The following is a 65,384-nucleotide window of genomic DNA, read 5'->3' on the forward strand; positions in this document are numbered from 1 at the left end:
GCCCTTTTTCCAGACTCAGACTCTGCCCTTCCAGCTCTCATCCCGATCAAAGGCCTAGGGGAGGGGTTTGGGGTGGGACAGGGAGTCCTCCTGGGAACAGTGGCGGACAGGGCGCAGGCCAGATCACTTGGCACATCTGGAGAGAAGGTAGCGGTGGGGCAGTGAGAACTTGGCTTCCCAGCCTTGACTCCACCTTCGAGTAGGAAGACAACTCTGCCACCCTGCCCCCAGGAGGCTGGAAATACAGGGCAGAACTGTCACCCGGCTGGCCTTGGCCCTGGGTTCCTCCCAGACAGACCCCTTTTGCCCCCACCTCCCTGCTGTGGAATAGGGGTGGGGGTTTGTCGGTGTGTCCCAGGCTATGAGGTAGCCACCAAGCACCATCATTGCCAGCACACCCTGCACACCGGGACCCACTACTCCCGGTAGCCCATGTAAAATCGGTCAAGAGGGATCTGGCTGTCCCACTGCACCCCAAGAAGCCCAAAGTAATCAAACCACATCCCTGGGGCTCCTCTGGCTGCTCAGCTGGGGCCCCAACCCGGCTCTGGAATGGGGGAATAGAGGGCAGCAGCAGGGCCAGCTTCCTCTGACTCTAAGGAATCTGGGTCAGTAAATGCCCAGAAAGTAAACACCAGGAGCAAATGTCCTTGGCCCCCTCCCACACTCGCCACATTCCCCGAGGGAAGTGATCCTGAACTAGGAAAATACAGGACTTCCCATCTCAGAAATCTGAAACCACTGTCTTCCCAAGCCTGGGGAGGACTGTGTTCTCACGCCCCCTGGCGGCGGGTCTGCACACTGCGTCCTCTCTCGCAGAACCTTCAGCCCCAGGTGCAGAGGACCAGCGAGGGACCAGATGGTGCCCCTCCGCCCCATATTTTACAGACGAGGGGACACAGGTGCGGAGAGAGGGAGGGAAGGGCCTGTACCCTCACAACTGAGCTCCGGGGAGACGACCACAGGTGCTATGACTCATTCAACAACAAACATTTATTGAGCACCTACTGGTCAGGGCCGTGGAACTACTAGACTCCTAGTTCAGTGCTCTTCAGTACCCTGGAGGACCCTCTGCAATTTGGCCTGAGACTCCAGCCAGCAGCTGGAAACTTCTTGTCCAGGAGACTGTTCAGGTGAGGGGCTGAGCAGTGGGGAGGGCGGACCCTGTCAGCCCACTTGCCAACCTGCAATGCCACCACCATCCTGTGGTCCACAGACACAGAAGTGGCAGGATGGGTCTGGGTCGCAGCACTCACGGGTGGGGCAGGACAGGGGCCCAGTCAGCTATGTCCATCTTAAGTTTTTTTTTTTTAATTGAGATGGAGTCTCGCTCTGTCACCCAGGCTGAAGTACAGTGGCACAATCTCAGCTCACAATCTGAGCCTCCCGGGTTCAGGTGATTCTCCTGGCTCAGCCTCCCGGGTAGCTGCGATTACAGGTGTGCGCCACCATGCCTGGGTAATTTTTGTATTTTTTAGTAGAGATGACATTTCACTATGTTGGCCAGGCTGGTCTTGAACTCCTGACCTCAAGTGATCGGCCTCCCAAAGGGCTGGGATTACAGGCATAAGTCACCACGCCCAGCCCATCTTAAGTTTGCTTTTTTTAAAAGATGGAGTCTCGCTTTGTCGCCCAGGCTGGAGTGCAGTGGCACGATCTCAGTTCACTGCAACCTTTGCCTCCCAGGTTCAAGTGATTCTCCTGCCTCAGCCTCCCAAGTAGCTGGGATTACAGGCGCCCGCCATGACACCCGGCTAATTTATATATTTTAGTAGAGATGGGGGTTTCACCATGTTGGCCAGGCTGGTTTTGAACTCCTGGCCTCAAGTGATCCACCCACCTTGGCCTCCCAAAGTGCTGGGATTACAGGCGTGAGCCACCGCACCTGGCCCATCTTAAGTTTTTAATAAATAGTTCTTGCTGCTGCCCAGGCTGGTGAGGGTGGGGCCATCGGGACCAGGCTTCCCAAGCTTGAGGCGTGTGGGGTGTCCCCTTCTCATGCCAGTTCAGGCTCTGACTCTGAAAAGGAAAGGAGAAAGCACTGGGGTTGGCCCCCCACCCACTCCCAATGGGTGACCAGGTGCTGTCCTGATGGGAGGTGGGGTGAGGCTCCCCAGGACAGGTCTCAGCTGGTCCCAGCTCCAGGGGAGATGCTGCGCCTCCACCCCCAAGCAGAACAGGGGCCAACAGGCTGGAGGCCCCTGGAGGATGGGCCCTGGCACCCAAACACATCCTGGGCTCTGGAGTCCAGCGGGTGAATCCATCTGTCCCCAACCTCCATCCCAGGCTGCATTCCCACCCCCCAAGGACTCGTGTCACTGACCAGCCTCGGCCTCGTCACCCTTGGCATCCGGCTCCTGCCACCAGTCAGCATACATGCCCTCCTCGTAGTCACCCTCCCCCTCAAACTCGGCGTCAGATAGGGCATCCTCAGGCTCCAGGGGCGGTTCTGTCTCCTCCAGCTCCATCTAGAGTAGCGCCACAGTTGCGGGAGAAACAGGGTCACAGTAGGCCCAAACCCATATGGGCTCCCTTCCTGGCCAATGGGACCTCCCATCCCATCTCTTGGTCCCCAAAGCCCCTTCCCTTCCCAGTCTCAAGATCTAATGAGACCATTCTGAGGATTTTCCCCAAACTGCCCCTCCCTGAGTGGCTGCATAGGGCACCACCAGCAGAATTTGGTGTCAGCACAAACATCGCCCCTGCACAGCCCCATCTTTTAAGCATAAAGACTCTGGCGAGAATATTGCCAGTCCATGCATAATGGTTTTGCTCATACTGTTTCCCTGCCAGGAACTACTGCCGTCCCCTGTGCCTGCATAACCCACACTAATCCCTCCAAAGCCAGGCGTCAGTTCCAGGCTGAGCCCTTCTGGTGACTCTGGCTGGGCTGGAGACCTCCCCCAGTGCCGTGTGCTGCCCTCTCCAGCAGCTGTTTGTGCTTCCCCCACTAGACTGTGAGCTGCATGTGAAATGGATCATGACTTTCACTAACTTACTCCAGCCCCTAGTCTGGTGTCTGGCAAACCACAGGGAACAAGAGACAGCCGTCAAAACGGCTCCCATATGCTGGGGGCAGTGACTCACACCTGTAATCCCTGCACTTTGGGAGGCTGAGGTGGGTGGATCACTTGAGGTCAGGAGTTCAAGACCAGCCTGGCCAACATGGTGAAACCCCATGTCTCTACTGAAAATACAAAAATTTTTTTGTATTTTTGGGTGTGGTATTGTATTCTGGGTGTGGTGGCGCACACCTGTAATCCCAGCTACTCGGGAGGCTGAGGCAGGAGAATCGCTTGAACCTGGGAGGTGGAGGTTGCAGTGAGCTGAGACTGCACCACTGCACTCCAGCCTGGGTGACAGAGAGAGACTGGGCTGCCATTCACTGTGCACCTACCGGCTGCTGGCTCTTTATCAAGTGCTTTACATACTTGATCTCAGCCAGGCGAGGTGGCTCATGCCTGTAATCCCAGCACTTTGGGAGGCCAAGGCAGGCAGATCACTTGAGGTCAGGAGTTTGAGACCAGCCTGGCCAACGTGGTAAAACCCTGTCTCTACTACAAATACAAAATAAAATTGGCTGGACGTGGTGGCACACGCCTGTAATCCCAGGTACTCGGAGGCTGAGACAGGAGGATCCCTTGAACCCAAGAAGTGGAGGTTGCAGTGAGTGGAGATCATGCCACTGCACACTCCAGCCTGGGTGACAGAGCAAGATTCTGTTCCCAAGAAAAAATAAAAAAGAAAAATACATACTTGATCTCGCTTAATTTTTTTTTTTTTTTTTCGAGACAGTCTCAATCTGTCACCCAGGCTGGAGTGCAGTGGCGTGATCTCGGCTCACTGCAACCTCTGCCTCTGGGTTCAGCGATTCTCCTGCCTCAGCCTCCCAAGTAGCTGGGATTACAGGTGCTCACCACCACACCTGAGTAATTTTTGTATTTTTAGTAGACACAGGGTTTCACTATGTTGGCCAGGCTGGTCTTGAACTCCTGATCTCAGGTGATCCCTCTGCCTCAGCCTCCCAGATTGCTGGGATTACAGGATTACAGATTGCACCAGGGCTGCATCACCCAGGTCCAGGCCACAGGTGGCCAGGGAGGCACACAGGGTCAGAGTGGGCACCGCTAACCCAGAACAAAGAGCCAGGGCATGCGGCAAGGGCTTCCTGGAGGAGGCACCATGTAAGCTGGGCCTGGGAGGAGCAGGACTGGGACATGTACAGAAAGGGGACATGAGAATACTGAGGCTGGGGAAGGAAGGGACAGTCTAGACAAGGAATAGGCAAACCTCTCTGCTTCATGACAGTTGACCACCAGGGGCTGGGGCTGAATTCTGACACACTGGGGGCCCCAGAAAAAGGTCCAAGGTGTCCCCATCACAGCCTAGTTCTGGAAAGCAGGAGGCACTCACCTCATCATCTGACTGCAGGTACATGTGGGTGAACTCCAGCAGCTCCCGCAGCTCGGCCGTCTGGTTGTGGTAGAGCATGGCCTCCTGGAAGAAGGAAAGGACGGGGTAGGAGTGAGCCATACCCTGCTGCCAGATGGCAAGAAGCCAGGGCTCCTAGGATCTGTGCCCACTGACCCTCTTCCAGCTCAAGTATCAAGTATCAGCCCACAAGCTAATCAGATCATCGTGGCTGCTTGGAACACTGGGTTAAGGATTCTGAGGGTTTGGTGAGAAAGAGTCCCTCAATCCATAAGCAGTGTCTGCCACTGACAAGGAAGGCAGGAGTGGCACCATGTGTCCCATATTTGCTAGCCTGGCCCTCAATTCCAATGGGTTTCCTCCATTGGTTACCTAGGGTGTTCCTGGGGAAGACGGACAAAGGTCAGCCGTGAGGGTAATGAAGGTAGGGAGTGGAGCAGGCAGGAGTGGATGTGTACCTTCATACATCCCTCGTCGGACACTGCTGGTGAGGTGGGCAATACCACTGCCATTTTGCAGGTAAGGCAATAGATTCGGAAAGGGCCATGGTCTTCCTAGGACCACACAGCAGTGGGGCTGAGCTCTGAATCCAGGACTCTAACCTCAACTCATATTCTTTCTTTCCATTTCCCATCCATGCCTTCCACGGAAGCCAGGAGTTTACTTTTTCTTTTCTTTTTTTTTTTTTTGAGACGGAGTCTCGCTCTGTTGCCCGGGCTGGAGTGCGGTGGCCGGATCTCGGCTCACTGCAAGCTCCGCCTCCCAGGTTTACGCCATTCTCCTGCCTCAGCCTCCCGAGTAGCTGGGACTACAGGCGCCCGCCACCTCGCCCGGCTAGTTTTTTTGTATTTTTTAGTAGAGACGGGGTTTCACCGTGTTAGCCAGGATGGTCTCGATCTCCTGACCTCGTGATCTGCCCGTCTAGGCCTCCCAAAGTGCTGGGATTACAGGCTTGAGCCACCGCGCTCGGCCTATTTTTTATTTTCTATTTTATTTTATTATTATTATTTGAGACAGTCTTACTCTGTCACCCAGGCTGGAGTGCAGTGGCGCGATCTCGGCTCACTGCAAGCTCTGCCTCCCAGGTTCACACCATTCTCCTGCCTCAGTCTCCCAAGTAGCTAGGACTACAGGCGCCCACCACCACACCTGGCTAATTTTTTGTCTCTTTAGTAGAGACGGGGTTTCACCATGTTAGCCTGGATGGTCTCGATCTCCTGACCTCGTGATCCGCTCGCCTCGGCCTCCCAAAGTGTTGGGATTGCAGGCGTGAGCCACCGCGCCCGGCTGCCAGTTTACTTTTTACAAAGTGCATGTCCAGCAAGTGCCCCAGAAAGCAGTGCCCACCTCCCGGGGCTGGAAGTCCTCCTCTTCCAGACCCCAGCGAGCCCGGTGGAAGCGGTAATACACCAGGTTCTGCTGCATGATGCTGTCGTTGGGGTCGAAGAGCATGTAGCTGGCGGCGCTGCGGGCAGCCTGGCGCACATCATTCACTGCAGCAGGACAGGGGTGAGGAATTGCTCCAGCACTTCCCCTTCAGAGTCAACCCCATCTCCCTCCCAGTTCGGTCCAGCACCCCTGCTACCCAGCCACCTCCCAGAATACCTAATGGACTCCTTACCCCACCCAAGCATAATGCCAGCTAGCATGTAGTGGGCACTCACCCTATGCCATGCCTTGGCTAACTCACCTAAGCCTGTTATTGTCCTTTTATTGTTTTTGAGACAGGGTTTCACTCTATCACCCTGGCTGGAGTGCAGTGGTATAATTATGGTCACTTCAGCCTTGATCTCCCAGGCTTAGGTGATCCTCTCACGTCAGCCTCCTGAGTAGCTGGGACTACAGGCAGGCACCACCACACCCATCTAATTTTTTGTATGTTTTTGTTTTGAGACAGGGTCTTGTTCTGTCACTCAGGCTGGAGTGCAGTGGTATGATCTCGGCTCACTACAGCCTCCGCCTGGGCTCAAGCAATCCTCCCACCTCAGTCTCCCCAGTAGCTGGGACTACAGGCACTCGCCACCATGCCTGGCTAACTTTTTGTATTTTTTGTAGACATGGAATCTTGCCATATTGCCCAGGTTGGTCTTGAACTCCTGGGCTCAAGCCACCTGCCTGCCTAGGCTTCTCAAAGTGCTGGGATTACAGGTGTGAACCACCATGCCCGGCCATGCCTATAACTGTCATCCCCATTTTACAGCCAAGAAATCTGAGTCACAGAGAGGTTAGATAAATTGCTCAAGCTCACATGGCTGGAGAATGATGGCTCTAGGGAATTAGAGGCCCTCAGCCTCTCTGCTATCTGTACCCGGGAAGGGTCTCCTGGCCCCTTGGTTCTTAGCCCCTCTGCTCTGATTCTCAGCTCTGTCTGAATCTTGGCATCTCCAAGTAGCAGGAACACTGGAGGCTGTCCATTCCAGCCCCAGTGGATGCCAGGATCTCTCCAGTGAGGAGAGCCACAAGTCCTGGTGCCACATTTTATTAGTCATGACACTAACAGTCCCTTGCCCTATAAGCCTCCGTTTCCCCATCTGAAAAATTGGTCCAGTAATGCCAGCTGCATGGTATTGGTGAAAGGACCACATAAGATAAACTGCCTTATAAACTCTCAAGTGTTGGCTGGGCGCAGTGGCTTATACCTATAATCCCAGCACTTTGGGAGGCTAAGGCAGTGGATCACCTGAGGTCAGCAGTTCAAGACCAGCCTGGCCAACATGGTGAAACCCCGTCTCTACTAAAAATACAAAAATCAGCTGGGTGTGGCGGCAGGCACCTGTAATCCCAGCTACTCAGGAGGCTGAGGCAGGAGAATCACTTGAACCCTGGAGGCAGAGGTTGCAGTGAGCTGAGATCGTGCCACTGCACTCCAGCCTGGGCAACAGAGTGAAACTCCGTTTCAAAAATAAAAATAAACTGTCAAGTGCTCTGCAGTTGTTGGTTGCCTAGTCATTTGCCCAAGAGACTCTCTACTTCTCCCTGAGGCTGCTGTCTGTTCCCACTCAGCCTCTCACCTGCCCGACTCCCAGGGTGCCTTCCCCGTATCCCCACTGCCCCTAGCCTTTCCTCCTATCACCCAGGGTCCTCAATACTGAAGGAAAGCTCCCCACAACTCTGGGAGGCTCCCATGCAGTCCTCTCCCTTATCACCTCTTCCCCTGCCCAAGTCCACCCAGGGGGCTCACACTTGTAGTAGGCAAACTGTAGGTAGTGGTACATGGTGGCCACGAACTTGTCCACGAAGTAGCCGCCCACATTGGGGGTCAAATTGGCCTCACAGTCCACCTTGCACTGCAGGGATTCTGCAAAGAGATCTGGGGGTGGGAGGCGGAGTGAGAGGCTGGCGTTGCAATGAACAGCTCTGTCCCCCAGTGGAGAAGACTCCAAATCCAAGCTCTGCCTACTGCTTGTCCAGAAAACGTGTTGCTGTTGCAATCACAGGAAAGAATGTGTGTAAAGTGCTTGGCATACTATATGACAAATGATGATGAGGAAGATGACTGTGGGCTGGGCTGACTCACCACCCCCACCACTCAACCACCACCCCGAGCCAGAGGGAGCCAGGGCATTCTGGGAGAACAGCAGATGAGGTCCAGAAGTGGGGCAGAAGTCCAAACAGAGAAGCTAAAGGTCTTTTTTTTTTTTTTGAGACGGAGTCTCCCTCTGTCGACCAGGCTGGAGTGCAGTGGCACGATTTTGGCTCAATGCAACCTCCACCTCCCAGGTTCAAGCAATTCTGCCTCAGCTTCCCAAGTAGCTGGGATTACAGGCACCCACCATGACCAGCTAATTTTTGTATTTTTAGTAGAGACAGGGTTTCAACCATGTTGGTCAGGCTGGTCTTGAACTCCTGACCTCGTGATCTGCCTGCCTCGGCCTCCCAAAATGCTGAGATTACAGGTGTGAGTCACCACACCTGGCCATACAGTCCTTTCTGCCCCTGCTCAAGGGACCCCAGGGTTAGAGATCCCTAGACTAGGTGTGATTTCTGGTTACCAATTGCTTTTTGCACACACCTGCTGGGCTACTTCTCACTGCTGCATCTTTGCATCTGCACTGCCCTCTGCCTGAAAGGCCTGTGAACCCAAACTTCCCAAACCCTTTAGGGATGTCACTGCCTCTCTGCACTGATCCAGCCCCTTGGACACTTCCAGCTGGGGCTCCTACACCCAGTGTCTTTTTCAGCAGACAAGCCCTTCCTCCCGGCTGGCTCCTCCACATTCGCAGTGCTCCACGTGCAGGGAGGGAACATCTGCCTTACCAAGCCTGTGGGTGAGAGGACTGCCTGCCGTGGTCTGGGTGGCAGATACCTGCTATGGCCGGGTAGAAGTCCTTGAAGTCCACCTGCTCATGGGCCCCTTCACAGCCGGCCAGGCACCGGGCAAAGACCGCCAGGTACTCTGCCAAGGCCCGCTCCATGTCCTCAGTGCTGCTGCGGAAATCCCCGCTGTTGTAGAGCTTCACAGCTCGGAGGAACACGGCCTGGAAGGGGCGTGGCAGGGGGAGTCAGGGCGCCCCCAACATCTCCCCTCCTCTACAAGTCCTATCGGCGGGACCCTCCTCCTGCCCCTCCACCCCACCTCGTAGGGCTGGGCCTCTAGGTCCGTGAGGGACTCGTCGGCGACGTCCAGCATCCCCCGGTAGTAGTTGAGGTACTTGGCGGTCAGCTCGTGCTTCGGGTTCCTCTGGAGAAAGGTGTAGGCCGCCGCCACCGCCTTCTCCAGCCGGTTAGCCTGGTAGGGGGGTAGGGGTTCGGGGAGCGGGTCAGTAAGAACGGAGCTCGCGGTCCCTAGCGCACGGCTGGCTTCGTGCCGCGGGTGAAGGCAACGCTCCTCCGACCGATCGGTGGAGTGACACGATGCCCAGCCCGAGACAGGTCCCCGGGTGGGGGCGGGCTCCCACCTTGAACAGCGCGTAGTGCAGGTACTGGTAGGGCAAGCGGCTCTGGAAGTCGCGCAGCAGCTGCCGCGGCGGGTAGGGCACCTGGAAGGCGGGCAGCGTCCGCTTGCAGCGCCGCAGGCAGGCGGCGCGCTCCAGGACGCGGCCGAAGAGCCGCAGCTCGCGGGCCCACTCGTCGGCGCGGCAGTCCTCTGGGTCGGGCTTGGGTGCGGGAGCGGGGCCGCTGCAGTTGGCGTGGCAGAAGGCCTCGCTGTCGCGCAGGAGCCGGTGCAGCCGCAGCGCCGCCTCCAGGTAGCGCGCGCTCTCGCGCCAGCTCTCGCCCTCGTACTGCTCCAGCGCGTGCCCGTAGGCCGCGGCCAGCGGCATCAGGTCCTCGGGCGGGAAGCCCCGGAAGCTGTACTTCTCGTACTGCGCCCTGGCGCTGCCCAGCAGCAGCCACAGCAGCCCCCACGCCACCCGAGCCATGCCCGCCGCGCCGCCGGCTCTCCAGAGCTGAGCTGGCGGCCCCGCGGACGGAAGGGGACAGGGACAGGCCCGGGGCGGGTCGCGCGCCCGCTGGGTCTTAGCGCCGGGCACGAGGGCGGCAAGGCGGGGCGGGCCTGGGTCACGAAGTCTCCCCTCTTTTCCCGGAGGGTCCGGTAGTGTCCTAAGTCCTCTCCGTGGGCCGGGGTCCTGCTGTGGGGGTGTCCCCTAGGCAGAGAATGAGTCGGGGAGCGCTTCCCGCCAGAGATGGGGAGCCCAGGAAGCCCCTCCCCACGCAAACAGTGCCCCGCCTGAGATCAGGACACTGAGTGAGGGCTGCCTCCTCTGCGCTGCCCAAACGAGGGGGAAGCCCTGGAGCCGGGCCTTCAGTCGCTGCGCCCTCTTGCACCCTCCTGCGCCCTCCCAGTGTCTTCCCCGCCCACGTCGGAGGCACACACCTGCTGTCACTTGCACACCTTGCGCTGCCACCACCCCCCACTCCGTCTCCGTGCCCGTCACATCCCAAGTCACAAAGTCCTTCTTGCAGTCCAGCTTTTGTGGGACCAAGCTGCTCTTCCCTGGAGATGCCTTCCCTTGGAGCACAGCTGGGGTCAGGGACGAGCACGGAGATGTCTCTCACACTCCGCTGCTTCACCACCCACCTGGAGGGGGCTAGAATTGGAGTTACCCGCGAAAGAAGCAAGGGGAACTCTCCGCCCGGCTTTAGGACCCGGGGGCTCCGAAAAAAGACATTGAACTTTTTTTTTTTTCCTTCGGTGTCCACTCAGAGTTCTCATCTTTCCCGGGCCTCCCTCCCTGGCCAGGCCCCAGGTCTCGCAGCCAGGGATGAAGATGGGGGGAGGGGGAACCCGGAGTTCTTTGTGGGGCCTCCCTCCGACTCTAACACACTCAACCTGGCCCCCTCCTCCTATTGCACCCCCCCCCGCCGCCGCTCCTCTGGCCAGGCCAGCTCTGTCTTCCCAGCCCCCATTCCACGTGGACCAGCCAGGGCGGCGGTAGGGGAGGAGGACAGGAAGAGGGGGAGCCAGTTCTGGGAGGCGGGGGGCGGGGGAAGGAGGTTGGCGGCGGCTCCCTTGCTCGCCCTCACTGCCGGCGGTCCCAACTGCAGGCACCATGTTCCCCGCGGGCCCCCCCAGCCACAGCCTCCTCCGGCTCCCCCTGCTGCAGTTGCTGCTACTGGTGGTGCAGGCCGTGGGGAGGGGGCTGGGCCGCGCCAGCCCTGCCGGGGGGCCCCTGGAAGATGTGGTTATCGAGAGGTACCACATCCCCAGGGCCTGTCCTCGGGAAGTGCAGATGGGGGATTTTGTGCGCTACCACTACAACGGCACTTTCGAAGATGGCAAGAAGTTTGACTCAAGGTAACCCCGGTTGGGCGCCCCCAGATTCACCACTCTGTCTCCTGAACCCGGGGTCCTGTTTCCTTGTTGCCTCTTTTAAGCTCTACATCCCAATACTCTAACCCCAGACAGCACCCTTGGGGCCTCCCAGACACCTATCTCCCCAAAGATACCTTCCTGTCCCCATTTCCAAACCCTCTCTTCTCAAAGGATCCCATTTGTTTCTCACAAGCTCTCCACATCCCAGAAAGGACTCGATAATCAAGGTGAACTGCCTTGTGTAGTTACCAGGGCTGTATTTAATGACCTGATGGAGAGGGGTGTTCTGGCCTACAGTGTGGCGGGGAAGGGGGTGGTCCCTGCTGCTTGAGAACCCTGGGGTGGTCTATCAGCCTGGACCCCATACCTTTCCAACCACCCTGACTCCCTCTCTGGTTCCACTCCGTTTTTAGTGCCTTTGTGGTTAGAGAAGAGGGAATAGAACTTTTTTTGGAGGGGGTGGGAGTTTTCAGCAGCCGGTAGGCAGGGAAAAAGGCGAGTGGGCATTATAAGAAGACAGCCAGCTGGACCTGGGGGTAGGGCATGGCTCTCTGTGGAGGCCCTGTCTGTCTACGTGTCACACAGTCGGACATGCCACCCTGGGCTCCTCAGAGGAATTTCATACCTCCCTCTCTGGTTCTCCTGGAACCCTCATCTCTCTCCATTTTAGGTATATCAGGAAAGAAGCGCAGGCCGCCCATTTTGCCAGCCCTTGGGGTTTGTGAGGTGGCCTCCCGGTCTGATCCAGGCCTTTGGTCTGCTCCAGCAAGTCCACTTTTGTTAGCGGGGACAGGGCAGGGCTGTGTGCCAGCCTCAGGGGTAAACCTAGGGTCCCAGTTATACACGGACCCCACAGCACACCGAAAGAGTCAGTGTTTCTTAGACTCTCCTCAGAAACACGCAACTCAGCCAACAGGAAATTAGTGGCCATGACTTTAGAGGCAGGCATATATTGGGGTAAGCATACAAACTCCAAGAGTCCCAAGACCCTGGTTCAAATCCAGGCTATGACCATGGACAGAGAATTTTGTCTCTTTAAGCATCACTTTCCTTATATGAAAAATGGAGACAAAAACAGGACCTACTTGCTAAGGCTTATGTTAGGACTCAAAGGAGATGGATGAATGAATGTAGGCTTCTCGCAGGGCCTGGCAGTCCTCCAGCCAGTTCAGCACACATTAACATTGACCCTGAGGAAAACCGTATGACTTGATGCTGTTGAACTTGTAGAAACTTCATGCAGAGCTTAAGCCTTCATAACAACACTGAGAAGGAAACAATCCAGACTTAAAACCTGTCCGCTTGGTGGGCAAATTCAGGTATAGGGTAGTAGCCAGAAGCGCTGCGCTGAGCACTTGACTGCTGGGAGTGAGGCAGGGGTTGGGATTTAGGGGTTGTTGTCCCTGATGGGGACTCTGGGAGCCCAGCTCATGAGTGTTGAGCTTGGAACACTTTTTTTTTTTTTTTAGTTGGAGTCTCATTCTGTTGCCCATGAGCCACTGCACCCAGCCAATTATATACACTTTTAATTTATTTTAAGTTTTCAGAAGTAAAGTGAGGATGGGAGATTTTCTTTCTTTCTTTTTTTTTTTTTTTAATTGAAGGGGCCATGGGTTAAGAAAGTTTTCTGGGCCGGGCGCGGTGGCTCAAGCCTGTAATCCCAGCACTTTGGGAGGCCGAGATGGGCGGATCACGAGGTCGGGAGATCGAGACCATCCTGGCTAACACGGTGAAACCCCGTCTCTACTAAAAAAAATACAGAACACTAGCCGGGCGACGTGGCGGGCACCTGTAGTCCCAGCTACTCGGGAGGCTGAGGCAGGAGAATGGTGTAAGCCTGGGAGGCGGAGCTTGCAGTGAGCTGAGATCCGGCCACTGCACTCCAGCCTGGGCGACAGAGCCAGACTCCGTCTCAAAAAAAAAAAAAAAGAAAGTTTTCTGGCCAGGTGCGGTGGCTCAAGCCTGTAATCCCAGCACTTCGGGAGACTGAGGCGGGCAGATCACGAGGTCAGGAGATCGAGACCATCCTGGCTAACACGGTGAAACCCCCCGTCTCTACTAAAAATACAAAAAAAAAATTAGCCGGGTGTGGTCCAGGTGCCTGTAATCCCAGCTACTCGGGAGGCTGAGGCAGGAGAATGACATGAACCTGGGAGGTGGAGCTTGCAGTGAGTGGAGATCGCGCTACTGCACTCCAGCCTGGGCAACAGAGCAAGACTCTGTCTTAAAGAAAAAAAAAAAGTTTTCTAAGTTGGGTAGGTATGTTGGCTCATGCCTGTAATTCTAGCACTTTGGGAGGCCAAGGAGCTTAGGAGTTTGTGACCAGCCAGGAGTTTGCGACCAGCCTGAGCAACATGGTGAAACGCTGTCTCTACTAAAATACAAAAATTTAAGGCTGGGCGCTGTGGCTTACGCCTGTAATCCCAGCACTTTGGGAGGCCAGGGCGGGCAGATCACGAGGCCAGGGTGGCATGTCCGACTGTGTGACACGTAGACAGACAGGGCCTCCACAGGGAGCCATGCCCTACCCCTAGGTCCAGCCGGCTGTCTTCTTATAATACCCACCTGCCTTTTTCCAGACTAGTCTGGCCAACATAGTGAAACCACGTCTCTATTAAATATACAAAAAAATTAGCCGAGTGTGGTGGTGTGCACCTGTAATCCTAGCTACTCGGGAGGCTGAGGCAGGAGAATCACGTGAACCCAGGAGGCGGAGGCAGAGGTTGCAGTGAGCTGAGATCACTCCATTGCACTCCACTCCAGGCAACAATGTGAGACTCTGTCTCAAAAAACAAAAACAAACAAACAAACAAAAATTAGCCAGGCATGGTGGCGTGTGCCTGTAATCCCAGCTACTTGGGACGCCGAAGCAGGAGAATTGCTTGAACCCAGGAGGCGGAGGTTGCAGTGAGCGGAGATTGTGCCACTGCACTCCAGCCTGGTTGACAGAGTCGAGACTCCATCTCCAAAAATACACATGAATAAGTAAAAGTAAATACATTAAAAGTATTTACATTTACAAAAAAGTAAATACATTAAAGTGTATAACTAAAAACAAAAGTCATGGCACTTTTAGAATAGGCACTTTTTTTTTTTTTGAGACAGAGTCTCACTCTGTCGTCAGGCTGGAGTCTCATTCTGTTGCCCATGAGCCACTGCACCCAGCCAATTATATACACTTTTAATTTATTTTAAGTTTTCAGAAGTAAAGTGAGGATGGGAGATTTTCTTTCTTTTTTTTTTTTTTTTTTTTTTTTTTTTTGAGGCGGAGTCTCGCTCTGTCACCAGGACTGGAGCGCAGTGGCCGGATCTCAGCTCACTGCAAGCTCCGCCTCCCGGGTTTACGCCATTCTCCTGCCTCAGCCTCCCGAGTAGCTGGGACTACAGGCGCCCGCCACCTCGCCCGGCTAGTTTTTGTATTTTTAGTAGAGACGGGGTTTCACCATGTTAGCCAGGATGGTCTCGATCTCCTGACCTTGTGATCCGCCCGTCTCGGCCTCCCAAAGTGCTGGGATTACAGGCTTGAGCCACCGCGCCCGGCCCTTTTTTTTTTTTTTTTTTTTTTTTTTAATTGAAGGGGCCATGGGTTAAGAAAGTTTTCTGGGCTGGGCGCGGTGGCTCAAGCCTGTAATCCCAGCACTTTGGGAGGCCGAGATGGGCGGATCACGAGGTCAGGAGATCGAGACCATCCTGGCTAACACGTTGAAACCCCGTCTCTAGATGGGAGATGCAGTGGTGCAATCTCGGCTCACTGCAACCTCTGCCTCCCTGGTTTACGCCATTCTCCTGCCTCAGCCTCCCGAGTAGCTGGGATCACAGGCACCCGCCACCATGCCCAGCTAATTTTTTTGTATTTTTAGTAGAGACAGGGTTTCACTGTGTTAGCCAGGATTGTAGAATAGGCCTTTTCAAAATGTGAAACCAATTCCCACCCCACCTCTGCTCTCCTTGTCTTTTCCTTGGAGAGCCGACAGTATAATGGCAAAAACATGGGCTTTGGAACTCAGCTGACTACATATTAATATTAGCTGTGTGACCTTGGGCAAGGCACTGAGTCTCTCAAGTCTCCATTGTTCTCATAAGAAAAATGAGAACAAGATTGCCCACCTCACAGGGGAGAGAAAGAAGATACGGAATGTAAAATGCCAAGCATTTAATTCCATATAGTAATGCTCCTCTGTCCCTCCGTGCTGTACCTGCCACTGCCCACTTGCTGTCAGCAAATAGTAGCAGCAATCAGGCCCATGCATCCCACCCAACCCTGTTCCAGGGCAATAGCAGCCCTTGACCTCCTCAGGGACTTGCTTTTTGTAACAGTCTGTTCCCTTAAGGTGGGTGTCACGGCTGACCTAGGAGGGGAACTTGAAAAGGAGGCGAGAAGTGTGTGTGCATATCCACACCTGGGTATAGGGAGGGGGGATTGTGTGCGTATGTGCAGGCACACCTGTGCACCTATGCCACCATGGGCAGTATGTGTCTGAGATCACTGTATCCCATCTGTCCCTCCCCCTCAGCTATGATCGAAACACCCTGGTGGCCATCGTGGTGGGCGTGGGGCGCCTCATCACTGGCATGGACCGAGGCCTCATGGGCATGTGTGTCAACGAGCGGCGACGCCTCATTGTGCCTCCCCACCTGGGCTATGGGAGCATCGGCCTGGGTGAGAAGGGCTGGGGCACAAGCTGGGGATGGAGGAGACCAGGAGGCAGAATCAGGGATCCTGGGGTGAGAAAACTGAAGTGCCGAGATGAGGGGTGACTTGCCCAATGTCATGCTGTGCACGCAGTATGAAGAGTGGCAGCTCTGGCTGGGGCAGTGGCTGACATCTATGGTCCCAGAGTTTTGGAAGGCCAAGGTGGGAGGATTGCTTGAACCCAGGAGTTCCAGACCAGCCTAGGCAACATAGTGAGACCCCGTCTTTCCAAAAAATAAAATAAATTATCCAGGCGTAGTGGTGTGTGCCTGTAGTCCTAATTACTCAGGAGGCTCAGGTGGGAGGATTGCTTGAGCCCGGGATTTCAAGGCTGCAGTGAGCCATGGTCATGCCACTGAATTCCAGCCTGTGTGACAGAGCAAAACCCCATCTTTTTTTTTTTTGAGACAGGGTCTCACTCTGTTGCACAGGCTGGAGTGTAGTGGTGTGATATCAACTCACTGCAACTTCAGCCTCCTGGGCTCAAGCAATCCTCCCGTCTCAGCCTAACAAATAGCTGGGACTACAGGTGCACACCACCATGCATGGCTAATTTTTTGTATTTTTAGTAGAGATGGGGTTTCACAATGTTGTGCAGGCTGGTCTTGAACTTCTGGGCTCAAGCCATCCACCTGTCTTGGCCTCCCACAGTGCTGGGATAACAGGCATGAGCCACTGTGCCCGGCCTCTATCTCTTAAAAAAAACAAAACAAAAATAGTGGCTGCTCTGTGCCTGGTTTGGGTCTCCTGGTGCTGGGATGAGAGGAAGGGGAATAACAGGGCCCTGGCTGGGATCGTGGTTGGCAGAGCAGAACTGAGACCTCCATGCTGCTGCGCCCTCACAGCGGGGCTTATTCCACCGGATGCCACCCTCTACTTCGATGTGGTTCTGCTGGATGTGTGGAATAAGGAAGACACCGTGCAGGTGAGCACCTTGCTGCGCCCGCCCCACTGCCCCCGCATGGTCCAGGACGGTGACTTTGTCCGCTACCACTACAATGGCACCTTGCTGGACGGCACCTCCTTCGACACAAGGTAAGGGGCTGGAGGGAAGCCCTGAGGCACTGGGGACTGTGGCATGGGGAGTGGGAGTCCAGGGCCCAGCCTGCCTCTCCTACTTCCACCTCATTTTCTGCAGCTACAGTAAGGGCGGCACTTATGATACCTACGTCGGCTCTGGTTGGCTGATCAAGGGCATGGACCAGGGGCTGCTGGGCATGTGTCCTGGAGAGAGAAGGAAAATTATCATCCCTCCATTCCTGGCCTATGGCGAGAAAGGCTATGGTGAGGGTGGGCAAGGACTCAAGGGGAAATTCTCCAGAAGAGGGAAAATCAGGCCTCCACATACAGTTGCTCAGGTTGTATACTGCACAAGGACATCCAGCCAAGGACGCAAGGCAGGATGAAATCTACCTTTGCTGCTGTCTCACTAAGAAGGGGTGCTTTATTCTGATTCACATGAAGGCTCAGTATGAGCCGGTGTTGGCCCTGGGGAACACCAAGCTCAGGCCTTACTGGAAGAGCAAGAAGCAGGGCTGCTGATGGGCGGGAAAGTGCTCTGGAGAGTGGGGCTAGTGTCTCCTTGCATGGTGCCCACTGGGCCTTCCTGAGTCAAGAAAGAGCCTGGGCTTGCTCCCCAGCCATATGGTTCAGGCCTTATCCCTTCCCCAGGGACAGTGATCCCCCCACATGCCTCGCTGGTCTTTCACATCCTCCTGATTGACGTGCACAACCCGAAGGACACTGTCCAGCTAGAGACGCTGGAGCTCCCCGCCGGCTGTGTCCGCAGAGCCGTGGCCGGGGACTTCATGCGCTACCACTACAATGGCTCCTTGATGGACGGCACCCTCTTCGATTCCAGGTCAGGAGGGTCTTGAGGTGGGAGGGCGGGGGCTGGGTGAAATGTGGACGAAACTGGGGGTCACTCTGAGCTGCCTGGAAGGGGAGGACCCCTTTGACTCCCTTCCTGGCCCTCCCACCTTGTATTGCAGCTACTCCCGCAACCACACCTACAATACCTATATCGGGCAGGGTTACATCATCCCCGGGATGGACCAGGGGCTACAGGGCGCCTGCATAGGGGAGCGCCGGAGAATTACCATCCCCCCACACCTCGCCTACGGGGAGAATGGAACTGGTAGGGGCGTTCCCCAGCCACCACCTCAGCTCCTCCTCCAAACTGCCCATTGTGGTCAGGACGCCCCCTCCCACAGTGGGATTCCAGCCACCACTCGGCCTCTCTCATCACAAAAACATGCATGCAGCTTACATCTGGTCACCCCATCTGATTCCTGCCACCCGGACTCCATCGGTTTCCTCCAGGGCAGCGCCCCACTTCTCCCCTTCTGCAGTGGAGAAGGGCAGCCAACTCCTCTGAGTTTGGGGAGGGAGGGTGGTTATGGAAAAACAGAACCAGCATACCCCCAGGACCGTCCTCACCTGTATAATGGGCAAGCCAAGCTGATCTGCAGGATAAGTTACTGGGAGTTTGCAAGATGGTGAGTGGAAAAGGGCTTTCTAACTGGAAAGCCGCCTTCCCCTGCCCCCTGCCCCAATGAGAGTTTGTTAGAATTGACTCTGGACAAACATCCCGTCCCATCCTCCTTTGGATCCTCTGGGTCGGGAAGGGGTATCAGGTCTAGGGGCCTCCATGGAGAGACCTCGAGGAGCCTCTGCTAGTGCTCTGAGCTGACCACACTCCCCCATTCTGTCCTCAGGAGACAAGATCCCTGGCTCTGCCGTGCTAATCTTCAACGTTCATGTCATTGACTTCCACAACCCTGCGGATGTGGTGGAAATCAGGACACTGTCCCGGCCATCGGAGACCTGCAATGAGACCACCAAGCTTGGGGACTTTGTTCGATACCATTACAACTGTTCTTTGCTGGACGGCACCCAGCTCTTCACCTCGTGGGTCCTGGGTGGGGCCGGGACTGGGCAGGTGGGTGGGCACAGGCATGGGGAGTCCTCCTCACTGTACCCCGACGCCTGCTCCTCCCTCTTGGTCTTCGAGCGCCAGGGGAGCATTCAGCCTCTTGCTGATTCTGTAAGTCCCCATCTCAGAGCATGCTGGGGAGCCATGAGGAGATGAAATTCTCTGCGTCGCCGGGGAAGGGAAGGTGAAACCAACCGTTGCGGGAGAACTGCTCTTTCCATTTCACAGAGGGGAGACTGACGCAGGGAGCCATGAGCCCTCGAGGCCATACTTTAGGGGGCAGAGGCAAGATGAGAAGGGAACCCCACGTCTGCACCGCTGGGCCCCTGCACTCTGCTGCATGGTCCAAGTCACCAGTGGGAGTCACTCCGGAACTGAGGGCTTGTTCTGGGCCCACCTCAGAGAGAGTGGGGTGTGCGCTGGCAGGGGACAGGTTGGCTGCTGACCTGGGCATCTGCTCTCCCCCAGGCATGACTACGGGGCCCCCCAGGAGGCGACTCTGGGGGCCAACAAGGTGATCGAAGGCCTGGACACGGGCCTGCAGGGCATGTGTGTGGGAGAGAGGCGGCAGCTCATCGTGCCCCCGCATCTGGCCCACGGGGAGAGTGGAGGTGAGGGGCTGAGACCGTAATCTTGTTTTCTTTTTTTTTTGAGACGGAGTCTCACTCTGTCACCCAGGCTGGAGTGCAGTGGCGTGATCTCAGCTCACTGCAACCTCTGCTTCCCAGATTCACGCGATTCTCCTGCCTCAGCCTCCCTAGTAGCTGGGATTACAGGCACCTGCCACTATGCACAGCTAATTTTTGTATTTTTAGTAGAGATGGGGTTTTGCCATATTGGTCAGGCTGGTCTTGAACTCCTGACCTCAGGTGATCCACCCGCCTTGGCCTCCCAAAGTGCTGGGATTACAATCGTGAGCCACTGCGCCCGGCCCGAGACCGTCATCTAACTGGCATCCGTCCCTTTTGCTCCTGCCCACTGTGGGCCTGATGGCTGGTGGGAGGGGTCAGGAATGCCTTCAGGGTGGCTCCTTAAACATCCCATGCCCCACTCTCCAGCCTAGCCCCAGGAGGGGAAACTATGGCCTGTGGGCTGGGAAACAGTGAAGCCAGGCCCAGACCCTGGCCTGACTAGGACTCCTCCCTTCTCTCCTGCCCTCCCTCCAGCCCGGGGAGTCCCAGGCAGTGCTGTGTTACTGTTTGACGTGGAGCTGGTGTCCCGGGAGGATGGGCTGCCCACAGGCTACCTGTTTGTGTGGCATGAGGACCCTCCTGCCAACCTGTTTGAAGACATGGACCTCAACAAGGATGGAGAGGTCCCTCCAGAGGAGGTGAGTGAAGGTTCAGTGCTAATAACCATGCCCATGCACTCCCCGCACCCAGGAATCATGGAGGAAGATGTTCCTGTCCAGACTACCCACCCGCCCTTGTGCTCTTGCCTGTGCTGAGTCCCGTACCTCAGGCTCCTCGTCCCTGCTGTTTCCTGGGCACACATGCAGGCTGTTCCCTACCTGAGACCAGTCACAGACTATCCCCCATGCCACACCTCCACCCCGGCCCCCACCAGGACCCCAGCACCAGTGCCTTTCCCAGCCCTTCCTGAGTTACAGGGTGCGGGGGAGCCTGGGAAAAAATAAGAAAAAAAAAAGCACTCACTGACCTCCACCTGGGGCCCCTCCCAAGGCCATCACCCTCACTGCCCACTCCCCCGGTTCTCCCCTCCCCCAGTTCTCCACCTTCATCAAGGCTCAAGTGAGTGAGGGCAAAGGACGCCTCATGCCTGGGCAGGACCCCGAGAAAACCATAGGAGACATGTTCCAGAACCAGGACCGCAACCAGGACGGCAAGATCACAGTCGAGGAGCTCAAGCTGAAGTCAGATGAGGACCAGGAGCGGGTCCACGAGGAGCTCTGAGGGGCAGAGAGCCTGGCCGGGCCTGAGACACAGAGGCCCACTGCGAGGGGGACAGTGGCGGTGGGACTGACCTGCTGACAGTCACCCTCCCTCTGCTGGGAGGAGGTCCAGGAGCCAACTAAAACGATGGCAGAGGAGACATCTCTGGTGTTCCCACCACCCTAGATGAAAATCCACAGCACAGACCTCTACCCCGTTTCTCTTCCATCCCCAAACCCCTTCTTTAAAATGTTTGGATTTGCAAAGCCAATTTGGGGCTGGTGGAGCCTGGGGTTGGATAGGGCCATGGCTGGTCCCCCACCATACCACCCCTCCACATCACAGGCACAGCTGAGCTTGTTATCCCTCTCCCCAAACTTTCTCTTTATTTGTACTTCTTGTTATCCCCACTCCCAGCCCCTATTCCTCTATGTGACAGCTCCCTAGGACCCCTCCACCTTCCTCCCCATTCCTGACTGGCTCCTAGGGAAGGGGACAGCTCCTGGAGGGCAGCCCTACCTCTCCCATGCCCTTTGCCCTCCTCCCTCGCCTCCAGTGGAGGCTGAGCTGACCCTGGGCTGCTGGAGGCCAGGATTGGGCTGTAGTTAGCTTTTCATCCCTGAAGAAGGCTCCTTTCCCTAAGGAACCATAGAAGAAGAAAACAGAGGGCATGTGTGAGGGAACCTGCTTGGGTGGGTGTTAGGGTTATGAAATCTTGGATTTGGGGCTGAGGGCTGGGAGGGAGGGCAGAGCTCTGCACACTCAAAAGGCTAAATTGGTGTCAGTCCTTTTTTCCTTTGTTCCAAATAAAAGATTAAACCAATGGCCTTAGGGTGTCTTTTGGAACAGATTGAGGAGCAGAGGGGAATGGCTAGTGGGTTAAGTGGGGGTTGTGGGAGGCCTTTAGACCCACAGATTGGGAAAAAAGTTAAACCAGGCTGTTTCCATGGCCTCATTAGTTCCAGACAGCGGCGTGTTCCCAGATCGGGGACTCCCCATCTGGAGGTTTCCTGCCTGCCCTGGGCCTAACCTGGGGGCTTCGCTGCAGGAAGGGAGGCCTGGTCTGTGGAGGGGGTGAATGTGTAGAGTGGGGAGGCCTCCAGCAGGGCGTGGAGAGACGATCCTCATCCTCCAGTTGTCCCAACTGAATGGGAAAGACAAGGTCCCTGACCTCAAACAACCTACAAAGTTCAAGGATTAAATTAAACCACACAAGTCAGATTATCCTTTTCCATAGATCATTTCTAATACTATGATATTCCCATCTCTCCCTGCTCCTGGCCACCACCTGTTACCACCTGTCCACCCTCTTGCTAGGGGAAAGGTAACCGAGTTCAGATCTCCACAGTGTCTTGCAAGAGGACTTCAGCCGCCAACCAGGCCATCTGTCCTAGCCAAGCATTCGGAGGATGGGGTGGGGACTTAGGAGAGAAAATGACAGGACCGGACCCACACAGCAAACTGCCTCCATTGGCACTCCCTGCCCAGGGTCCCCTAAGAGACATGACTGCTCCCCTTGGGCAGTGACTGACATTCTCTGGCCCCAAAGCATCCAGAAAGCTCCTTGATTGAAGTGTTTTGTTTTTTTTTTTTTTTTGAGACAGGGTCTCACTCTGTCACCCAGGGTGGAGTACAGTGGTATGATCTCAGCTCACTGCAACCTCCGCCTCCCGGGTTCAAGTGATTCCCCTGCTTCAGCCACCTGAGTAGCTGGGATTACAGGCGCGCGCCACCACGCCTGGCTTATTTTTGTATTTTTAGTAGAGACGGTCTTACCATGTTGGCCAGGCTAGTCTCAAACTCCTGACGGCAAGTGATCCGCCACCCTGGCCTCCCAGAGTGCTGGGATTACAGGTGTGAGCCACTGCGCTGGCCAAGAAAGCTTCTTGATTAAAGTCTGGAAGTGGTTACTGACCCAGTCTCAGATGGTGACCACTCCCTCCTCCCAAAACCAAATGGAACAGGCCTGAAGCAGAGAAATGCAGCAAAAGGCATGGGCTTTGGTCAGAAACATTCAAATCCTGGCTCCAGCTCCTAGCTACTGAGTTTGGGCAAGTTACCCATCCTGCCTGAGCCATCTGGAAGTAGGAGGAGCCGCACCTTCTTGTGGGGTCATTGTGAGGGTCAACTGGCAGATACCCAAATGCCCAGAGCGGCACCTGGCACACCGCAGGCCTTCAGTAACATCTGTATTACCTCCCGGTTCACATCTGCAGAATAACAGAACTTTCCAACGGCTAGTCAAACATTGCAGGAAAGGTGCCAGTGATTTCCTCTAAAGCTAAGACAATGCTGAACTGGCTCTTCAGGGTCAGCCCAAGAATGCAAGACCACCGTGCACACATCACTTCTTTCACCTTGGGACCCTCAGGTCCCTGCTCTAAATTCCCCTTTTCAGGTCATCCACTTTAGTGGCCCCGACCCATAAGAGGTGAAAGGAGAGCCTAGGGCAAAGGGGGACATCCACACCCGAATGCATCCCCTCAGGGATCCCTAAAGAGGGGGCTCTCAGACAGGGTTGCCTCAACCCCACAGATCCCAAATGAATTTCAAGTTTGATGGCTGAATCAGAATAAAGTCAAACCACTGCAGGCTAGAAAATACCCTTTCAACCCCACCCTGAACCAGACACAATCAGGCTGTGCTCGGACGGGGTCCCAGGCCAATTTGTGGTGGTTCGCAAACTGTGTTCCTAGAAGCATCACTTGTGCCCCCAGGCCCAAGAGGACCAGGTTCTACCCCCACCCACATCCCCTGAATCAGAACAGCTGTTTTTTTCATTTTAAAAATTTTGATCTGTTTCACACATTATATTTGTTTGAAGAACAACTTCCCACTTTTAAAAGTTTTGAAAACAATCCCTGGATGGACAATCCCTAGAGCACTGACATGCTGTGGTCCAAGGTTCACTAGGAACAGTGCTTGTGCCCTGCCACATGGCGGGGCTCCTTCAAGCCTCTGGTGATGAAGGTGCTCAGAGAAAGGAGGAAGGAGGGGTATGGAAGGACCCAGCCGCTGCTGGCCACCCTGGCCTCTGCTCTGTGTTCATGGGGGAGCGGACTCCTCACCACGGCCTGCAGGTCGGGCTGAAGCCTGTGCCCTCAGGGGCCTTGCATCTCCAGCTGGTCCCCCTGGCACAGGATGTGCTGCAGCAGCCCATTGACCACATCCAGAGTCTCGTCCTTCTCCAGCACGATGTCATAGGAGTCCATGTAGCGCTCCCGCTGCTCCTCCACCTGCCCGGAGTGAGAATAAGAAGCCTGAGGGTCCCCAAATGCCCCATCCTCCATAGCTCACTCTCAAAGCCCCTGGGGTTGGGGAGGAGAGCATTCGAGCAGCAACTCTCAGCTCCCTTTTGAGAGCCAGAGGAGTTCAGGTTACCAGAACGACCCTTTGGAGACAGATGAGGGGTGGGCATGGGCTATCACAATGAACCCTTGGGTCAATACCAAAGGATAGTAACAAGGAATAAAAACAAAAAACCAGATGTTGCCACTTTGGGAAGCTGAGGCAGAAGGATCATCTGAGCCCAAGAGTTTGAGACCAGCCCAGGCAACATGGCAAAACCGCATCTCTACAAAAATTGGCCGGGCATGGGGGTGGGTGCCTGTAGTCCCAGCTACTTGGGAGGCTGAGGCAGGAGGATCACTTGAGCCCAGGAAATTAAGGCTACAGTGAGCCAAGACTGAGCCACGACACTCCAGCCTAGGTGACAGAGTGAGCCCTTGTCTCAAAAAAAACACAAAAAAACAGATGTTGCCTCTAATCCATCTGGATTGAACTTCCTTCCTTCCTTCCTTCCTTCCCTCCTTCCCTCCCTCCCTCCCTCCCTCCCTCCTTCCTTTCTTTCCTTCTTTCTTTCTTTCTTTCTTTTTTGAGATAGGGTCTGACTCTGCTGCATAGGCTGAAGTGCAGTGGCATAATCTTGGCTCACTGCAGCTTTGACCTCCGGGACTCAAGTGATCTTCCTGCCTCAGCCTCCTGCGCAGCTAGAACTACAGGCATGCTCACCACACCAGCTAATTTGTGTTGTTGTTGAGACAGGGTCTCATTATGTTGTACAGGCTGGTCTCAAACTCTGGCCTCAAATGATCCCCCTGCCATGGCCTCCCAAAATTGGGGGAGGTTACAGGCATGAGCCACTGTACCTGACCAGGACCCAGTTTTTTTGTTAGTTTTTTTGAGACGGAGTTTTTTTGGTGACTCGCTCTGTCACCAAAGCTGGAGTGCAGCGGCGCCATCTCAGCTCACTGCAACCTCCACCTCTGGGTTCCAGCGATTCTCCTGCCTCAGGCTCCAGTGTAGTTGGGATTACAGGCATGCACCACCACACCCGGTTAATTGTGTATTTTTAGTAGAGACGGGGTTTCTGCATGTTGGTCAGGCTGGTCTCGAACTCCTCACCTCGTGATCTGCCTGCCTCGGCCTCCCAAAGTGCTGGGATTACAGGCATGAGCCACCACGCCCAACAGGACCCAGTTTCATCCGGCCCGAGCATTCTGGTGGGCTTCAGCGCCTGCAGGCTGCGGGAAGGCACCCTGGCAGCTGCCTGGCTTCACCCCGTATTTGAGCCCCTTTATGACAATGCTGCTTTCAGCCCTGTCAGTCCCTGATCTGTTCTTGTTACTTTTCTTCTCTAAATTATAAACCCATGTCCTTGGCTGGGCACAGTGGCTCACACCTATAATCCCAGCACTTTGGGAGGCCGAGGCAGGTGGATCATCTGAGGTCAGGAATTCAAAACCAGTGTGGCCAACATGCTGAAACCCTGTCTATACTAAAAACACAAAAATTAAGTTGGGCATGGTAGCGGGCACCTGTAATCCCAGCTACTCTGGAGGCTGAGGCAGGAGAATCGCTTGAACCCAGGAGGTGGAGGTTGCAGTGAGCCAAGATTTCGTCACTGCACTCCAGCTTGGGCGACAGAGTGAGACTCTGTCTCAAAACAAATAAAAAATAAAAAAATAAACCCATGTCCTCAATACCAACATCTCCCATCTCAATCATGACTTCCAGTAGGATTTAGGAGGACTGGTAATCAGCTCCACTGTTTCCTGAACTCTATCATCTTAGGCAAGTTACTTAACCCCAGGCCTCAGTTTCCTCATCTGTAAAATGAGGGTAACAGTCACTACCTTAAAGGGCTATAAAAATCAAATGAATTAATATCCATGAAATGCTGAGAGGAGTGACAGTGCAGTGCACAATCAGTAAACTGAGGCTAGGATCCCATGCCCGGCCTGATCCTCTCTCTGAACGCCTGTAAGGTCATGTGGTAAGACAAAGCTGTAATCACTGGGTTTCTGTTTCCTACAAGAATATGCGCTCCAAGAGAATACAGCTTCCTTCTGTGCCCATAATACTTTACCTAGTATCTAGCATATAGAAGGTGTTCAAAGGTGGCTGGGCGCAGTGGCTCACGCATGTAATCCCAGCACTTTGGGAGGTGAAGGTGGGCGAAGCACTTGAGGTCAGGAGTTCAAGACCAGCCATGGCCAACATGGTGAAATCCCATTTCTAGTAAAAATACAAAAATGAGCCAGGCATGGTGGCGCACACCTATAGTCTCAGCTACTCAGGAGGCTGAGGCAGAAGAATCACTTGAACCTGGGAAGTGGAAGTTGCAGTAAGTCAAGATTACGCCACTGCGCTCTAGCCTGGGTGACAGAGCGCGACTCTGTCTCACAAAAAAAAAAAAAAAAAAAAAAAAGAATGTGTTCAAAGGCATTTGTTAACGGGCATTCAAAGAGAAGAAAGCCATGAAGAGAAGTAGCCCTGGTCCTCTACCCACCTTGTCATTCAGGAAGCCAATCTTGAGAACGTTCTGCACACCAGGAACTCCATCGGCCATGGTGAGGTCCCCGATGGAGTCTCCCAGCAGGATGACATTGCTTTTGCCCTCGAGTTGCTGGAAGTAACCAGAGTCCTCACACACGGAGCTGCTCTTGTTGTATGTGTGTATGAGCCGGCCCTTAAATCCCTGGAGAAAACCCTAAATAACGAAGACAACAGACAGATGGAGGGGCTGCAGGGACCCATGCGGCGTCAGCTCTCCACTGTCTCTGTCACAGAGAAAAGGGAATCCCAAAAGTGATAGATAATGCCAAAATTTCACTGTAGCCTAAACTAGGGCCCCTGGGCCAGACTTGGCCTGCTTTTGTAAATAAAGCTGTACTGGGATGCAGCCAAACTCCTTTGTTTACATGATGCCTATGGCTGCTTTCTTGTGCTATAAAGGCAAAGTTGGGCAGTTGCAACAGTGATGCCACGCCCCACAAAGCCTAAATATTGACGGCAGGGGTAACTCCTAGTTTAAATGAACAGGAGCCACCCAATATCACAGATCATCTGTTCTAGAGGATGCACGAAGCTGTGATATAAATGCCGCTCAGGTTACACGTGTGCTAATGCTCAGCGGTGGGCCACCTCCTCACTGCAGGTCAACGTGATAAAAATTCCAACCATCAGTTTTACGGGGAAAAGAGTCAGAACGTGGATGAGTTGGAGCACCCCACCTCCGGCTTGGGAAAAACAAATCAAAGCCCATGCCCTGCAGGACCCAGGATGGCACATAACACATGACAGTGACATGGGGCAGGGCAGGCCCATAAATTAGGTACCCCAGGGCAGAGAGTTGACTGTCAGGCAAACACCAAAGAGAGAGGATCCTTTGAAAGTTTTTTTGTTTTTGTTGTTTTCTGAACACAGTCGTGCTCTGTTGCCCAGGCTGGAGTGCAGTGGTATGATCTTGGCTCACTGCAACCTCTGCCTCCTGGGTTCAGGTGATTCTCCTGCCTCAGCCTCCCAAGTAGCTGGGATTACAGCTGCACACCTCCACGCCCAGCTTATTGTTGTATTTTTAGTAGAAACGGAGTTTCACCACGTTGGCCAGGCTGGTCTCGAACTCCTGACCTCAAGAGATCTGCCTGCCTCGGCCTCCCAAAGTGCTGGGAATACAGGTCTGAGCCACAGCGCCTGGCCAAAAAGTAACCCATAAACAACTGCAAGAGGGTGAAGAAGCCAGTGTGGCTTACCTCCCCTTCTTTCCCAGGTTAGGGTTCATGCAGAGTTAACCAACCTGGCTGGTGGTCCCCATCCCTCGTCTTTTCCCAGCCCAAACAAGATTTGGCTCACATCTTCATTAAAATCCATGTAGTTAGACACGATGTGGATGTTGGGGTGGAAAACTTTCATCTGTCGGATAATTTCTTCCAGGATATCACCAATGCCCGCAGAAAAGATGAAAAGGGGAATGTTGTTACGGTAGAGTGTGTTGAAGAAGGTCTTGTATCCCTCCCTGAAAAGAGATCGGGGAATTCTGAAATGGCACTGCCTCTACTGCTGTTATTTGTTTCCTACTTGGGTTATTTGTTTTTTGGGTTTTTTGTGAGACAGGGTCTTGCTCTGTTGCCCAGGCCAGAGTGCAGTGGCACAATCACAGCTCACTGTGACCTCGACCTCCTGGGTTCAGGTGATCCACCCGCCTCAACGTCCCAAGTAGCTGAGACCACAGGTGCACGCCACCACACCTGGCTAACTTTTTATGTTTTCTAAAGATGGGGTTTTCCTATGTTGCCCAGGCTGGTCTCGAACTCCAGGGCTCAAGCAACCCACCCACCTTGGCCTCCCAAAGTGCTGGGATTACAGGCGTGAGGCAAGATCACGCCATTGCACTCCAGCCTGGGCAAGAGAATGAGACTCCAGCTCAAAAAATAAATAAATAAAAATAAAATAAAATAAAATAGAGCAAACGATACATTCAGTAAGTGGCTAAAGGGTGCTAATCCTAAATGTTTGGCTCAGTTAATTTTGACATATGTATACACCCATGTAACTAACTAGCTTGAGGCTCCCTCGTGATCTCTCCCAGTCAATATCATCCCTCCCATTGATTAGCTTTGCCTGTCCTTGAACTTCATATAAATGGACTCATACACAATGTACTCTTTTGTGCCTGACTTATTTTGTTCAATATAATGCTATGTAGTTTATCTGTATTTTGCATGTAATTAGTTTATTCTCTGTCACGGCTATGCAGCATTATTCCACCATATAAATATACCACAATTTATCTACCCAGCTTCTTCTTGATAAGACAGTTGAGAGATTTCTAGATTTCAGCTGTTATGGATACAGCTGCCATGAATACCCTGTGCATATCTTATAGTGGCTACATGCCCTCATTTCTCTGGGGTACATACCTGGGAGAGATGTTGCTGTGGCAGAAGGTAGGGATATGTTTTCTTTTCTTTCTTTTTTTTTTTTTTTTGAGGCGGAGTCTTGCTCTGTCGCCCAGGCTGGAGTGCAGTGGCGCGATCTCGGCTCACTGCAAGCTCCGCCTCCCGGGTTCACGCCATTCTCCTGCCTCAGCCTCCCAAGTAGCTGGGACTACAGGCGCCCGCCACCGCGCCCGGCTAATTTTTTGTATTTTTAGTAGAGACGGGGTTTCACAATGGTCTCGATCTCCTGACCTTGTGATCCGCCCGCCTCGGCCTCCCAAAGTGCTGGGATTACAGGCGTGAGCCACCGCACCCGGCCGGCATATGTTTTCTGTTGCTGTCAATACAACCAGGCAGCTGACCTAGGCACCTTCACTAGGGCACACCCACTCCCACCCCGGCACTTACTGGATCAGCACAGGTCTCCACTGTCTTGACTTCTGAGGAGCCAGCCAATCTCCCCAGTTAGGACGCACAACCCTTGAGGGTAGGCACCCATGTCACTCCTTCCTTTAGGAGCCCTGGTCCCTCCTCCAGGAAAGAAATCTCCAGCAGAGACAGCTGTTCAGTGAAGGCCGCCAACGATCAAGCGTCCCAGCCTAGCCAACTCCCAGTTGCCACGAAGAACACCAGTCACCAGAGGGACCCCAAAAGTCTTTTACCATTGTGAAAAATGAGCTAGATTTGGTGGGGCAAGGTGGCTCATGCCTGTAATCCCAGCACTTTGGGAGGCCAAGGCAGGTGGATCACAAGGTCAAGAGATCGAGACCATCTGGCCAATATGGTGAAATCCTGTCTCTACTAAAAATACAAAACTTAGCAGGGCATGGTGGTGGGCACCTGTAATCCCAGCTACTCGGGAGGCTGAGGCAGGAGAATCGCTTGAACCCAGGAGGTGGAGGTTGCAGTGAGCTGAGATCGCGCCACTGCACTCCAGTCTGGCGACAGAGTGAGATTCCGTGAAAGAAAAAAGAAAAGAAAAGGAGAGGGGAGGGGAGAGGAGAAGAGAGGGAAAGAAAGGGAAAGAAAGAAAGAAAGAAAGATGAGCTAGACTTGGTCTGTTCTCAGAGATGGTGCCCTGTCATTTTGTACTACATCCACTACCTGCTGACTGTTTCCTAGCAAGGGTAAGACACTCTTTAGCTGTATCACATCAGTTGTTCATAGTGTCATGTCCCTTCCGGTCCTTTAAGTAACTAACTCCTCTCTACTCTTCCCCTGCCTCTTTTTTTTTTTTTTTGAAGAAAACACTTCTAAATAGTCTGATAGAAAAATGTTTTCCAGAGCAAGACGCTTACCTGAGCATTGCATTGGACTCTGTAACCACCTGGGCTATCTGAAACTTCTGAATCTTCTGCTGACACAGGAGATTGTGCGCTTTGGTCCACCTAGAAACACACACCCCAGAAAACCCTAAATTCAAATCACTCAAGTAAATAATTCCTCCTTTCCCTTTACAGAGCCAAGTGCCCTCTGACAGCATTGCCGACAGAGGCCTCATCCTTACGTTAGCTGCCTTTAAAGGGAAGAGGGTGGCCAGGCACAGTGGCTCATGCCTGTAATCCCAGCACTTTGGGAGGTCAAGGCAGGTGGATCACCTGAGATCAGGAGTTCGAGACCAGCCTGGTCAACATGGCGAAACCCCATCTCTACTAAAAATACAAAAATTAGCTGGGCATGGTGGTGCACACCTGTAGTCCCAGATACTCGGGAGGCTGAGGCTGGAGAATCACTTGAACCCAGGCGGGGCAGGTTGCAGTGAGCCAAGATCAGGCCACTGCACTCCAGCCTGGGTGACAGAGTGAGACTCCATCTCAAAAAAAAAAGAAGGGAAGAGGATGAGAAAGTAACCCAACAGAGACAAGTGCTGGGCAAGCTGGCTGCTGGGGCTGGCGCTCTCCTGAGTCCCTTCCTCCGTGACCACTCTATCTGGAGAACCGGGTCTCTGTCCAGTGATGAGGGTTGCTGCGGTTTGAAAGTGTTGGAAACTTGATCCCTAATGTGGAGGTGCTGAGAGATGAGGCCTAATGGGAGGTGTCATGGGGGCACCGTCCTCATGAATGGATGAATGTCATTATCAAAGATTCCTTATAAAAAGAACTCCTCTCTTTCTCTTTCTCTCTCCCCCACCCTCTTTGCCCTTTCACAATGAGATAATGCAGCAAGAAGAAGGCCCTCACCAAATGCCAGCCAGTCCTTAGATATTGGACTTCCCTGCTTCCAGAACTGTGTGCCAATAAATTGCTATTCATTATCAATTACCCAGTCTAGGCTGGGTGCAGTGGCTCACACCTGTAACCCCAGGACTTTGGGAGGCCAAAGTGGGAGGATCGCTTGAGCTTAGGAGTTGAAAATAGCCTGGGTAACATGGTGAGACCCCATCTCTACAAAAAAACAGAAAAAATGAGCCAGGCACGGTGGCACAAGCTGAGGTGGGAGAATTGCTTCAGCGCAGGTGGTTGAAGCTAGAGGGAGCCACGATCATGCCACTGGACTACAGCCTGGGCAACAGAGCAAGACCCTGTCTCAAAAAATAGAAAAAATATATAAATTACCTAGTCTGTTATTCTGTGACAGCAGCACAAAACAGAAAGAGTCACTTCCGCAAAGCACTTATCCCCCGACACCAACGGTCTTTAACTTATTCCAAGGATTCTCTGAGGGTCTCCACTCCAGTAGTAGCCACAAAAAGCCCCAGGTTCATCTGAAAAGTTTGTTCCAATAGCTGGACTAATAGCATTAAATTAAGCCCTCAGTAGAGTAAGGGAGTCTGTCATCTCATCAAGGGTCTGGAAAAATACACCCCTCTCAGCCTACTCCACCTCAAGGGCCCAGACGCTTTTCTCCACCACCATCACTCACCATTCCACCATATGAGGTAGCTTCTCCTTGATGGTCCGGTGTGGGTCGATCTCAATTGGGTAATAGTGGTGAAGGAGCGCTGTGAGCTGGGATATCCAAATGGGGAGAAAGGCCATTAGTCTATATCAAGTTCTTCCCTGCAAAGTCCTACAGCTTAGTATGAGAAAAAAGTCACCTAGAAGAGGCAACTTCATGGCGAGAGGCAGTGGCTCACACCTGCAATCCCAGTGCTTTAGGAGGCCAAGGCAGCTGGATCACTTGAGGTCAGGAGTTTGAGTATAGCCTGGCCAACACGGTGAAACCCTGACTCTACTAAAAAATACAAAAATTAGGCCAGGCACGGTGGCTCAAGCCTGTAATCCTAGCACTTTGGGAGGCTGAGACGGGCGGATCACGAGGTCAGGAGATCGAGACCATCCTGGCTAACACAGTGAAACCCCGTCTCTACTAAAAACATACAAAAAACTAGCCGGGCGTGGTGGTGGGTGCCTGTAGTCCCAGCTACTCGGGAGGCTGAGGCAGGAGAATGGTGTAAACCCGGGAGGCGGAGCTTGCAGTGAGCTCACTGCACTCCAGCCTGGGCGACAGAGCAAGACTCTGTCTCAAAAAAAAAAAAAAAAAAAATTAGCGGTGTAGTGGCCTTTAATCCCAGCTACTCAGGAGGCTGAAGAATGAGAATCGTTTGAACCCAGGAGGCGGAGGCTGCAGTGAGCCAAGATGAGATCATACCACTGCATTCCAGCCTGGGCCACAGAGCAAAACAGTGTCTCAAAAAAAAAGAAGATGCAACTTCATTTAAGAGAGTGTTACATGAAATTTTCTTCAAGTTTTCCTTTGGGGACATGTCATTTATAAGACCTAAGTTTCTCTTCTCTTCTCATCTTCCAACATAATTGCTCAATACACTCACATTTTTATCTATTTGGGGAAGTCCAGGGAGCACCTGGACCCACAGAGCTGGTCATTCCTTTGTACTCACCCTGAGAGTGAGGTCTAAAAGTCAGCAGTATGAGATTTTACTATCAGAGAAGAAGGGTACTAATATTTTTTTTGCTGTTATTAATTAGCTGAATTGTCAGGGCTTAACCAGTAAGAATTTACTTAATGCTGTGTTTCGCAGAATGTGGTCCACTTTCTCACGTGATAGGTAAGATAACTTTAGGGAATTCATGGAGAAGCGCTTTTCAACTCAGTAGTTTTGGATTCATTTTCATGTATAATTTTTTTTTTTCTTTTGAGACGAAGTCTCACTCTGTCACCCAGGCTGGAGTGCAGTGGCACAATCTCAGCTCACTGCAACCTGCGCCTCCTGGGTTCAAGCAATTCTTCTGCCTCAGCCTCCCGAGTAGCTGGGACTACAGGCATATGCCACCATGCCCAGCTAAGTTTTGTATTTATAGTAGAGACGAGGTTTCACCAGGTTGGCCAGTCTGGTCTCAAACTCCTGACCTCATGATCCACTTGCCTCGGCCTCCCAGAGTGCTGGGATTAGAGAAGTGAGCCACTGCCCCGGGCTCTTTTTTTTTTGATACGGAATCTGGTTCTGTCCATTGCCTAGGCTGGAGCGCGATCTCGGCTCCCTGCAACTTCTGCCTTGCAGGTTCAAGCTATTCTCCTGCCTCAGCCTCCCAAGTAGCTGGGATTATAGGCGTGCACCACTACTCCCAGCTACTTTTTTGTATTTTTCATAGAGACAGGGTTTTGCCATGTTGCCCAGGATAGTCTCGATCTCCTGACCTCAACCAATCTGCCCGCCTCGGCCTCCCAGAAATGCTGGGATTACAGGCGTGAACCACCACACCCGGCCTGTTTAAGTTAATTACAATTTTTAAAAGCAGGTCAATTTAGAGAAAGATCTAGTAAAGGTGATACACAGATATGGGAAAAAAAACCCACGAAATTTAACTAGAAGACTGTACTTTGGGACACAGCATGTTGGTGGACAATTCTGTCAAAGTGTCAACATCATGTGAATGCACAGCATCTACATGTGTTTCCTCTAAGGTTTCCTTCTATGTGCCAATACTTTGACACTCTAAAGGAGCTGTTCCAGGGATCATGTGTCACACAGAGCCAGTCAGTAACAGTGCCCAGTAAAAATGAGAATTGACCAAGTAAAGAATTTTAATACATGAGTGATTCTCAGGAACATTACAAGATCAAATGGAATCCCTGTCCATCTGTCCAAAAGAAGATTAAATGCAAAGATGACATAGTAACAAAGGCAGAAAACTCCTGAAATGTATTAAGATTCTCAATGTGTGTGTTTTTTTTGGAGTGAGAACATTTTTCTAAAAATTAGGCCAGGCAAGATAGCTCACACCTGTAATCCTAGCACTTTGGGAGGCCAAGGTGGGCGGATCACCTGAGGTCGGGAGTTCGAGACCAGACTGGCCAACATGGTGAAACCCTGTCTTTACTAAAACTACAAAAATTAGCCGGGCATGGTGGTGCATGCCGGTAATCCCAGCTACTTGGGAGGCTGAGGCAGGAGAATCACTTGAACCCGGGAAGAGGAGGTTGCAGTGAGCTGAGACTGCACCATTGCACTCCAGCCTGGGCAACAAGCGGGAAACTCCGTCTCAAAAATAAATAAATAAATAAAAATAAAAATATACTAGACCTCGGCTGGACGCGATGGCTCAGGTCTGTAATCCTAGCACTTTGGGAGGTCAAGGTGGGCAGATTCCTTGAGGCAAAGAGTTTGAGACCAGTCTGGCTAACATGGCGAAACCCCATCTCTACTAAAAATATAAAAATTAGGCCGGGCGCGGTGGCTCAAGCCTGTAATCCCAGCGCTTTGGGAGGCCGAGACGGGCGGATCACGAGGTCAGAAGATCGAGACCATCCTGGCTAACATGGTGAAACCCCGTCTCTACTAAAAAATACAAAAAACTAGCCGGGTGAGGTGGCGGGCGCCTGTAGTCCCAGCTACTCGGGAGGCTGAGGCAGGAGAATGGCGTAAACCCGGGAGGCGGAGCTTGCAGTGAGCTGAGATCCGGCCACTGCACTCCAGCCCGGGCGACAGAGCGAGACTCCGTCTCAAAAAAAAAAAAAAAAAAAAATTAGCCAGGCATGGTGGTGCATGCTCCTAATCCTAGCTACTACTCGAGGGGCTGAGGCATGAGAATTGCTTGAACCCAGGTTGCAGTGAGCTGAGATTATGCCACTCCAGCCTAGGCGATAGAGCAAGACTCTGTCTCAAAAAAAAAAAAAAAAAAAAAAAAAAAAAATATATATATATATATATATATACGTATATACACACACACACACACCCCCATATACATACACACACACACACACAGACACACACTAGAACCCAACAGAAGAATATAAATTTTCTTTTATTTTATTTTTTTTTTTTTTTTTTTTTTTTTTTTTTTTTTGAGACGGAGTCTCGCTCTGTCGCCCAGGCTGGAGTGCTGTGGCCGGATCTCAGCTCACTGCAAGCTCCGCCTCCCGGGTTCACGCCATTCTCCTGTCTCAGCCTCCCGGGTAGCTGGGACTACAGGCGCCGCCACGTCGCCCGGCTAGTTTTTTGTAGTTTTTAGTAGAGACGGGGTTTCACCGTGTTAGCCAGGATGGTCTCGATCTCCTGACCTCGTGATCCGCCCGTCTCGGCCTCCCAGAGTGCTGGGATTACAGGCTTGAGCCACCGCGCCCGGCCTAAATTTTCTTTTAAAAAGGCCAGGTGTGGTAGCTCATGCCTACAAGCCCAACACTTTGGGGAGGCTGAAGCAGGAGGATTGCTTGAGTTCAGGAGTTCAAGACCAACCTAGGCAACATAGTGAGACCCCATCTCTACAAAAAATTTTTAAAATTAGCTAGGTGTAACGGCACATGCCTGTAGTTCCAGCTACTCGGTAGGCTGAGGCAGGAGGATCGCTTGAGCCTAGGAGGTCAAGGCTGCAGTGAGTAATGATCAAGCCACTGCACTCCAGCCTGGGTGATAGAGTGAGACCTTGTCTCAAAACAAACAAACAAACAAGCTCTGCTATTTGGCTGTATGACCCTGGGTAAGTTGCTGAACCTCCATAATGTTCAAATCTCTTGTAAACTCCATAGCCAACAGTAAGTATAATATCCAGTTCCAACCATTAATCATCATATGTCCTGGCCAGTAAGGAAAAGCTGTCTTCATGTATTAAAACTAGATCCTCCTTAGCAAAACAACAATTTTTTAAAAATTAATTTTCTAAGGTCTCTATACTAGAACCTTTGGTTCCAATCAGGAACCATTTGAAGTAGCATATGACAACCATTTCTGAGCAAAGGACGGGAGCAACCCACCTCTTTCCGACACTCCTCACTGATGATCTTGCTATTATCTAGAATATCTGGAAAAAGAGAAAACTCCTTTTACTTGTCCCTTAGAACCCATCATCGGCTGACTCTCTTTTCAGACTCAGCCCACCTGTACCCAGGTGAAATAAACAGCCATGTTGCTCACACAAAGCCTGTTTGGTGGTCTCTTCACCTGGATGCGTGAGACATTTGGTGCCGAAGACCTGGGTCGGCGGGACTCCTTCAGGACACCAGTCCCCTGTCCTCACCCTCACTCCATGAAGAGATCCACCTATAACCTCGGGTCCTCAGACCAACCAGCTCAAGGAACATCTCACTGATGTTATATCAGAAGATGGAAATGTCAGGCCTCTGAGCTTAAGCTAAGCCATCATATCCCTGTGACCTGCACGTATACATCCAGATGGCCTGAAGCATCTGAAGATCCACAAAAGAGTGAAAATAGCCTTAACTGATGACATTCCACCATTGTGATTTGTTTCTGCCCCAACCTAACTGATCAATGTACTTTGTAATCTCCCCCACCCTTAAGAAGGTTCTTTGTAATTCTCCCTACCCTTGAGAATATACTTTGTGAGATCCACCCCCTGTCCCCAAAACATTGCTCTTAACTCCACTGCCTATCCCAAAACCTATAAGAAATAATGATAATCCCACCACCCTTTGCTCTCTTTTCGGACTCAGCCCACCTGCACCCAGGTGAAATAAACAGCCTTGCTGCTCACAAAAAAAAAAAAAAAAAAAAAAAAAAAAAAAAAAAGAACCCATCATCTTGTCAAGCCCAACAAGGCAAGCTAGAATGTGACTTACTGTAAGAAGAAGGACATCGCTTTCCATTATATGCAAACCTGCTCAAGGTCATGTCAAAATCAGAAATCACCTATAAGGCAAAAGAGAGATGATGCCTAAATAGGCACCTTCTAGTGTGGCCCTGCCTCAGCCTGAAGGATGATTATGGAAATCAAAACAGCTCAGTGGCCAGGATGGTAGGCAAAGCCCTGGGGGAGTTACCGAGTGACACAGAGGGATAGAGCCGAAGTGATCCTAATTAGTACCCGTTAACCCTGAGGAAAACGCAGTCTCCTAGTGTAGGGGTGAGGGTGAAATACTCAGGACTCCTCCGACTCCTTCAATATCAGGTCCTTCCTAAGAGATCTCTACCATTAAGGCCCATCTGGACATCTTCAACTTACTGGGGAGTCGCAGGCTTGGGGAGGATAAGGCCCCAGGTACTGGTGTGGGGCGCATTCTGTCCAATTAGAGGAAGCAGCATGACCATATGGAGAAATCTGAAATCTGGGATTTAGGACAGGCGAACCAACCCGCTCTCCTTCAAGCTCCCGGCCATTTCTTAGGGCGGAGAGCTAGCAGGGGTCCGCGGCAGAGCAAAGCGGGAAGACCCAATGGGCTGGAAGCCTCTCCAGCCGCCCCCAGCCCTGCCGGCCCCCGCCAGCCTCCAAGGTACCTGTAACCTGTCTCCGCCGCCCTTGCGGAGAGCGCCCATGATCTTCTGCACCCGCCCAGGCTGCCGCATCAGGACCGTGGCCTTCATCAGGGTGCTCACCTGTCCCGAGACCCGAGAGAACCACTGACCCCCGCGCCGCGCTGAGTCCGAGGGGAGCCCGGGGCTCGCTCGGGCGCGCGTGTGAGGCTGGGCCGGGGCCGGGGTGCGCAATGGGGCGGCTACCGGCCTGGGTGGATCGGTGCTGCCTCGGTAACCCGCTGGGGGGCTCGGAGCGCCCCGGGGGTCGGAGTCCGGGCCCGCCCCACTCCGGACGCTTCCTCCCTCCTCACCTCCTCCGCCATCCCGTTCGAGGCCCGGTCGGTGGCGCGGGGGACAACGACAGCCCCGCGACCGCACTGCGCAGGCGTCGCCTCCAGCCTGCAGCCCGGCGGGGGCGGGGCCGGGGGCGGGGCCGAGAATCGTGTGGTCCCGGAGATGGCCACGATCCGGGTGGACTTTCCCGGTGCGCTAGGCAAATTGGAGGAGGGTGCTATTTATTGTGAAGAGCAGGGTGAAGGTCCCAGGGTGTTGGGGTTACGTGGGTAGGTAGGGTTCTGCCACTCTTTGTGGAGGAAAAGCCTTGCCAAGCGTGGTCATTTCCAGGCTGAAAGTTTGTGAGACAAAAACATGGCTGGGGCTGGGCGCGGTGGCTCGGCGCCTGTAATTCCAGGACTTTGGGAGGCCGAGGCAGAAGGATCGCTTGAGCCGAATAGTTCGAGACCAGCCTGGGCAACATGACGAAACCCCGTCTCTACCAAAAATACAAAAATTAACCGGGCGTGGTGATGCGCACCTGTAGTCCCAGCTACTCGGGAGGCTGAGGCAGGAGGATCACTTGAGCCCGGAAGGTCCAGGCTCCAGTGAGCCGAGATCGCATCACTGCACTCCAGCCTGGGCGACAGATGACACCCTGTCTCAGAAACAAAAACAGAAAAACCACACGGCTGGATGGGAGGAGAGATGAAGGAGCCATAAACTGAATTCTGTTAATCACCCAGAAGGTGCTCTGTTAACTAGGCCATTCCTCATTCCAGAAGAAACTGAGTGACTAACCCATCCAGGGGACTGGGAGACCCGGGACAGCTTTCTGAAATGTAATCAGCGTTGGCTGGGCACGGTGCAGAGCACCTGTAATCCCAGCTACTCAGGAGGCTGAGGTGATAGGATCACTTGAGCCCAAGAGGTGGAGGCTGTAGTGATCTATGATCACACCATTGCACTCCAGCCTGGGTGAGAGAGCAAGACCTGTCTCTAAAAAAAGAAAGAATTTAATTAATTAATTTTTTCTTTTTTTTTTTTTTTTGAGATGGAGTCTGTCACCAGGCTGAAGTGCAGTGGCACAATCTCAGCCCACTGCAACCTCCACCTCCCGATTCTCCTGCCTCAGCCTCTCGAGTAGCTGGGACTACAGGCATGTGCCGCCATCCCAGCTAATTTTTCTTTTTTTTTTTTTTTTTTGAGACGGAGTCTCTCTCTGTGGCCCAGGCTGGAGTGCAGTGGCCGGATCTCGGCTCACTGCAAGCTCCGCCTCCCGGGTTTACGCCATTCTCCTGCCTCAGCCTCCCGAGTAGCTGGGACTACAGGCGCCCGCCACCTCGCCCGGCTAGTTTTTGTATTTTTAGTAGAGACGGAGTTTCACCGTGTTAGCCAGGATGGTCTTGATCTCCTGACCTCGTGATCCGCCCGTCTCGGCCTCCCAAAGTGCTGGGATTACAGTCTTGAGCCACCGCGCCCGGCCAATTTTTCTATTTTTAGTAGAGAGGAGGTTTCACCATGTTGGCCAGGATGGCCTCCATCTCTTGACCTCGTGATCTGCCCACCTCATGCTGGGATTACAGGCATGAGCCACCGCACCTGGCCTAAGAAATAAATTTAATCAGCTTTACTTCTCCCTTCAGTCTCAACTGACTTGGATTTCCTTGAGTTCGGTGTCTAGGGAGCCAAGTGTTGGGCTGTGGAAGGTAGATGGATGCTCCAGGGATAGAGACCTGTATCAGGTGAGTAACAGGAGCTGAAATCAATAAACACTCAGTGGTCACGGTTCTGTTCTGAGTTCGAGGACACAGAAAGAGGCATGAGGTGGTTTTCAGCCTAAGTGGGGTGGTAGGGGAGAGGAGAAGGAAGTGGACAAGTCCAGGAGGCAGTTCCAGAACCTGAGAGCACAATCCTGCGTGATCTCACTGCAGGGCCAGGATTCTGGAACTTGAGTTGCCTGATAGACCCTATACGAAAGATGTAGTAGGGAAAAGAAGCGACAGCTGGCTAAAGGGGCCCCCCACAACCCTCCCCGACACCCTAGGAGAGCAGCCTGTCTCCGCTGTCCCAGGGTGCCATGGAGATGGAGAGCGCGGCGGCCTCCACACGTTTCCACCAGCCTCACATGGAGAGGAAGATGAGTGCGATGGCCTGTGAGATCTTCAACGAGCTTAGACTAGAGGGCAAGCTCTGCGACGTGGTCATCAAGGTCAATGGCTTTGAGTTCAGTGCCCATAAGAACATCCTTTGTAGCTGCAGTTCCTACTTTAGGTATAACAGGGTTGCCAAATTAAGCCAAAGGGGTAACTGGGCTCATTTTGAGACACTTTGATCCATTTTCTGGTTCCCACCCCACAACCTTAACTTTAGGGACACTGTCAAAGCTCTGAGCTCCTTAAAAAAATTTTTTTTTAAAATTTTTTAGAGATAAGCTCTCATTCTTTCACCCAAGCTGGAGTGCAGTGATGCAGTCATAGCTCACTGCAGCCTTAAACTGCTGGGCTCAAAGGATCCACCTACCCCAGCCTCCCAAGTAGCTAGGTCTACAGGCACATGCCGCTACATCCGGCTACTTTTGAAATGTTCTATAGAGATGGAGTCTCGCTATGTTGCCCAGGCTGGTCTTGAACTCCTGCCCAAAGCAATCCTCCTGCCTCAGTCTCCCAAAGTGCTGGGATTACCACCATGCCTGGCCAACTCTGTGGTCCAGGCAGGAGCTCCTGCCTGGCTCCTTTGCCTTCTGAAGAGGCATGACTAGGGTCAGGGCCTTTTTTCTCTGATTTTTCTGTTTTTTTTTTTTTTTTTTTTTTTTTTTTGAGACGAGTCTCACTCTGTTACCTGGACTGGAGTGCAATGGCACCATCTCAGCTCACTGCAACCTCCGCCTCCCCAGTTCAATCCATTCTCCCACCTCAGCTTCCTGAGTAGCTGGGATTACAGGTGCCCCACACCACGCCAGGCTAATTTTTGTATTTTTAGCAGAGACAGGGTTTTGCCATGTTGCCCAGGCTGGTCTCAAACTCCTGACCTCAGGTGATCTGCCCATTTTGACCTCCCAAAGTGGTAGGATTACAGGCATTAGTCACCACGCCTGGCAAGATCTGATTTTTCGTTTTTTGAGATGGAGTCTCGCTTTGTCCCCCAGGCTGGAATGCAGTGGTGTGATTTCGGTTCACTGCAACCTCTGCCTCCCGGGCTCAAGCGATTCTCCTGCCTCAGTCTCCCAAGTAGCTGGAATTACAGGCTCCCACCACCATGCCCAGCTAATTTTTGTATTTTTAGTAGAGACAGGGTTTCACCATGTTGGTCAGGCTGGTCTGGAATACCTGATCTCGTGATCCACCTGCCTTGGCTTCCCAAAATGCTGGGATTACAGGCGTGAGCCACCGCGCCCGGCCTTTAAGATCTGATTTTTCAACTGGATTTCAACTAACTATTGGTGGGCTTTCATCTTTGATTCTCACCTAAACCAACCTTTGGGAAGGTTGGACATCCCTCCTGGATTTCAGATGACAATGCTACTTCAGGGACCCCCCTCTACTCCTATCCCAATAGAGACCTTTTCAAACAGGGTGATAAATTAACAAGGATTAAGGGGATGGGAAGGAGGATGAGGAGGAAACACCTGGGAAATAACAGAAGGAAAAGGGAGTTTGGGCTAAAACCATTGTAACCCAGGAGGTAGAAGGGCTATTTTGTTCATGAGCTGAAAATGTTTGAGTAATCAATTCCAATGAAGATATGATCAGTATATCCTACCTGTTGCTAAAACTTCTCATTCATGTAGACCCTAGAGCAGAGTCCACAATTTATTTTTTATTTTTATTATTTTGAGATGGAGTCTTGCTCTGTCACCCAGGCTGGAGTGCGGTGGCACAATCTCGGCTCACTGCAACCTCTACCTCTCGGGTTCAAGCGATTCTCCTGCCTCAGCCTCCCGAGTATCTGGGATTACAGCTGTATGCCACCACATCTGGCTAATTTTTCTTTTTCTTCTTCTTTTTTTTTTTTTTTTTTTGAGAGGGAGTTTTGTTCTTGTCACCCAGGCTGGAGTACAATGGCGTGATCTCAGCTCACTGAAACCTCTGCCTCCTGAGTTCAAGCAATTCTCCTGCCTCAGTCTCCTGAGTAGCTGGGGTTACAGATGCCTGCCACCACACCCAGCTAATTTTTTTGTATTTATAGTTGAGACGGGGTTTCACCATGTTGGCCAGGCTGGTCTTGAACTCCTGACTTCAGGTGAATGGTGTGAACCTGAGAGGCGGAGCTTGCAGTGAGCCGAGATGGCGCCACTGCACTCCAGCCTGGGCAACAGAGTGAGACTCCATCTCAAAAAAAAAAAAAAAAAAAAAAATAGATTTTTTCCTCCAGTCATTTATTTTTTATTTTATTTTATTTTATTTTTGAGACGGAGTCTCGCTCTGTTGCCCAGGCTAGAGTGCAGTGGCTGGATCTCAGCTCACTGCAAGTTCCGCCTCCCGGGTTTAAGCCATTCTCCTGCCTCAGCCTCCCAAGTAGCTGGGACTACAGGCGCCCGCCACCTCGCCTGGCTAGTTTTTTGTATTTTTTAGTAGAGACAGGGTTTCACCGTGTTAGCCAGGATGGTCTCGATCTGCTGACCTCGTGATCCGCCCGTCTCGGCCTCCCAAAGTGCTGGGATTACAGGCTTGAGCCACCGCGCCCGGCCTCTCCAGTCATTTAAAATGTAAAAATCATTCTTAATTTGTGGGCAGCAGGTGGGCCAAATTTGGACAGAGTCCATAGGTTTGCAGACCCCTGCTCTAGCGGAATAATTTGATCTCTAAGACCACATTTCCTTAAACTTCTTACAACAAGGAAGCAAAGGCCAGGCACAGTGGCTCACCTGTGTAATCCCAGCACTTTGGGAGGCCGAGGTGGGCAGATCACCTGAGGTCAGGACTTCGAGACAAGCCTGACCAATATGATGAAACCCTGTCTCTACTAAAAATACAAAGATTAGCTGGGTGTGGTGGCATGCATCTGTATGCCATCCAGCTACTCGAGAGGCTGAGACAGGAGAATCGCTTGAACCCTGGAGGCAGAGGTTGCAGTGAGCCAAGATCATGCCACTGCAACAAAGAGTGAAACTCCATCTCAAAAAAAAAAAAAAAAAAATTGAATGCCTATTTTGTTACAGCACTATTCTGGGTACTGAAAAAAGAAAACAACTGGCCAGATGCAGCAGCTCACGCCTGTAATCCCAGCATTTTGGGAGGCCGAGGCAGGTGGATCACCTGAAGTCAGGAGTTAGAGACCCAGCCTGACCAACATGGTGAAATCGCATCTCTACTAAAAAATACAAAAATTAGTTGAGCATGGTGACGCACACCCATAATCCCAGCTACTCAGGAGGCTGAGGCAGGAAAATCGCTTGCACCCAGGAGTCAGAGGTTGCAGTGTGCCAAGATCATGCCATTGCACTCTGCCCTGGGTGATAGAACAACGCCTTGTTTCAAAAATAGAAAACAAAAAACAGTGAATAAAAACAGAAACATTCCTATTCTCATGAAGTTTACCCTCTAGAAGGGGAAATAGGAATTAAATAAGTAAAATGCATATAAAATCATCATCCTGGGCATCACTTGAGCCCAGGAGTTCGAGACCAGCCTGGGCAATATAGGGAGACTCTCCCCACCCCAATCTCACATTTATATGAAAAAAACTTTTTTTTTTTTTTTTTTGAAATGGAGTCTCACGCTATCACCAGGCTAGAGTGTAGTGGCGTGATCTCAGCTCACTGCAACCTCCGCCTCCCAAGTTCAAGCGATTCTCCTGCCTTAGCCTCCCAAGTCGCTGGGACTACAAGCATGTGCCACCACGCCCAGCTAACTTTTGTATTTTTGGTAGAGACAGGGTTTCACCATGTTGGCCAGGCTGATCTTGAACTCCTGACCTCGTGATCCACCTGCTTCGGCCTCCCAAAGTGCTGGGATTATAGGCGTGAGCCACCACGCCTGGCCCAAGAGACTTGGGTCTTACTCTCAGTTCTAAATCTTAGTTTCTCCATCCACAAGGTAAGAGTGACCAAAGTCAAAGTTCTTTTTTTTTCCCCCAACCAAGATGGAGTCTTGCTGTATCACCCAGGCTGGAGTGCAGTGGCGCGATCTGCAAACTCCACCTCCCAGGTTCACGCCATTCTCTTGCCTCAGCCTCCAAGTAGCTGGGACTACAGGTGCCCGCCACCACGCTCGGCTAATTTTTTGTATTTTTAGTAGAGACAGGGTTTCACCGTGTTAGCCAGGATGGTCTCGATCTCCTGACCTCGTGATCCACCCGCCTCAACCTCCCAAAGTTCTGGGATTACAGGCATGAGCCACCGCGCCCGGCCCCAAAGTCAAAGTTCTTCTTGTCCACTGTATATAGCACATGCCTGCACCCCCCTTCCTGAGGCCATTTCCAATGTACTCACCTAACAGGAGAGAAATGTTTCCGTGGCTGCCAGTTTCTTTCTTTTTTCCAGAGCTTTGTTTACAAGTGGCTGGAACAACACTGAAAAGAAGGTATACAACATCCCTGGCATTTCTCCCGACATGATGAAGCTGATCATTGAGTATGCATACACCCGGACCGTGCCTATCACACCGGACAATGTGGAGAAACTGCTTGCTGCCGCAGATCAGTTTAACATCATGGGTATTGTCAGGGGTTGCTGCGAGTTCCTCAAGTCGGAGCTGTGCTTGGATAATTGTATCGGCATCTGTAAGTTCACAGACTACTACTACTGTCCTGAGCTGAGGCAGAAGGCCTACATGTTCATACTGCACAACTTCGAGGAGATGGTGAAAGTCTCTGCAGAATTTTTAGAGCTCTCGGTCACTGAACTTAAGGATATCATCGAGAAAGATGAGCTCAATGTCAAACAGGAAGATGCTGTATTTGAGGCCATTTTAAAGTGGATTTCTCATGACCCCCAAAATAGAAAGCAGCACATTTCAATTTTGCTTCCTAAGGTCAGTGTTCACTCTTGATTCATTTATCCCAGAGAGATTGTCCTAAAAGCAAAATTCAGACATATGACGGATCCCAAGGCTGTATTTACATGTCCTTAGATAGAAGGCATCTACTATTCTCTGGAATTTTGCAACTGTCTTTTCCCTTGGCATTACTAGTTCTTTTTACCTAAGTTATATTCTTTGACCAAAATCCTTCCTGGTGGTGGGGGAAGAAAAGAGCCTTCAAAATAATTCTAGGAGGGGTGTGGTGGCTCACTTTGGGAGGCCAAGGTGGGAGAATCACTTGAACCCAGAGTTTGAGGCCAGCCTGGGCAACATAGGTTATAAAAATTTAAAATTACAAAATTTGACCAGGTGCAGTGGATCACGCCTGTAATCCCAGCACTTTGGGAGGCTGAGGTGGGCGGATCACCTGAGGTCAGGAGTTTGTGACCAGCCTGGCCAACATGGTAAAACCCAGTCTCTGCTAAAAACATAAAAATTAGCTGGGCATGGTGGTGCGCACCTGTAATCTCAGCTACTCAGGAGGCTGAGGCAGGAGAATCAATTGAACCTGGGAGGCAGAGGTTGCAGTGAGCCGAGATCATGCCATTGCACTCCAGCCAGGGCAACAGAACAAGATTCCATCTCAAAAAAAAAAAAAAAAAAAAATTAAAATAGGGCGCGGTGGCTCATGTCTGTAATCACAACTTTGGGAGGCTGAGACAGGCAGATCACAAGGTCAGGAGATCAAGACCATCCTGGCTAACACGGTGAAACCCTGTCTCTACTAAAAATACAAAAAATTAGCTGGGCATGGTGGTGGGTGCCTGTAGTACCAGCTACTTGGGAGGCTGAGGCAGGAGAATGGCATGAACCTGGGAGGCGGAGCTTGCAGTAAGCTGAGATCACGCCACTGCACTCCAGCCTGGGCGACAGAGCGAGACTCCATCTCAAAAAAAAAAAAAAAAAAAAAATTAACCAGGCTTGGTGGTGCATGCCTGCAGTTGCAGCTACTGGGTGAGAGGCTGAAATGGGAGGACTGCTTGAGCCTGGGAGGTCAAGACTGCAGTGTGCTGTGATCGCCTCACTGCAAGCCAGCGTGGGCAGTAGAGTGAGACCCTGTCTCAAAAAAAAAAAAATTCGAAAGTGCTGAAATTCCTTTCAGCTTTTTTTCCTTCCTATGAATTTATCCATACCCAAAGTAGAAGTTGAATTAGAAACCAAATCATGGCTGGCACAGTGGCTCATATCTTTAATCCTAGCACTTTGGGAGGTGGATGTGAGTGGATCATCTGAGGTCAGGAGTTCAAGACCAGCCTGGCCAACATAGCAGAACACTGTCTCTACTGAAAATACAAAAATTAGCTGGGTATGGTGGTGCATGCCTGTAATCCTAGCTACTCAGGAAGCTGAGGCAGGAGAATAACTTGAACCCAGGAGGCGGAGGCTGCAGTGAGCCGAGATCACACAACTGCACTCCAGCTGGGCAACAGAGTGAGACTCGGTCTCAAATTAACAAAAAACCAAAAAAACAAATCATGAGTATTGCACACAATTGTGGTCAGTTGGTGCTAATAAGCATTATTTTACATATACAGACATACTCAATTACTGAACAATTACCATGGTTTTTCCTGGTCTAATGGTACTGACCATTGGCCAAGGAATGGGATTGCTCTGTGGCCCCTTGAGGTGCCTTCTATCTAGCTTATTCTCAGCTTCCAAATGTATATACCACCTCCCCAAAATGACTATTTATCTATTTAGTTTTGAGAAGGAGTCTCACTCTGTCGCCCAGGCTGGAGTGCAATGACGCGATCTCGGCTCACTGCAACCTCTGCCTCCCCTCTGCCTCCCTCTCGGCTCACTGCAACCTCTGCCTTCACACCACTCCATTCTCCTGCCTCAGCCTCCCCAGTAGCCGGGACTACAGGTGCCTGCCACCACACTCGGCTAACTTTTTGTATCTTTAGTAGAGACGGGGGTTTCACCGTGTTAGCCAGGATGGTCTCGATCTCCTGACCTCGTGATCTGCCCACCTCGGCCTCCCAGTGTTGGGATTACAGGCATAAGCCACTGCGCCCAGCCGACGACTATTTATTTTGAGACAGAGTCTCACTCTGTCACCCAGGCTGGAGTGCTGTGGTGTGATCACAGCTTACTGCAACCTCCACCTCCTGGGTTCAAGCAATTCTCACGCCTTAGCCTTGAGAGTAGCTGGGACTACAGGCACGCGGCACCATGCCTGGCTAATTTTTTTTTCTTCTTTTTTTTTGAGATGGAGTCTAGCTCTGTCACCCAGGCTGGAGTGTGGTAGCGCGATCTTGGCTCACTGCAACCTCCACCTCCCGAGTTCAAGCAAGTCTCCTGCCTCAGCCTCCTGAGTAGCTGGGATTATAGGTGCCTGCCACCACGCCCAGCTAATTTTTGTATTTTTAGTAGAGACAGAGGTTTCACCATGTTGGCCAGGCTGGTCTCAAATGCCTGACCTCAAGTGATCTGCCCACCTCGGCCTCCCAAAGTGCTGGGATTACAGGTGTGAGCCACTGCGCCCAGATTGATTTTTTTTTTTTTTTTTTTTTTTTTTTGAGATGGAGTCTCGCTCTGTGGCCCAGGCTGGAGTGCAGTGGGGCGATCTTGGCTCACTGCAACCTCTGCCTCCCTGGATCAAGCGATTCTCTTGCCTCAGCTTCCTGAGTAGTTGGGATTATAGGAACGTGCCACCACGCTCAGCTAATTTTTGTATTTTTAGTAGAGATGGAGTTTTGCCATGTTGGCAAGGCTGGTCTAGAACTCCTGACCTCAGGTGATCCGCCCGTCTTGGCCTCCCCAAGTGCTGGGATTACAGCCATGAGCCACCTCACCTGGCCCCAATTTTTGTATTTTTAGTAGAGACAGTCTTGCTATGTTGCCAGGCTGGTCTCAAACTCCTGGCCTCAAGTGATTCGCCTGCCTCGGCCTCCCAAAGTGCTGGGATTATGGTGCGAACCTCAAAATTGACTATTTAAACTGTGATTTATACATTTCAAAAACAAACCAAAATATTTCCAGCAATTCAAAGGCAGATTGTAACATGGGGGTTAAGGATGTGGGATTTCCTGGCACCCTCACATCACCTGAATGACTTTCTGCGTTTGCTTCTTAGGTTCGCCTGGCCCTAATGCATGCTGAGTACTTCATGAACAATGTTAAGATGAATGACTATGTCAAAGATAGTGAGGAATGCAAACCAGTCATCATTAATGCCCTAAAGGCCATGTATGACCTCAACATGAACGGACCCTCTAATTCTGATTTCACCAACCCACTCACCAGACCCCGCTTGCCCTATGCCATCCTCTTTGCAATTGGTGGCTGGAGTGGTGGGAGCCCCACCAATGCTATTGAGGCCTATGACGCTCGGGCAGACAGATGGGTGAACGTTACTTGTGAGGAAGAGAGTCCCCGTGCCTACCACGGGGCAGCCTATTTGAAAGGCTATGTGTATATCATTGGGGGGTTTGATAGTGTAGACTATTTCAATAGTGTTAAGCGTTTTGACCCAGTCAAGAAAACATGGCATCAAGTGGCCCCGATGCACTCCAGACGTTGCTATGTCAGTGTGACAGTCCTCAGCAATTTTATTTATGCCATGGGAGGATTTGATGGCTATGTGCGTCTAAACACTGCTGAACGTTATGAGCCAGAGACCAATCAATGGACACTCATCGCCCCCATGCACGAACAGAGGAGTGATGCAAGTGCCACAACACTCTATGGGAAGGTAAAGGACCAGGGTGGGAGGGGAAGATGTGGATACAAAGTACAAGCCAAGAAATGATACTGCTCTTTTTTGGGGTGGATGGAAGATGAAGTGGCAGTATTCATTTGGAATACTCATTCTTTCTTCAATGGACAAGGTGACTAGTTGCAACTGTCTTTTATTTTGCTTATTAAAAAGTAATGCGAGGCCAGGCGCGGTGGCTCATGCCTGTAATCCCAGCACTTTGGGAGGCTAAGGCTCCTGATCACTAGGTCAGGAGTTCGAGACCAGCCTGGCCAACATAGTGAAAGCCTGTCTCTACTAAAAATACAAAAAATTAGCCGGGCCTGGTGGTGGGCGCCTGTAGTCCCAGCTACTCGGGAGGCTGAGGCAAGAGAATCGCTTGAACCCAGGAGGCAGAGGATTGCAATGAGCCGAGATGGCACCATTGCACTCCAGCCTGGGTGACAGTGCAAGACTTCCATCTCAAAAAAAAAAAAAGAAAAGAAAAAAAAAGAAAAAAAAAAGTAATGCAGGCTGGGCTCGTGGCTCACACCTGTAATCCCAGCACTTCGCAAAGTCAAGGCGGGCAGATCACAAGGTCAGGACATCAAGACCATCCTGGCCAACATGGTGAAACCCCGTCTCTACTAAAAATACAAAGAATTAGCTGGGCATGGTGGCAGGCGCCTGTAGTCCCAGCTATTCAGGAGGCTGAGACAGGAGAATCACTTGAACCCGGGAGGCAGAGGCTGCAGTGGGTGGAGGTTGCAGTGCCTCGAGATCGCACCACTGCACCCCAGCCTGGATGACAGAGCAAGACTCCCTCTCAAAAAAAAAAAAAAAAGTAGTAATGTGGCCGGGCCCGGTGTCTCATGTTTGTAATCTCAGCACTTTGGGAGGCCAAAGTGGGCGGATCACTTGAGGTCAGGAGTTTGAGACCAGCCTGGCCAACATGATGAAACCCCGTCTCCAGTAAAAATACAAAAATTAGCCAGGTGTGGTGGCGTGCACCTGTAATTCCAGCTACTCAGGAGGCGGAGTTTGCAGTGAGCCGAGATGGCTCCACTGCACTCCAGCCCAGGCGACAGAGCGAGACTCCATCTCAAAAAATAAAAATAGGTCGGCAGTGTATCATGCCTGTAACCCTAGCACTTTGGGAAGTCGATGCGGGTGGATTGCCTGAACTCAGGAGTTTGGGACCAGCCTGGGCAACACGGTGGAAACCTCGTCTCTACTGAAATACAAAAATTAGCAGGGCGGGGCAGTGTGCGCCTGTAGTCCCAGCTACTCCGGATGCTGAGGCAGGAGAATTGTTAGAACCTGGGTGGCGGAGTGAGCCGAGATGGCGCAACTGCACTCCAGCCTGGGTGACAGAGTGAGACTCCGTCTCTAAAAATAAATAAATAAAAAGCAATGCATGCACGTATGAAAAAAAGAAATTCAGATGGTACAGACTGGAATTAAGTGCCCACTACCATCACACACATATCCTTTCTTTCTACTCCCTAGAGTGGGAATTTTAATAATCTTGGAACTCTTCACACAGGTCTACATATGTGGTGGGTTTAATGGAAACGAGTGCCTGTTTACAGCGGAAGTGTACAACACTGAAAGTAATCAGTGGACAGTCATAGCACCCATGAGAAGCAGGAGGAGTGGAATAGGCGTGATTGCTTATGGAGAACATGTATATGCGGTAAGTTTACTACTACAAAAAAAAAAAACACATTATCCCTAGAATTTGTATTAGTAAATGGGTTTATGCTACTATTGGTATTTGAAGGGCTTTTTTTCATGGAAGATAATGGAAGAGGGAGTTACGAAATCACTGGTACCCCCAACGAGGGCTTCCTCAGTGAACAGAATCAATAGTTAGCAGTCAACCGTGTTTCTTTTGCTATCCACAGGTAGGTGGCTTTGACGGAGCTAATCGACTTAGAAGTGCAGAAGCCTACAGCCCTGTGGCTAACACTTGGCGCACAATCCCCACTATGTTTAATCCTCGTAGCAATTTTGGCATCGAGGTGGTGGACGACCTCTTGTTCGTGGTGGGTGGCTTTAATGGTTTTACCACCACCTTTAATGTTGAGTGCTATGACGAAAAGACCGATGAGTGGTATGATGCTCACGACATGAGCATATACCGCAGTGCTCTGAGCTGCTGTGTAGTACCAGGGCTGGCCAATGTTGGGGAATACGCAGCTAGACGGGACAACTTCCCAGGATTAGCACTGCGAGATGAAGTAAAATATTCTGCTTCGACAAGTACCCTACCTGTATGAGCCTCTTCATTTACCTAATAAAAAGTCTAAGCAATAAGAATTAATTCTTTTTTTAAAATAAATGCAGTGTTTAAACTTTGAAGAGTACTGGAAAATGTTCAACTTAAGAGAGCCAATGGTTGGATGAATGAGGGAGTAGGAGGGAGGGAAGAAGGCAATTATATCCAACAGTGCATAAAGAAGAAAAAAAAAGTCACACAGTACAAACCAGCTTTAAAGAAATATATTTATTTAAAACTTACACTGAGACAATTAGTAGCTTTAACAGAGAACAAGATAACTTCAGGAACATAAAATGAGCTATTTTACAATGTAATGTCTCAAGGTGTTCTAACTACTACATCTCCTCTGACTTAAAGGGAAATAGTGAAGATTACATTTTCAGTAGAGTAGGGACACGGACACTACTAGCCCAAAAAACTCACCGCATCAACTCAAACTAAATGTTTATTTTACAAATAACTCAACGAGCCTAAGCACATGGATCATAAAATCTTCAAACACCTAGCAAGCACTACTTTTCACGAGTGCATTATGCAGGAGGATTAAGTTAACAAGTGCTCTGCAGTCTGTGCTTCAATGTAAGACATTCGTAGTGATGGTCACTGAGAAAGACAAAAAGCCCTACAATGTAATAAACAGCAGTGATTTTGCTATCTAATTAAATTCCTTGAAGCAAAATGACTACTAGGTTATATTACTGTTATTATATTACATCACTCAACTATGAGCTGTTCTGTTTCCAATGACCAGAACATACGTTATAATCACAAAAACAAAAAATGGACTATTCTCAAGAAAGTAACAAACTGGAGTGATGAACTGTGCCAAAATGTTTGAGAGTTCAGGAGAGACTGAATTGTTTTTCAAATATTTTATAGTTAAAGCACCCTCTGGTGTAGACAGAGTACTTGGTTTACAGTAATGTAAACTTTCAAAGACATGAAATGTGGCCAGTATACTATATTTAAACTTAATTTGAGAAAAGTACCAAAAAAGAAGTCCCTTTAGTTATGCTTGATTAGACCAAATAACTAAAACATACCATTCAGCTCACCTGTCTACATACACCATAGTGTTGATATTAGAATTACGAAGCAGAAAATGAAGTATTTTAAACATACCACATGCTACACTAGTCAAGAGGTAAGGAGGAAAAGTTAGCCCTAGAAACTGCCTTACCAGCAGCCTGATGGGTTTAAAAAAACAAAAACACACAAGTCTTCCATAAACACTATCTTTCCAGCTTCAAACTTCTGTTCTATATTAAAAAGGTATATTTAAATTTTTTGGTCCCAGAAATACTATATAAAACCAGGTGATCAAAACAAAACTTATGTCATGAATTTTAAGAGTTTTTAGCAAAAAAGTTATTTTTGAACTGGCACAGCAAACGCAAAGTTGAGTATCATGATACACAAGACTAATCATGCAAACAACTGTAAGTGGGATGTGTTACTTAAACACTAAGCTCATGACTGACATTCTCAATATATACCACTGATTTTTTTTTTAAGCCATGGTGGGGTAGATATAGTTCAAGGATACCCATTCTAAGATGTAAGTAGCCTCACTCAAAGTTATGTAACTATTACTTTTTGGTATAATGACTTCCTCTCTCTTCTACGAACAAAAGGAGAACAACAAAACAAAGGTTTGCTTGAATACGCATTAAGCTGTCCTTCTAAAGTCATATTTTTAACTGCTTACATTACCAAAAACAATCTTTTAAGTTTTCTCATCAACAAGGAAACTTCTTTCCCAAGGAGCTATTTTAGGCCTGATCCTTGTAATTAGAACCTTTGCAAATACTCTGGGAAGTTATTTCCAGTTAAGAATTTCAGAATGTCAGCCTTGAACAGATTTAAGCAAATCTGGTTTCTTTCCTTATTAACAAGTTAGTTAGGATATTTCAGAAACACAAGTTATTGATGTGAAATTACACGTGAATTCAAATATAAAAATTAGAAATTCAGGAAAACCTGCACACATCATCATGCAATGAAGGACTTACCCCTTCTTTTCAGCCGTGGCCTAGGCTGCCTGCTAAGTTAAAAAACAACAGTTTCAATCAAGGTTTTTTTTTTTTCTTTTTTTCTTTTTTTTTTTTGAGACAAAGTCTGGCTTTGTCGCCCAGGATGGAGCGCAGTGGCGTGATCTCGGCTCACTGCAACCTCCACCTCCTGGGTTCACACCATTCCCCTGCCTCAGTCTCCTGAGTAGCTGGGACTACAGGTGCCTGCCACCGCACCTGGCTAATTTTTTGTATTTTTAGTAGAGACGGGGTTTCACTGTGTTAGCCAGGGTGGTCTTGATGTCCTGACCTTGTGATCCACCCGTCTCGGCCTCCCAAAGTGCTGGGATTACAGGCATGAGCCACCGCGCCCGGCCTCAATCAAGGTTTTAAAACCAGATTATGCCTAAATCTTATGAGTTATAATTTCTGTCACATCATGTGAAAAAAACACAACCCCACAAATGACTTGGTAATGATTATCTCAGAAGACAGCTCTGAGAACAAAAAAACAAAAAACACATCACATCCTTCCAGTGAAAAACTGTTATCATAGTGAGATACTAAATTATTTAAACACAATCAAGAAAAGGAAGTTTGCTAGCATAGTCTATTGGAGAGAAATGAGAACTCCATTTAATGAGCTTCATTTAATGATTCTGTCTTACATGCATAGACCTCTCACAACTAAGAATTAGTGCTTCTCAGAATCCAAATGGCTTTTATTAAAGTAACTACAAAGAAATGGAAATTGAGAAAAAGGTAGTAGTGGGGTAGAATAATATATCCTTATATGTAGAAATAGACTTGCAGTTTCTCACGCCCACTCCAGTCTAAATTGAATGGATTTAAAGTTGATTTTCAACATATTTATTAAAAACTTTTCGGCCGGGCGCGGTGGCTCAAGCCTGTAATCCCAGCACTTTGGGAGGCCGAGATGGGCGGATCACGAGGTCAGGAGATCGAGACCATCCTGGCTAACACGGTGAAACCCCGTCTCTACTAAAAAATACAAAAAACTAGCCGGGCAAGGTGGCGGGCGCCTGTAGTCCCAGCTACTCGGGAGGCTGAGGCAGGAGAATGGCGTAAACCCGGGAGGCGGAGCTTGCAGTGAGCTGAGATCCGGCCACTGCACTCCAGCCTGGGCGACAGAGCGAGACCCCGTCTCAAAAAAAAAAAAAAAACTTTTCACCTAGGCAGGGATACTAATTTAAAAATTTCAAGTTCTTAGTATAGAGCCCAAGACCTAAAACTATTAGTCTTGCAGCAAATAGCCAAAATTTCTGGTTGTGCTTTTCTCTTTTGGTATTTGATTACTAACAAGAAGATTAACTATAATGGACTAGGGAAAAAAAAAATTACTGCACTTGGAATTTGACTTCTAGGATGGTATTCCAAAATGTCTAAGAAGGTAAAGACAGTCCTTAAGAAACAGGATAAATCATTGGGCAGGTGGCTCATTGGGAGGCCAAGGTGGGAGGGTTGCTTGAGGAAAGGAGCTTGAGACCAGCCTGGCCAATAAGGTGAGACCTCATATCTTAAAAAAACAAAACAAAACAACAACAAAAACAAGAAAACCACATTGTAAACTGTTAGGAATCCTTTATACTAACTGAGCATTAAAAGTCAATTTGAGGGCCAGCCACGGTGGCTCACGCCTGTAATCCCAGCGCTTTGAGAGGCTGAGGTGGGAGGATCACAAGGTCAGGAGTTCGAAACCAGCCTAACCAACATGGTGAGACCCCCCCCATCTCTATTAAAAATACAAAAATTAGCTAGGCGTGGTGGCACACGCCTGCATTCCCAGCTACTCAGGAGGCTGAAGCAGGAGAATCGCATGAGCCCGGGAGGTGGAGGTTGCAGTGAGCTGAGATTGCGCCACTCCAGCCTGAGTGACAAAGTGAGACTCTGTTTCAAAAAAAAGAAAAAGAAGTTAATTTGAGGCCAGGCGTGGTGGATCACACCTGTAATCCCAGCACCTTGGGAAGCTGACATGGGTGGATCTCCTGAGCCCAGGAGTTGGAGACCAGCCTCGGTAACATAGCGAAACCCTGTCTCTACCAAAAATACAAAAAAACATTAGCTGGGCATGGTGGTGCATGCCTGTAGTCCCAGCTACTCAGTAGGCTGAGATGGGAGGATGGCTTGTGTCCAGGAGGTGGAGGTTGTAGTGAGCCAAGATCGTACCACTGCAGTCCAACCTAGGTGACAAAGTGAGACTCCATCCCCCCACCCCCCCAAAAAAAAGAGTCAACTTGAGTGCTAACTTTTATAAAGCTCAGGAGACATAAATTAGAACAATGTATAAAACTAAATAAAATATAGCTTCAGTGATCTTTTTAATTTTTTTTTCAGACACCGTGTTTCTGTCACCCAGGGTAGTGGGGCATGATCACGGCTCACTTCACCCTCAACCTCCCCGGGCTCTGCTGATCCTCCCACCTTGGCCTCAAGTAGGAAGGACTACAGGCATGTGCCAGCTACCACACTCAGCTAATTTTTGTACTTTTTGTAGAGACAGGGTCTTGCTATGTTTCCCAGGCTGGTCTTGAACTCTTGGGCTCAAAATCTGCCCACCTCAGCCTCCCACAAAGTGCTGGGATTACAGTCATGAGCCACCGTGCCCAGCCCATAAACCTTTAAAAGCCAAAATTATGTACCCAAATTTGGTATCCTAGGCTCAGGCAAAGTTTAAAAGTGTAGGGCAACTGGATAAAATATAACAATCAGAAATAATAAGGCTTCTCTTCAGCAACATTTCTCTAAATTATGACTTCCTTCCCATTTTGAAAAAAAAAAAAAGTTTCTTGTAGAAAGGAATAATGGGTTGGGTGCGGTGGTTCACGCCTGTAATTCCAGGCACCACTGCACTCCAGCCTGGGCAACAAGAGCAAGCCTCTGCCTAAAAAAAAAAAAAAAAAAAGAAAGGAATAATGATTCTATATAATATGCATTAGAGCAAAACTTAAAATGGAAGGCATTGAGCGTCGATTGTCATAGGCATTATTTACACTCATTAACATATCCTCAAGTAATCCTGCAACTCCTGAAAAAAATTTTTAAAATTTTAAATGCCTTTGATTTCTCAGTCTACACTAATACTTTTCTTCTTAGAGAAACAAAATTCACACATGTAACTTGCTCTGTATTTAGCCAATTAGCTAAAGATCTATACTTTTGCCAACTACCCTCAGCTCAGATTGAAGGCTTAGTCTATAAACAGCTGCTAATGAAAAATATTCAAAAAAATGCATGAGCCAATCAAAAATTTCTCATCAGTCACATCTTCTAGGAATGAAAGTGGCACTTCTAGATAAACATAAGAAAATATCAATGCAAACATTCTCAAATTATCTTGCTGAAATATTGAGTGTTTTCATCCAAATTTCAGTCTCACTATTGCACATGCCTCCTGCAGATGAGGGCTCAATGCAGAAGTCAGATCTTGCCAAAACCAATCATTTCATAAAAAATCAAAAAGAATATCAAAGTAAATGTGCAAATAAAATTGGTGCTTAACGCATGTTCAAAACATAAGTCCCCAAGACAAAGGAGTTACAACTCAATTGGCAGGAAAACACTTAAGCAACTACACCTGATTTTCCCACTTGTCCTTAGTAAGATCTTACTTAGCTAGCACAAACAAACAAACCAAAGACAAAAATTGCAAGCTAACAAAATGACCATGTATTGAACTGAGTCTCCCATTCTTTAGTTTTTAACTGTATTTCCTTTATATGGGGTAATAATCGGTTCATGTAGAAAATAAGTTATCGACATACTTTTTCAAGTAACAGCCTGGATATCTTCAGCTTCACGAAACGGGTATAACAGTTTTAATTGGCACGCTTGAGAGAACCTAGCATTCTATCTGAGAGCTTGGCACTCGCCGCATGTTCAGGGCGTGACGATGTATCTCTTGCATCTGTCTGATGCGGTCCTTCTGCCACATCAGGTTTTGAGGCATAGGATATCTCTGTGTGCCATGCAAGTACCGGTATGGGATCCTCACATGACAAGCAGTGGCTCTACAACGAGGTTGTGGCATAGGAGGAAGAAGCATCCACCTCTTCCTCTCAGCACAGTATCGGTAGGCTTCTTTCCGATACTGTTTATCAATATCATCACTGTTTTTCCAGCCTCCTATAATGAAGACATCATCTTTGTAATAGCAAATTGCTGCTCCTTCGATGCTTAGGACTTCTGGAGGCAAGCTTTCAAGGATCTCATCAGACACTTGGCTGGCAATTTTTCTTACTGCTTCTTCGTTTTCTAAACAATAACTCTTGGGACAACATGATGCTGTCTGATAAAAGTTTGAATTGACCACAGACATTTGGAAAAAGCAGTAATTGTCAATAAGGGGCAAAGATTCCACATCTTGCCACTGTCGAGTCTCTGTATCATAGCAAGTAATTACAGCCTTTAATCCATCTTCAGTGTCCCGGTCTACAGGAGTGCGGGCGGCAATGTATACAAACCGGTCTTCAATGGCTAGTGCTTTGACATCTCGAAGAATCTTTGGTGCCGATTCCAAGTTGTGCCATTTATCAAGCTCAGGATTATAAACAGTCACATCTTTAAAACCAGGACTAAAGTTGCCATGTCCTCCAATGCTATAGAGCTTCCCTTTGACTTCTGTTAGTCCAAAAGAATGCTTTCTTGTCATCAGACTACAAACATGTTCCCAAGTATTCAAATTTGGGCTATACCTTTCAACAGTTTTAGCAAACCCTGGCTCCATTGATCCAGCAACATACACGTAGGATTCTGTTACTGCAACAGCATGTCCATCGAGGTGATTATGAATATGTGGCAGGTTTACCCATCTGTCCTCATCAACAAAATATCCCACACATTCACTTAAATAGTCCCCTCCTTCTGACACACCTCCAATAACCATGATCACATCCATGTTTTGCCCATAACGAGGCAATAGTGAGACATGAGAAGTGGGGTGCTGGCATGTGCCCGATTGTATATTCTCAGCTCTCAGAGCATGTCTCTCCACTGCGTCAGCCACCAACTTGACACAAACTTCATTATTGGCTACCAGCCTCTCTGGTTTGACATGTCGAGTAAGGTAGGTAGGTTTCATCTGGGACAACCTGAGCAATTTAAAAAGTTCTTCAAAGTATCTCTCTCTCTCTTCAGCATTTCTCTGAACCCATTTCAAAACGGTTTCAAAGAGAACCTCTTCAGAATCAACTGTAATTTCCAAATCTGAAAGCCAGTCTCTAATGAGATGGAAAGGTAACGTATAAAATTCTTCATCCTGAATCACTTTGTGGAAATTTCTCCGTATCATATCAGCAGCCTTCAGAGCAAGTTGGCTCAGGGTGTACATGTGGGCTAAGCTATGAATTGCCACACAATTTGAGAGATGAAGTTTTTTCTTGAGAAATTCTCCACAAAATTCTTTTAAACGAATGAGTAGGAACCTAAAATCAAGAAAAAGAGAAAAGATTAATTTTTCAAATGTGCATATTTTATGTGGTTACTTTTTTGTTTTTTCAGACAGGGTCTCACTCTGCCACCCAGGCTGGAGTGTAGTGGTGTGATCTCGGCTCACTACAACCTCTACCTCTTGGGTTCCAGCAATTCTCCTGCCTCAGCTTCCTGAGTTGCTGGGGTGTGCCACCACGTCCAGCTAATTTTTGTATTTTTAGTAGAGACAAAGTTTCACCATATTGGCCAGGCTGGTCTAGAACTCCTGACCTCACAGTGATCTGCCCACCTCGGCCTCCCAAAGTGCTGGGATTACAGGTGTGAGCCACTGTGCCTGGCCGTGGCCTACATTAAAAAAATATATATATATATTATTATTTTTTTGTAGAGACAGGGTCTCCCTATATTGTCTACACTGGTCTTGAACTCCTTGCTTTAAGCAATCCTCCTGCTTCTGCTTCCCAAAGTGTTTGGGATTACAGGTGTGAGCCACCACACCCAGCGTATGGTCACATTTTGAGAGCATCTAAATTATACATATTGAAATAGTTAATCTCACCTTATACACAAAATCTGAAACAAACAAACAAACAAACACCACCAAATTAGAAAATATTGTGCTGGAAAAGTATGTTTAAAAGCACAGACAGGCTAGGCACAGGGGCTCACATCTATAATCCCAGCACTTTGGGAAGCTGAGGATCGCTTGAGCCAGGAGTTCAAGACCAGCCTGGGAAACATGGCAAAACCAAGTCTCTTAAAAAAAGGCACATGGCCGGGCGCAGTGGCTCACACCTGTAATCTAGGACTTTGGGAGGCTGAGGCAGGCAGATCACTTGAGGTCAGGAGTTTGAGACCAGGCTGGCCAACAACATGGTGAAACCCTGTCTCTAATAAAAATACAAAAATTAGCTGGGCATGGTGGGGAGCACCTGTAACCCCAGCTACTTGGGAGGCTGAGGCAGGAGAATCACTTGAATCCGGGAGGCAGAGGTTGTAGGGCGCTGAGATTGCGCCACTGCACTCCAGGTTGGGTGACAGAGCAAGACTCTGTCTCAAAACAAACAAACAAACAAACAAAAACAACAAAAAAAGCACATATAGAACTGGGCATGGAGATGCATGCCTGTAGTCTCAGCTACTCAGGAGGCTTAGGCAAGAGGGTTGGCTGAGGTCAGGAGTTCAAGGCTGCAGTAAGCTATAATCGTGCCTGTGAATAGCCACTGCACTCCAGCCTGGGCAACACAGGAAGACTGTCTCTTAAAAAAAAGCATATATAGGCCGGGTGCAGTGGTTCACACCTGTAATCTCAGCACTCTGGGAGGCCAAGGCAGGCAGATCATGAGGTCAGGAGTTCGAAACCAGCCTGGCCAACATGGTGAAACTTCGTCTCTACTAAAAATACAAAAAAATTAGCTGGGAGTGGTGGCAGGCGACTGTAATCCTAGCAACTCCAGAGGCTGAGGCAGGAGAATGGCTTGAACTCGGGAGGCAGCGGTTGCAGTGAGCTGAGATCGTGCCACTGTACTCCAGCCTAGGCAATACAGCGAGACTCTGTCTCAAGAAAAAAAATAAATAAAAGCATATATAAAAATCTTATTTATACATAAAATATAAAGTATTATTTATATTAGTTTATATAATTACATATAATATATGTGAAACACATACATACACACACACATATACATACATAAAAACACAAAATAGAGTTTTTATTTTAAGAGACAGGGTTTCACTATGCTGCAGTGGCTATTCACAGGTGCTATCACAGTGCGCTACAGCCCCAAACTCCTGGGCTCAAGCAGTCCTTCTGCCTCAGCTTCCAGAGTAGCAAGGACTATAGGCACAAGCCACTGTGTCCGGCTGGAGGTTTTTCCTTTTTTTTTTTGAGACAGAGTTTCGCTCTTGTTGCCCAAGCTGGAGTGCAATGGCATGATCTTGGCTCACTGCAACCTCTGCCTCCTGGGTTCAAGCGATACTCCTGCCTCAATCTCCCGAGTAGCTAGGATTACAGGCGCATGCCACCATGTCTGGCTAATTTCTTGTATTTTCAGTAGAAACGGGGTTTCACCATGTTTGCCAGGCTGGTCTCAAACTCCTTACCTCAGGTGATCAACCTGCCTTGCCTTCCCAAAGTGCTGGGGTTACAGGCCTGAGCCACCACGCCCAGCCACACACTTTATTTTCACTTTAATTTGTCCTTGGCAAAGGCAAATCCCTATCTAAATTTGTCTTTGCCATCCTTCCCTAATTCCTTGCTAGTCACCAGCCTCTCTCTCTCTCTCTCTCTTTTTTTTTGAGACAGATCAGATTCTCACCGTTACCCAGGCTGGAGTGCAGTGGTGCAATCATGGCTCACTGCAGCCTCGACCTCCTGGGCTCAAGTGATTCTCCCACCTTAACTTCCCAAGTTGCTGGGACTACAGAACACGCCACCACACCCAGATATATATATATATATTTTTCCCCCCGAGATGGAGTTTCGCTCTTACTGCCCAGGCTGGAGTGCAATGGCGCAATCTTGGCTCACTGCAACCTCTGCCTCCTGGGTTCAAGCGATTCTCCTGCCTCAGTCTCCCTAGTAGCTAGGATTATAGGCACCTGCCACCACGTCCAGCTAATTTTTTGTATTTTTAGAGACAGGGTTTCATCATGTTCACCAGGCTGGTCTCGAACTCTTGACCTCAGGTGATCCACCCATCTCGGCCTCCAAAGTGCTGGGATTACAGGCGTGAGTCACTGCGCCTGGCCACCCAGATAATTTTTTTTGGTGTATTTTTTTTTTTGAGACAAGGTTTTGCCATATTAGCCAGACTGGTCTCAAACTCCTGAGCTCAAGCAATCTGCCTACTTTAGTGCTGAGATTACAGGTATGAGCCACCAGGCCCAGCCCACCAGTCTCTTCTTAAATGAAACAGGGTCTCAGTGAAGGGACTTTATGGTATAAAGAAACAGCCAGGCAGGAACTTCTCAGGGGGTCTGTTCGGTCAGATATCAGAAGGAAGGCCCCCCCCCCCCGACCCCTTACTCAGATCTAGGCTTTCTGCTAGAGGTTTTATTTTATTTTAAAAATTTTCTCCAAGATCACAGATTCAAGTTGCCCTGAATATATACTCCCTGTGTTGGAGACAGTTTTTAATCTCATCACCAGAGCTTTTTCTTTGGGCAGCCAGAGGGGATGGGGTACTGAGATTTGTCCTGAACTGGGTTCTCATCAAAGCAGGGATACAAAGCAAACTCAAACACCTGAAGAAGCAGAAAACAAAACAAAAACACAACAAAAAAACATGTGTAGGGTTGAGCGCAGTGGATCAGGCCGGGTGCAGTGGCTTAGGCCTGTAATCCCAACACTTTGGGAGACCGAGGCAGGAGGATCATTTGAGGTCAGGAGTTTGAGACCAGCCTGGCTAACATGGTGAAACCTTGTCACTACTAAAACTACAAAAAGTAGGCCAGGCGTGGTGGCTCACGCCTGTAATCCCAGCACTTTGGGAGGCCGAGGTGGGTGGATCACCTGAGGTCAGGAATTTGAGACCAGCCTGGCCAACATGATGAAACCCCATCTCTACTAAAAATACAAAAAATTAGCTGGGCATGGTTGGCAGGTGCCTATAATCCTGGCTACTAGGGAGGCTGAGGCAGGAGAATTGCTTGAACTCAGGAGGTGGAGATTGCAGTAAGCCGAGATCACGCCACTGCACTCCAGTGACAGAATGAGACGCTATCTCAAAACAAAAAACAAATAAAAATTAGCTGGATGTGGTGGTGTGCGTCTGTTATTCCAGCTACTCAGGAGCCTGAGGCACAAGAATTGCCTGAACCTGGGGGCAGAGGTTGCAGTGAGCTGAGATCATGCCACACTGCACTCCATCCCGGGTGACACAGTAAGACTCGGCTCCAAACAAAACAAAACGTGTAGGTTAAAAAACAAAGGAAAGTGATTTGGATGTAGTTGACTAAATATTGTCTGCTCACCTAAATCCATTTAAAGTTTACTTAAAAAAAAAAACCATAATCGTTTCAGACAAATTCATAAATCTGGCAGCTATCAGCCTGAGGATAGCCAATTTGAAACCACTGCTCTAAAAAGACTAAGTCCCCAGAACAGAGAAGAACCTTAAACAAGAATCACTTCATTGGTTCAGGCCTCTCTCAATTCAGTAACCATTTATTATTAGTGACTGTGCTTAGTAACTGTCTTAACTATGATATGAAAATGAATAAGGCAGGCTCCCTCCACCCTTTTAAGAGAACATATCATTTTAGAGATAAAGCAAAGACAAAGGGATATAGTGGCTCCCAGACATGTCTGGGTGCCAGTGTCACCTGATTCCTGGGCTCCTAGTTTTAGCAGGCACTCCAGGTAATTCGGAGACAAATTCCTGTAGGTGTCTCGAAAAAATGCTCTATGAAAATAGCTGTCATACACTAGGCATCTGTCATGTGAGGGGCATCGTGCACATCCTATTATTATGTTTCTGATCCTTACAAGTGTCCAGTGAGGCAGGCATGATCATCAACAGACATATGTATTTAGGGGTTGGTGGGCGGGGGAGGGTCCTGCCTCAGAGTTGATGGGAAGATTAAATGTGATGGTTGCAGAGCACTTTGAACAGTGCCTGACAAGCTATTGGCTTAGCTGCTGATAGATGGAGAGAAGTTAAGAGTTTTTAGTAAAAATGCCTGGAGTATCCTCTCCTCTCCTCTAACTCCCCAATAGAGCAGGGGCAAATCTGACAAACTCAAGATGATATGACAGAATCAAACATAGCTTTGAGTGAGTGCAATGACCCTTTTCTACCCATTTTCATGCAACAAACCTGTCTCCCTCAGAGCTATGCCCATCCCACTCCACCTTCTCATTGATGACCCAGCCTCTTGAGAAAACAGAGACAATCAAGCAGGAACTTCATCTTCCCACCACCCTATCCACCAGCAGTTGTACCCTAAACTTTGCAGTCCAACTGTTCCAATTTTAATATGGATTCTACACTGAAGAATAACCAGAATATTTCACCCCAAAATATACTTATTTGACATATTCAGAGGGGCCGAAACCACAGGAATAGCTTTGAAGAGCTAGCTGTCTTTTGTGGGGGAGATTTGCATCTGCAAAGAAAATCCACATTAATGAGGTAAACAGCAAGGAAAACAGGGATGCAAATAGGCTTTCTCTGAGGCACCCCCCCCCCCCCCACTCAGATCGAGGAAAGATGCACTCAGGAAAAACTAAGGAGGCGAAGGTCTGACACTTTAAAGATCTGACAGAAACTTTTCCCACAGGCTACATCCAGTTTTTCTGACAGCTGCTGCCTGTGAGGTTTCACCGGCATAACAGGACAGCCTGTGCTTGCCAAGCTTTCTCCTCTCCTGGCTCTCCCATAACCTGTCTTGATGCATTCCAAACCCCTATTCTTTCTATAACCACAGAATAGTATAAAAACTTCAGTCACCCTTAGAGTTTTCATATTTTGTATGACTCTCGAGCACAAATGTGCCTGTAATAATCTGCTATGGTTTTCTCTGCCCTATATAACCTGTCTTTTATTATAAGAATGTCAGCTGTGGCCGGGCACGGTGGCTCACGCCTGTAATCTCAACACTTTGGGATGCCAAGGCGGGCAGATCACGAGGTCAGGAGTTCGAGACCAGCCTGGCCAACACAGTGAAACCCCATTTCTACTGAAAATACAAAATTAGCTGGGCGTGGTGGCAGATGCCTGTAATCCCAGCTACTTGGGAGGCTGAGGCAGGAGAATGGCTTGAACCCAGGAGGCAGAGGTTGCGTGAGCCGAGATTGCACCATTGCACTACAGCCTGGGAAACAAAGAGACTCTGTATCCAAAAAAAAAAAAAAAAAAAGAATGTCAGCTGTGACCCCTTTATGAAGGGGAGGAAAGGGATCACCCCTCTTCCACTCCGGCAGTTCCCTTCTTGGTTGCAAGGACTTTACTCCTGCAATTATTTTCCCCTGCTCCTGTAACACCAATTACTCATCTTCTACTGAATTATTTTCAGCAGCACACAGACATGCTCTAGTATCTCTTACCTTGGTGGGACTGTCCCCCAAAACATTTACACATGTGTACCATTTTTCTGATCCTCTTTATAAAGCAAGGCTTAACTAGCTCTTGTCAATGGCATCTCTGACCTGCAACCATCACTTATGGGTTGACAGAGGTGACACGATTGGCTGCTCCCTCCTTGATATCTTTCCTTTCTACGTTTCCATGAGATCAATCTCCTCTTTAAGATTCTTTTCTTTTTTTGAAACCAAGTCTCACTCGGTCGCCCAGGCTGGGATGCAGTGGCGCGATCTCAGCTCACTGCAACCTCCACCTCCTTGGTTCAAGCAATTCTCCTGCCTCAGCCTCCGGAGTAGTTGGGATTACAGGAACCTGCCACCACACCCTGCTAATTTTTGTATTTTTTTGAGATGGAGTCTCGCTCTGTCACCCAGGCTGGAGTGCAGTGGCATGATCTCGGCTCACTGCAATCTCCACCTCCTGGGTTCACACCATTCTCCTGCCTCAGCCTCCTGAGTAGCTGGGACTATAGACTCCCACCACCACACCCGGCTAATTTTTTTTTTCAGTAGAGTCGGGGTTTCACCATGTTAGCCAGGATGGTCTCGATCTCCTGACCTCGTGATCCGCCTGCCTCGGCCTCCCAAAGTGCTGGGATTAGAGGCGTAAGCCACCGCGCCCGGTCTAACTTTTGTATTTTTAGTAGAGATGGGGTTTCATCATGCTGGCCAGGCTGGTCTCGAACTCCTGACCTCAAATGATCCATTTGCCTTGGCCTCCCAAAGTGCTGGGATTACAGGCGTGAGCCACCTCGCCCAGCCGGCTATTTTACATTCTAGAGAACCCTGGGGCTCAGTCTTGCCTACCCTCTCCCTGCTACCCCTTTTCTATGTATACTCCCTAAGTAATACCATTCAGTCCCAAGGCTTTTAGCTACCATTTATATGCTAATTTTCCCCAATCTGTATCTCTAGCGCTCAGGGGCTTCCCAGGGATCTCCTTAACCAAATCCAAAAACTGCTCTTACTCCCAAACCTGCTCTTCTGGAATCTTCCAC

At 50.0% G+C, this 65,384-nt stretch overlaps 5 protein-coding genes across 9 annotated transcripts; 2 read left to right on the forward strand and 3 right to left on the reverse strand.

Annotated features, from left to right (window-relative positions):
• Positions 1 to 969: 969 nt before the first annotated feature.
• P3H4 (prolyl 3-hydroxylase family member 4 (inactive)) lies at positions 970 to 10,486 on the reverse strand. The gene is made up of 9 exons (XM_010386520.2): positions 10,247 to 10,486; positions 9,330 to 10,016; positions 9,008 to 9,160; positions 8,738 to 8,909; positions 7,613 to 7,741; positions 5,779 to 5,924; positions 4,414 to 4,497; positions 2,324 to 2,468; positions 970 to 2,019 (listed from the first exon to the last, which is right to left on the reverse strand). The coding sequence occupies exons 2-9, from the start codon at positions 9,789 to 9,791 to the stop codon at positions 1,997 to 1,999; spliced, it is 1,314 nt and encodes a 437-aa protein (XP_010384822.1). The 5' UTR covers positions 9,792 to 10,016; positions 10,247 to 10,486; the 3' UTR covers positions 970 to 1,996.
• A 177-nt stretch (positions 10,487 to 10,663) lies between these two features.
• On the forward strand, positions 10,664 to 21,529 carry FKBP10 (FKBP prolyl isomerase 10). The gene is made up of 10 exons (XM_010386507.2): positions 10,664 to 11,167; positions 15,700 to 15,845; positions 16,724 to 16,913; positions 17,017 to 17,162; positions 17,550 to 17,739; positions 17,870 to 18,015; positions 18,596 to 18,788; positions 19,282 to 19,424; positions 19,980 to 20,143; positions 20,541 to 21,529. The coding sequence occupies exons 1-10, from the start codon at positions 10,923 to 10,925 to the stop codon at positions 20,724 to 20,726; spliced, it is 1,749 nt and encodes a 582-aa protein (XP_010384809.1). The 5' UTR covers positions 10,664 to 10,922; the 3' UTR covers positions 20,727 to 21,529.
• Positions 21,530 to 23,490: 1,961 nt separating this feature from the next.
• NT5C3B (5'-nucleotidase, cytosolic IIIB) lies at positions 23,491 to 37,984 on the reverse strand. Of its 3 annotated transcripts, none has more exons than XM_010386488.2 (9): positions 37,889 to 37,984; positions 37,560 to 37,658; positions 36,905 to 36,974; positions 36,080 to 36,126; positions 31,787 to 31,872; positions 30,223 to 30,312; positions 27,840 to 28,002; positions 26,497 to 26,697; positions 23,491 to 23,941 (listed from the first exon to the last, which is right to left on the reverse strand). In XM_010386488.2, exons 1-9 carry the CDS (start codon positions 37,898 to 37,900, stop codon positions 23,807 to 23,809), a joined length of 903 nt encoding a protein of 300 aa, XP_010384790.2. In that variant the 5' UTR covers positions 37,901 to 37,984; the 3' UTR covers positions 23,491 to 23,806. The 3 variants fall into 3 exon arrangements, with proteins under 3 accessions (XP_010384790.2, XP_030778695.1, XP_010384796.2); XM_030922835.1 differs by having other exon boundaries at positions 37,288 to 37,658; positions 37,889 to 37,930; XM_010386494.2 differs by having other exon boundaries at positions 37,288 to 37,940.
• KLHL10 (kelch like family member 10) lies at positions 37,386 to 50,914 on the forward strand. Of its 3 annotated transcripts, XM_030922834.1 has the most exons (7): positions 37,386 to 37,555; positions 39,497 to 39,595; positions 39,925 to 40,124; positions 44,335 to 44,824; positions 47,955 to 48,572; positions 50,101 to 50,250; positions 50,462 to 50,894. In XM_030922834.1, exons 3-7 carry the CDS (start codon positions 39,931 to 39,933, stop codon positions 50,834 to 50,836), a joined length of 1,827 nt encoding a protein of 608 aa, XP_030778694.1. In that variant the 5' UTR covers positions 37,386 to 37,555; positions 39,497 to 39,595; positions 39,925 to 39,930; the 3' UTR covers positions 50,837 to 50,894. The 3 variants fall into 3 exon arrangements, with proteins under 3 accessions (XP_030778694.1, XP_010384771.1, XP_010384780.1); XM_010386469.1 differs by lacking the exons at positions 37,386 to 37,555; positions 39,497 to 39,595 and having other exon boundaries at positions 39,789 to 40,124; positions 50,462 to 50,870; XM_010386478.2 differs by lacking the exons at positions 37,386 to 37,555; positions 39,497 to 39,595 and having other exon boundaries at positions 39,823 to 40,062; positions 50,462 to 50,914.
• Positions 50,915 to 51,048: 134 nt separating this feature from the next.
• On the reverse strand, positions 51,049 to 58,287 carry KLHL11 (kelch like family member 11). Its single transcript, XM_030922836.1, has 2 exons — positions 56,633 to 58,287; positions 51,049 to 52,879 (listed from the first exon to the last, which is right to left on the reverse strand). The coding sequence occupies exon 1, from the start codon at positions 58,195 to 58,197 to the stop codon at positions 56,710 to 56,712; it is 1,488 nt and encodes a 495-aa protein (XP_030778696.1). The 5' UTR covers positions 58,198 to 58,287; the 3' UTR covers positions 51,049 to 52,879; positions 56,633 to 56,709.
• Between the last annotated feature and the right edge of the window lie 7,097 nt (positions 58,288 to 65,384).

The sequence above is a fragment of the Rhinopithecus roxellana genome, chromosome 19, assembly GCF_007565055.1.
Source record: "Rhinopithecus roxellana isolate Shanxi Qingling chromosome 19, ASM756505v1, whole genome shotgun sequence".
In the NCBI taxonomy this organism is placed as follows: Eukaryota; Metazoa; Chordata; class Mammalia; order Primates; family Cercopithecidae; genus Rhinopithecus; species Rhinopithecus roxellana.

Bases quoted from the DNA above. Each gene is read 5' to 3' on its own strand.
- P3H4 (XM_010386520.2), bottom strand. From the start codon at position 9,791: ATGGCTCGGGTGGCGTGGGGGCTGCTGTGGCTGCTGCTGGGCAGCGCC. The intron at 9,161-9,329 runs GTGGGAGCCCGC...CCCCCCTACCAG, and splicing joins TGCACTACGCGCTGTTCAAG to GCTAACCGGCTGGAGAAGGC. The intron at 5,925-7,612 runs GTGAGCCCCCTG...GTCCTGCTGCAG, and splicing joins ACAGTTTGCCTACTACAAGT to TGAATGATGTGCGCCAGGCT.
- FKBP10 (XM_010386507.2), top strand. From the start codon at position 10,923: ATGTTCCCCGCGGGCCCCCCCAGCCACAGCCTCCTCCGGCTCCCCCTG. The intron at 15,846-16,723 runs GTGAGAAGGGCT...GCGCCCTCACAG, and splicing joins CTATGGGAGCATCGGCCTGG to CGGGGCTTATTCCACCGGAT. The intron at 18,016-18,595 runs GTAGGGGCGTTC...TTCTGTCCTCAG, and splicing joins CTACGGGGAGAATGGAACTG to GAGACAAGATCCCTGGCTCT.
- NT5C3B (XM_010386488.2), bottom strand. The intron at 36,127-36,904 runs GTAAGTCACATT...CTCTTTTTCCAG, and splicing joins GCGATGTCCTTCTTCTTACA to ATATTCTAGATAATAGCAAG. The intron at 28,003-30,222 runs GTAAGCGTCTTG...ATCTCTTTTCAG, and splicing joins GAGTCCAATGCAATGCTCAG to GGAGGGATACAAGACCTTCT.
- KLHL10 (XM_030922834.1), top strand. From the start codon at position 39,931: ATGGAGATGGAGAGCGCGGCGGCCTCCACACGTTTCCACCAGCCTCAC. The intron at 40,125-44,334 runs GTATAACAGGGT...TCTTTTTTCCAG, and splicing joins AGCTGCAGTTCCTACTTTAG to AGCTTTGTTTACAAGTGGCT. The intron at 48,573-50,100 runs GTAAAGGACCAG...CTCTTCACACAG, and splicing joins CCACAACACTCTATGGGAAG to GTCTACATATGTGGTGGGTT.
- KLHL11 (XM_030922836.1), bottom strand. From the start codon at position 58,197: ATGTACACCCTGAGCCAACTTGCTCTGAAGGCTGCTGATATGATACGG.